Source organism: Dromiciops gliroides, chromosome 1 (assembly GCF_019393635.1).
Source record: "Dromiciops gliroides isolate mDroGli1 chromosome 1, mDroGli1.pri, whole genome shotgun sequence".
NCBI classification, from domain to species: domain Eukaryota; kingdom Metazoa; phylum Chordata; class Mammalia; order Microbiotheria; family Microbiotheriidae; genus Dromiciops; species Dromiciops gliroides.
In genome coordinates this window covers 380,796,405-380,868,493 of record NC_057861.1, presented here as the reverse complement: position 1 = coordinate 380,868,493, position 72,089 = coordinate 380,796,405, and the positions used below count along the sequence as shown (strand labels likewise).

General features: G+C 37.2%; 2 protein-coding genes across 2 annotated transcripts; both read right to left on the bottom strand.

The window, feature by feature from the left end:
* Positions 1-55,842: 55,842 nt before the first annotated feature.
* On the bottom strand, positions 55,843-56,193 carry LOC122749500 (myosin light polypeptide 6-like). Its single transcript, XM_043995906.1, has one exon. It carries the CDS (start codon positions 56,191-56,193, stop codon positions 55,843-55,845), a length of 351 nt encoding a protein of 116 aa, XP_043851841.1.
* Positions 56,194-57,495: 1,302 nt separating this feature from the next.
* Positions 57,496-57,987, bottom strand: LOC122736663 (ADP-ribosylation factor-like protein 3). The gene has a single exon (XM_043979034.1). The coding sequence runs from the start codon at positions 57,985-57,987 to the stop codon at positions 57,496-57,498; it is 492 nt and encodes a 163-aa protein (XP_043834969.1).
* Between the last annotated feature and the right edge of the window lie 14,102 nt (positions 57,988-72,089).

The window sequence follows — 72,089 nt, the reverse complement described above, 5'->3', positions numbered from 1 at the left end:
TTACATAGTACTTTAAAGAGAGATTTCCTTACAATAAACCCATGAGGGTGATTACTGCAACAACAGTAATAGATGTCTTTTATATAATGCCTTAAACTTGATGAATTTTCTTCACAATAGCCCAGCAAAGTAAGTACCATATGTTTTGCCATTGTCATCAATCAATGAATAATCAATCATCATAACTGTATCCCTCCATCCTTTTACCTCCCCATGATATTTGCTCTATATTCTATCTTCTTTTACCCTCTTCCTCCTCAAAAGTGTTTTGCTTCTAACTGACCCCTTCCCTGCTCTGCCCTCCCTTCTTTCACCCTTCCCTCCTTATCCCCTTCCTTTCCTACTTTTCTGCAGGGTTAGATATATTATTCCACCCAATTGGGTGGGTATGCTATATGTTCCTTGGGCCAACTCTGATGAGATTAAGGTCTCTGAGCTAATTCTGATGTGTTTAATGCTTCTTCACTTTCCTACTTCTCCCATATCTCTCTACACACTTTCCTGCTTCTTTCCTGTGAGACTTCTCCCCATTCTACCAATCCCCCATCCACTCCCACAGCGTAATCCTCTCCCCCACCCCCGAATTTTACCCCAAAGATGTCATCATGGGGCAGCTAGGTGACACAGTGGACAAAGCACCCACCCTGGACCCAGGAGGACCAAAGCCCACAAGGCACTCATCAACTGCCCCCCCCCATCTAAATTTATTCCTATCATCTGCCCTAATACTCAGAAACTCTTATGATTTAAACACATCATCTTCCCATGTAGGAAAGTAATAAGTTTAACCTTTTAACATCTCTCATGATTTATTTTTTCCTGTTTACCTTTTTATGCTTCTCTGGGGTCTTGTATCTGCAAGTAAAATTTTCTATTCAGTTTAGGTCTTTTTATCACAAATACATGAAAGTCCTCTTTTTCATTGAAGTCTCATTTTTTTCCCATGAAAAAGTATACACAGTTTTGTTGGGTAGTTAATTTTTGGTTGTAATTACAATTCCTATGCCTTCTGGAATATCATATCCCATGCCCTCTGGTCCTTTAATGCAGAAGCTGCTAGATCCTGTGCTATACTCATCATAGATCCACAGTATTTAAATTCCTTCTTTCTAGCTTCTTGCAATATTTTCTCCTTTACCTGGGAGATCTGGCATTTGGCTATAATATTCCTGGAAGTTTTCCTTTTGGGATTTCTTTAAGGAGGTGATTGGTGGATTCGTTCAATTTCTATTTTGCCTTCTGTTTCTAGAATATCAGGGCAATTTTCACTGACAATTTCTTGGAAGATTATGTCTAAGCTCTTATTTTGATCATGCTTTTCAGGTAGACTGATAATTTTCAAATTATTTCTCTTGCATCTATTTTCCAGGCCAACAGTTTTTCCAAGAAGATATTTTACATTGCCCTCTATTTTTTTTTATTCATTTGGATTTGCTTTACTATGCCTTGGTTTCTCATAAAGTCACTAGCTTCCACTTGTTCAATCCTAATTCTTAGGCAATTATTTTCATCATTAGAAAGCTTTTGTATCTCCTTTTCCATTTGGCTTTTCAAGCTGTTGAATTTTTTCTCATGACTTTCCTGCATCACCCTCATTTCTCTTTCCATTTTTTCCTCTACCTCTCTCATTTTATCTTTAAAGTCCTTTTTAATCACCTCTATGGCCTGATACCAATTCATATTTTTCTTGGAAGTTTTAGATGTTGGGGCTCTGATGTTCCTATCCTCTTCTGAGGGTGCACATTGTTCTTCCTTTTCACTAAAGAGCCTTTCTTTTGCTGCTCATCTTGCCCATCTTTTACTTTACTTTTAACTCCTTAGTGTTGAGTCCTGCTTCCAGGACCTATGGTCCCAAGATTCAGGGAGTCCCAGGTGTTATGTTTTAATGAGGTGCAGTTTCTTCACTGCCTTGGCCTTTTCTCTAGTTTGTATATAACCCCAGGCCAACTTGCTAATTAACCAGTCAGCAAGACTTTGTGTGCACTTAGTTGTTAGATCTGATGAGCCTTGCACCCTTCCCCCATCTGGATTGCCACCAATCAAGGTTTCTTCCTGATTCTCTTCTGGGATAGGACTTCCAAATCCCCCCTTAACTCCTTCATATTCCACCATAGACTCTCTCCCCATAGACTCTCCCCTGGCCAACCATTCAGTGCTCTAACCAGACTGTGAGCCTAATTCCTTAAGACACAGGCACTGCAGCATATTCAGAGGCTCAGTGGTAAATTTCTCCAGCACAGCCTACCTGGGGCTGGATCCCTGTTGAGGCAATCACAGGGCTGGACTCTACTTCCAGCCTAGCTCCCCCTCCTGCCAAGCTTCCAAACTGTCCTTGGTGGGAAAAACATCTCAGCTGTCTTTTCATGGGTTCTTCTGCTCCAGGAGTTGTTTTCTGGCTGTGTTTGGAGTATTTTTAGAGTACCTGTGTCAGGAAGTCTGAATGTTTACTGCCTTTCCTCCTCCATCTTTGCTCCACCCCTCAATTTTATCCTTTGAAAAACATTATTCTGAGATGGAGTCCGTAAAATTCATCAGACTACCAAAGGATTCCATTGGGCAAAAAGAGTTAAGAAGCCCCCTGACATAGAAGGAAAAAGGAGAAAATAAGAGGGACTTTTTCCCCCTCTGGAGCATACAAATTCATTCTGTGCCCCCCATTCCCTTCCTAATTTTAATGACACTACCTAAAGGCCTAATTTCTATAATTTATAGGGGACTAAATCAAATTTCTAAGAATGCAAGCCATTCTCCAACTGAGAAATGGTCAAAGGATATGAATTTGCAGATCAAGAAATCAAAGCTATTTGTTGTCATATGAAAAAATGCTCCAAATCACTATTAATTAGAGAAATACAAAATAAAACAACTTTGTGGCACCAGCTCATACCTATCACATTGGCTAATGTGACAAAAAAAGGAAAATAATAAATGTTGGCGAAGCTGTGGAAAAATTGGTACACTAATGCATTATTGCTGGAGCCGTGAACTGATCCAACCATTCTGGAGAACAATTTGGAACTATGCCCAAAGGCTATAAAACTGTCCATACCCTTGAGCCAGTAATAGCACTATTAGATCTTTATCCTAAAGAGATCACAGAAAAAGGAAAAGGACCAACATTTACAAAAATATTTATAGCAGCTCTATTTGTGTTGGCAAATAATTGGAAATTGAGGGAATGCCCATAAATTGGGGAATGGTTGAACAACTTGTGGTATATTAATGTAATGGAGTACTATTGAGCTGTAAGAAACAATGAGTAGGCAGACTTCAGAAAAATCTGGAAATATTTGAATTGAGACTGAGTGAAATGAGTAGAACCACGAGACCATTGTGCATTGTATCAACAACCTTGTGTGATGATCACCTGTGATATACTTAACTCTTCTCAGCAATATAATGATCTGAGATAATTCCAAAGGACTTATGATGGAAAATGCTCTTCACATCCAGAAAAAAAGAATTGTAGAATCTGGATGCAGATTGAACCATACTTTTTCTATTTTGTTTTTGTTTTTGTTTTTTTGAAGTTTGTCCCTTTTGTTCTGATTCTTCTTTCACAACATGATTAATTCAGAAACATGTTTAATGTTTTAAAGCCTAAAATTCTAGCTGTGGTGTTTAAAATCTAATGTGTGGTCACCTTAACTGACCCCAATGTGGGGGAGAAAGTAGCTAATGTTTACTTATCAATTCAGCAAGAGTTTAGGCTTTTAATTATTTATTAAAATGTATTAGAAGTTAGTGAAGAGGGGGCAGCTAGGTGGCACAGTGGATAGAGCACCAGCCCTGGAGTCAGGAGTACCTGAGTTCAAATCTGGCCTCAGACACTTAACACTTACTAGCTGTGTGACCCTGGGCAAGTCACTCAACCCCAACTGCCTCACTAAAAAAAAAAAAAAAAAAAAGAAGAAGAAGAAGAAGAAGTTCGTGAAGAGAGAGAGATTGAGAACAGATTTCTTATAGAATGGAAAACCCTAGCTTAGACCTATTTGGGATAGCCAGAGATAAAACCTTGCCTTTCCCTAACAGCCCATGTGAAGTTCTAGGTCCGCCACCAAACTGAAGTCCTGAATGAAAAGAAAGGCTGATCCTCAGCAGCTACTCCCATAAGTCCCCTGTGACACAGGAAGCAGGGCCATACACACACACACACACACACACACACACACACACACACACACACACAGCTCCAAGCTAATTGACTGGTTGCTTTGATTGTCGTGACTACAGGAGGTTCTATAGACATAACTTCCAGATGCCAAGTCACATGTGGATGCCAAGTGACATGCTTTCTTTTCAGGCATGATTCTCACAATGTCCCTCTCAGCAGGGGGTGTAATTCCCATTCTCAAAATGTGATTGTACATATATAAGCTATGTCATATTGCTTGCTGTCTTGGGGAGGTGAGAGGAAAGGGAAGAAGGGAGAAAAATTTGGAACTAGATATTTTATAAAAACAAGTATAGAGAACTATCTCCACATTTAACTAGAAAACAATAAAATACTTTTTTGATATAAGAACATGTTCTAAGTATGTAGAGAAAATTATTACAGATCTTTTTTGAGGTGTAAAAGCATGGGTTTTGAGGGGATGCACATAGATTAATGAATGGATGAAGAAATTATGATATATAAATGTGATGAAATATCACTGTGGTATAAGAATTGATGAAGAGATTGGTTTCAGAGAAACCTGAGAAGAATTCTATGAACTGATGAAGAATGGAGAACAGAAGCAGGGAAATAATTCATTCATCCACAATATGTTGAAAACAAATAACTTTGAAAGAATTAGAATCTTTTGGTGTAATGATTTGTTTAGATTACAGAGGACTAATGATGTAACATGCTACTTACCTCCTTATAGAACAGAGAAAGATGCAGAATAGGAATATATATTATATATTTTTGGATATTATTAATGAGGAAATTTATTTTATTTGAGTACACATATTAGTAATTAGAGTTTTGTTTTCCTTTCATTATCATTAGGAGTGTGAGGTGGTTGTGTGGGCTGAAAGAAAACAGATATTTTTGCAGGTCAAAATACCCCAACTCTAATTATAAATATATAAACAATATTATGAACAATATGTTTAAGAAGAATTTGTAAAAATTACTTTTTACCCACTTTATAAAGCTTCATATCCTCATGTCCATCTTCAGGACATTTCTTAAACTTTCTCAAAGATTATTAATTGCCTCCTAATCAGCAAACCCAATGGTTCTTGCTTTTCAGTCCTTACATTCTCTGACATATCTACAACATTTTGATACTGTTGTTCACTCTCCGTATTTGACTACTCTTCCCTTGGCTTCAGAGACACCACATTCTACCTTGGTCTCCATTTATCTCTCTTATCATAACTACTCTGTAACCTTTGGTATATTCTCACACATTTAAGATAAACATTCACTAAGATGCTGCCTTTATCTTTTTTATTTTTTATCTCTACATATTCACTCTTTCTTAACATTTAAAAAAATTCATGATTTCAGCCAATAGCCATGTGCAATATCTATACCCTGTACGATATGTATGTATGTCCATGTGGGTTTTCATAATTAAATAGGCATGCCTATAAATGACTTGAGATCTGGCCCACTTCTGAGAAGAGGATGAGAGCTCAACTAACAGCATAATACCTGGTAGGGGTACAGGTAGGGGTAGGAAGATAGGTGGGCAGCTAGGTAGTACAGTTGATAGAATGCTGGACCTGAAGTCAAGAAGAATCATCTGGCCTCAGACACTTAGTAGCTGTGTGATTCTGATCAAGTCACTTAAATTTGTTTGCATTAATTTCCTCATTTGTAAAATGAGGTGCATTAGGAAATGGCCAATCATTCCAATATTTTTGCAAAGAAACCCCAAGTGGGGTCATGAAGAGACAGGCACAACTGAACAGAAGGAAGGTAGGTGCTAGTATCATTGCAAGGCTAGTTGTTCTTCATTTTCTAAGAGTGCTACCATAGGGAAATTTTATCTACCTCTTCCTATTAAATGTCATTGGTCTAGGAGTATGACTTTAGAATTTGTAAACAAGGGTAATATCCTTGTTTCTCTTAAGAGGGAGAGAAATTCAAGGTTCCTGACTTACAGAGGTATTCCTTCCTACTAATTATTTTTTAAAAAGACTATTACAAATAGTGACTGCCTATTTATCCAAACAAAATAGCAAGAAGGAATTTGAATATTTAAGGATATACATGGGAAAATATAAGAATATACATAGCAATTAATGAGAACTTTCAATAAGAATTTCTCTTCAATCAAGAGAGAAGGCCCAATCTCACTCAAAGGAAAATTGTTTTTCTTATGTTTTTTTTTAAGAATACAAGATGGAAATCAATAACATATTGAAGATCCACCTACACCTACACCTACACCTGCTTCAAAAGTAGTTTACATGTATCTCATTTGAAGGATATCTTGCATGACACATGTGTTTACCAAGTTGTTCTGGTACAACAGCACTCCCTCATGCAGGTCAGTAGGGTTACTTTACCATCCTTTTCACTAATTAATTGTCAAGTTCCTTTCTGCATATAAAGCATTCTACATGAGGCTACTGCAACTTCCTCATAAAGATTGGATGAGAATCAGTTTACATCAAGAAAAAATATTCTTACAAATTCCAGTCTCTATCCCTGACTTCTCTCCTTAGTTTAAGATCTATAGCTTCTACTGTTCCTGAAGCCCTAAGTAGGGTAGGATGTTCAAGGCTTTTCCATATGATATCAAATTTAGAGGGCACTAAAAGAATCTGAAGTCCTTCAGTAGCTGGCAAAAACATGGAATAGCAGATGATTAGTAAGAAAAATTAGTCACAATTTTATAATAATGTACCATGGTGGTGAGTAGCTGTGTTCCTCAAAAATCTGAGGCATTGCAAGCATTTCATAGACTTGGGTATGATAGTGAGGGTCTCTACTTTGTCATCTCTTGGCATTGATTCATCTTGAACTCCATTCATTCCACACAGGGTGATTCTCCTGAGCCAGAGGAAGGGAATTGGTAAGAGTTAGGGAATAGAGAGGGTGGGGCTGTAGAATGCTCAAAGCTGATTAAAGGGGACAGAGTATCTGTGCACAAGAAGAACTGAAGATGTATCTTCATTAATTCCCTAAGTGAACAGAGGGGACAGCATTTTTTTCAGTCTTTAGGCCAGGTGTAGAGGCTCTAGGAGAATAGGTTAAAACCAATGTAGGGAAGGGACAGGTAGAAATCAGTGTCTTATCCTGGAATATGAGAATAAAGGGTGTCACTAAAGAATATTTAAATGGCAAGGTGGAGGAGAGAAATTTGTGTATGCCTGTAGGAAGATTAAAATGCACTATGATAAGTTTCATGTAAAGAAAATTGGCCTTTGAGGAGACTACCCTCTATTAGAAATTGTTGTAACTCTCATAACTGCGTTTGACACCAGGAGAGGGGGATATAAGAGTTCTCAAGGGAAATCATCACCAAGGGTTGTAGTAGGAACATAGAGCCTGAGATGGGAAAGAAATTATATTGAGGAGAGAATCCAGAAGTTCTAATCTCATGAGAGACATGTGGAAAACAGAGAAGGAATGAATATGGATATAGCCCATGGATTAGAAAGTAGAAATCTCAATAGACTAGAAAGAAAGAGAAATAATGAGTAAGATAGCCAAAGAAAACCTTTTTGGAAAAGGGTACCAAAAACTAAAATTATTTGAAGAAGTTTTTTTGGGGGTAGGGGTAGGTATTGAATGATAAACTTAGACGGATAGATAAATAGAAAAAAATCAAAAGAAGGGAACAGATTAATACAAAAGGAAAAAATAAAATAAAATAGTTGTCAGTGCCTAAACTTATCTTCCAGGTATTAAAACTTCTATTTCATTCCACTGTTTCCCTACCCTCAGACATGCACTGAAGGCATGCTTTGTGTCTCCTGCCCTGGGCACAGAAATGACTACTTGCAACTTCTGTCTCTGGATGTTTTAAATCACTTCAAATTCCACATCCTGCTTCTGATTTCATTATTTTTGTCAATGGCAACACCATTACCCAGGTTCCCAAATTGGAAAACTTGAGTTAACCTCCAGCTTTTCATTTCTTTTCTCTTTCCAATTAAACACCAATTTATATTAGCTCTGTCTCAACAATATTTTATTGTATTCATCCTTTCTATCACACCAGTCTATTTTTTTTTCTACATGGATCTACTTGTATAATGTTGCTCAAAACCCTTTAATAAAAAAGTCTTATTCTCTACTTAATAGGGTCAAAATTTCTTACAAACAAAAGCCCTGAAAAATCTGGCACTACCTTAACTTTAAGTTTTGTCTGCTACCATTCCTGTCTATTTTCTATTTTCTATCCAAAGTAACCTTTTAATCATTCTCTGTATATTCCATGTACTCTCCTGTCTCTTGCTTTTGCCTGAAGTATTTTTCTCCTGCATGTTCAATTCATGCCAATCTTTCATATGCGAAGTTCTCAAGGGCAAAGTGTGTGTGCTTGCATTAGGCTCTCTTCCTTTCTCATTTTCTCTGTATACATAATTCATGTATATGTACATATATGTGCATGTACATACATAAACAGATGTACGCATATGAATGAATGCGTGTACATATACAGAGAGAAAGAAAAAGTGCCTACTGCATGAGGCTTGATTTGATGATTCTTCCCCCTATAGACCTCATATATTAGATTATTTTCTTTGATATTTTTCATGAGTATATCCTATCTTACTGCTTGAAGTTAAGTTCATGAAGTCTGGAACTATTGTTTAAGAGACACTGTTATTGGCTCAGGCCTACCCTCAAGAATCTACAGCCAATAGGGGCTTAAAGAATTATTGATTTGAACTGAACCTGCTCTGTACCCTTTATCATTTCATCATGAGGTAAGAAAGAAGGGCTTATCTAAACATTAGCTTTCTTCTAGTGCTTAGGATATTGCTCTGCATCCTTAATAAATGTCTGTTAAAATGTATTTTTTAATTTCTCCAAACTATTTTTTCAGAACACTTTTTTTTTTTTGCAGGGCAATGAGGGTTAAGTGACTTGCCCAGGGTCACACAGCTAGTATGTGTCAAGTGTCTGATGCTGGATAGAACACATTTATATAAATTTATTGACTAACTGAAAACACTGAAGGAGAAAATTGGCCGTACCATTAATTCTTAGTATCTTCAAAGTTAATTTGGTATCTTCTGGTTTGGTATGTTTAGAATTGAGCTATCAAAGGGGCTATAGGCATGGAAAGCTTGCAGTCACATGAGAGTACAAAGTCTGTCATGATATGACAGTTCCTCCACCATTCTTATAGAGTAGGCTAATAAATATATTGATATCTAACATTTAAGTAGTGTTTTAAGATTTGCAAAGGACTTTATTTGTGTAAACTCATTCAATCCTTCCCACATCATGAGATAGGTTCTATTACTATTCCCATTTTTACAATGAGTTAACTGAGGCAAAGGGAAATCAAATACATTGCCCATGGTCACACAGGTAGCAAGTATCTTCAGTGGGATTCAAACTCAGGTCTTCCTGATTCCAAGTCTGGAAGTCTGCTAAAATCTAGCTGTCTTAAGTCCTGAGTATGACTTCTCCATGGAGGCTGAAGTATCATGCACCCATGATGCAGGAAAAAAAAATTGAAATCTACAGAAATATCCTGAAGGAAGTTATGCCTAAATAAATTGGGCTTTGGGGAACCTCCAATATAGACACTATAGGCTAAAGAAAGAAGTATTTCCAATTAAGAGAAATATTATAGGCTTATTTTATTGATTATATTCCCATGAGTTCTAAAATGATTTTAAATTAATCGGATCATATAGCTGAGACTGACTTTTTTTCTATTTGTTTTCAAGTATTAGATAAGTTTTTGGACACTTTAAATTACATGTAGAGTAAAACATTAATGCAGAAGCATAGGAAGGTTAAATCTCTGACCTGCCTTTGAAATGATTAGTCAGTAAACCTGGGGATAAATGATATAGCAAATTTTTGAATGATTTATAACCCATGGAAGCTGTTAATTCAGCAGGAATTGCTGGCATATTTTCTGATCAAAGCAATTTTTTAAATGTTTGATTAAATTTTGCAATGAATTAAAAAAACAGTTGTAACACCTAATTCCTCCCCTCTCAAAAGCCTCCAACTCACCCCACCCTGAGCTATAATATCATTCAATCTTTGATTGAGCATGATGACTTGATTTTTCTCAAATTTATATAGATCAACATACCCAAAATGAAGCACGGAGTTTAGGAATCTAGTTGAATATTTAGGACAGGAAACTTTTTTTTTTGCCTTAAGTGGCTTAGTTCTTTTAACAAAAGTGATTTCTAAGTTTTAAAAACTCCAATTTTCCTGGTTTGTTTTACTTTTGAACTATCTCTTGTATATGTAGGAACAATCCATACCTTTTCTCTGGTTTCCACAATATGTTGTTTTGTGTAATTATAATTTTTCTTCTAAGTTTATAAATCACTTCAAAACTATAAAATATCAAGCATTTGAGGAGTATAAATCTGGCTATTATACTATATTATGTAATATATGTTTCTCTGTGTTTCTGTCTTACCATGTGTAATTGTGTCTCCCTCAATCAAGGCTGGTTCTGTGTGCATCCATTTTATCACATGCTGCATTTGTGTGTTGTTCCCTTTCAAGTGAGTTCTTAAAAATTCCTGAACTACAGATATAGGTCAAACCTTTTGTGATTCCTAAATCCCCTATTATGGCATGCTATTCCCCAAAAAACATGTCCCCAAAGGGTAGCAGGCACTCCTGTCACTAAGAACAGGTGATGCTGTAGTCACCTCACAAACATGACATCCATATGAAGTTTAATCCTGTAAACTACCTATAACTTAGTATAAAATGGAGTAGACAGAAACCTAAAAAACAAACAAACAAAAAACAATTTATCACAAGGGCACAGCTGGTGCCTCCTTCTAAGTGGTTGTTTCCTAATCTGATACCCCCCCCCCACTCACAGCCCAGATACATTTTTGGAGCTATAAAATCAATAACAAATAGCTTGTATCTGCCTCGGAGGGATTAACCATATAGTCCCCTAAGTCCCCTAAGAAAGAGCAAATGAAGGTCAGGGGAGACCCGCTTTGCTGCTAGCTTCAGTTTGATTTTGAAAGTAAAATATGTGAAAGCAGGAGGATTCCTTTTTGATCTAATTTATCAAAATGGCAACATCACAGCAAGCTGAGGATTCTGCTCAAATCAGAAAAAAAGCCTTCTCAAAAAACAGTTGTGAGAAGGTTTGGTCCACAAGTATTGCTTAATTAAGATGCTCTTAGAAAGCACTTAGATGTATTTTCCTGATTTGTCAAATGGACTCTTCTATTGTGTGCATCTGAATAGTTCAAAATGAACCCTTTAGGACTTTAGATGGAAGCCTTGAACTCTGGGACCAAATGTACTGAATTCTTCATTTGAAATAAAGCCTGCTATTATCCCAAGTACCCTCAATACTGGTAAAGTGTTTCTGGCATCAACTTCCACCATTCCTGCTGCTTGTTTTTTACCTGGGCCAATTGTTTTGGATTTTTTGTTTGTTTGTTTGTTTGTTTTGAAAGGCTCCCTTTCCTCCCACTTAAGGAAGGGTCTGAGTTGTAAAATGATAGACATTTACCCATTCTTTATCCTGATATCTATGGTAGGTTTTTTTTTGGTTTGCTTTCATTAAAGTTAATCAATCATTCACTCAGAAAAATATGTACTGTGCAGCCACTTTTTATTAGGTATGGTGTTAAGTAGGGATATAGAGAAGCAATAAAGACAGAGTCTCTACTCCCACAGAGTTTACATTTGAGTAGAGGGAGAGATTAAGATGTACAAAATTAGGTAAATGAAATTAGGTAACAATAGGTGAAACGGTGGAGAGAGGACAGACCTGGGGTCATTAAGGACCTTAGTTCAAATTTGACCTCTGACACTTACTAGCTGTGTGACCCTGGGAAAGTCACTTACCCTCTGCTTTCCTCAGTTTCCTCATTTATAAAATAAGAATAATAATATCACCTAGCTATCATGGTTATTGTGAGGATCGAATGAGATAATAATTATAAGTCACTTAGCACACTGTCTAGTACATTGTACATACTGTATAAATGATAGCTACTTTCACTACTATTATAGGAAGAATTTGAGTTCAAATCCAACCTAAGATATTTACTTGCTATGTGACCCTGAGCAAATCACTTGGCCTCTGCCTCAGATTCTTTATCTTTGTCTTATTCCAAGGGTTGTTTTAAAGATAAAATGAGATAATACTTGTAAAGCACTGTACGAAGTAAAAAGCCTTATAACAATATTCTTCTTATTATAGTTCACTACAGTCCCATTAGATATCAAAAGAAATCTCATAGATTGTTACCATGTGACTTGTAAGAAGATGTGTGGCAGGGACTCCCTTTGGCCTGGAATAGTTTGAGAAATTAGATAAATTTCATCTTCATGAATGCTGGGATGTGGATAGGCAGAAAGAACTGTTAAAGGAAGGACAGAAGGTGAAGAGGGTATCTCAGGACTGGGGATCAAAATTATGCAGGTCAAAATATACAAGGCATGTTTAGAAGATAAGTCAATCTATTTGACTGGTGCACAATTTTTTGACTAGTTTACAAATGCAGGTAAGAGAATTATAATGGTAGAATCATAAGTTTTAGAACTGGGAGAGACCTTAGAGAGCATCTAGGTAGATAGAGACAATATTGCTAATGTTTTTGAATGATAATATCAATAACACGCATTTGTATAGTTTCTAAAGTTTTGCTAAGTGCTTTATACATCTTTTCTCCTTTGATCTTCATGACAATTCTGTGAGGTAGGTACTATTATTATCCTCATTTTACAGATGAGGAAACTAAATGATTTGTCTAGAGTCACAATGCAAGTAAGTGTTTGGGGAATTATTGGAACTCAAATCTCCCTGAATTCAATTCCAGCTTTCTACCCACTGCTCCACATAACTGGGGTAGTTTTGCTATCAGTCAGGGCTTGGAGTTTTAAAGTTGTAGGCAGTCCTCACCTTTAGAATGTGGACATTTCTCTTCTTAACAAAACTATTTCGTTTACCTTTCAAAAGAAATTCCCTAATCCTTACTTTTGTTTCACTGAGAATGCTTGAAGAGAAAATAACAAGGAAGACAGCCAAGCTCACCTGAACCTTTTCCTTCTTTCAGAACAGCATTACTTCCCACCTAGGGGAAAGTGAAACAGGATTTCTTTATGGTTGTGATCTCCTTGCCATCAGAAAGCTTATGAGTTAATAATATTAAACCCATGAACTTCTCTCTTGGTTTTAGCCTAGGTGTCCTCCATTTGTGGGGTAAGAGGAAAATTCATTCCTCAGAATAAGGTTCTATACTTTTATCTCAAAATAAACACAAACCATTGGTTCCTTCTTTTGTTACCTCCTATGCAGCTGCTGCTACTACTATTACTATTACTGCTGCTGTTGTTGCTGCTGCTGCTGCTGCTGCTACTACTACAACTACCACCACCACCACCACCACCACCTAGCTAGCTTTTAGGTATCTTTTTTCAAAAACTAAAAATGTACAAAATTAATGAAGCAACTATGACTGGTCATACTTTTTACTGAATAAGATCATTTTCAAGATCCTCTGAAAATGAGGAATTATGAAAATATTTGGTTTTTATTAATTTTATTTTTTCTTTTATTTTCCTCTTTTTTCTTTTGTAGGGCAATGAGAGTTAAGTGACTTGCTCAGGGTCACACAGCTAGTAAGTGTCAAGTGTCTGAGACTGGATTTGAACTTAGGTCCTCTTGAATCCAGGGCCAGTGCTTTATACACTGTGCCACCTAGCTGCCCCCTAAACAAATTAAAGAATTGAGAAATCTTAAATTCATTGCACATATGTATGTATATATATACATATATATGTATACATACATACATATACATATATGTATATATATATATACATATGTGTGTATGTGTGTATATATATAAAGAGAGGGATGAAAGAGAGTTTCTAGTCTTAGTCTCCTTTCAAAACACCAGCTGGAGCATATAGCTCTCTCCTACTTTCCCTTTCCCTCCCCTATCCCCACCCCCAACTCCATTTTTCCTCTTTTCTCTCTCTTAAGTCACTTAACCTTTGTTTCTTCAACCGTAAAATGGGAGAATAATAGCACTTACCTCAAAGGGTTGTTGTGATGATCAAATGAGATAGTATTTGTAAATTGCTTAGCATAATGCCTGGAACATAAAAGACATTTCATAAATGCTCATTTTCTTCTGTTTTTTTTTTCCATCTTTTGCCCCTTCTCTGCAACTTCCCCTATGACTATGTCTGGAAGCACCTATATGTTCATAATGGGCTTGCACCCCAAAATGCATGCATGGGAATGAACCTATTGAGATAACCTTATTAAGTGGACAGTGAATTATCTCAGCCATATTTGGAGAAATGTGCTCATCTCTGAAAGACTCATTGCTTTAACATGACAGACAAAATGTCCCTTGGTTCTCTGCCTTGTGAAGGCTGAATAGGGGGCGGGGGGAATCTATCAGAGCTGTGCCAGATAAAATTGTTCAGTAATCTAGGAGAAGTGTTCCACTCAGTGTGGACCTTTAAAGAGAAATTATTTCTCTATCTCTCTTTCTCTCTATCTGTTTGTCAGTCTCCCATTCCATGTACATGAGTCTAGACCTGAAAGTATTCCTTCAAAGGAAATGAAAAGGTAAAATATCCAGCACACCTAGAACCAGAAGTTCTTATTATTAAACTTGGAATATCACAGTCAAGAAACATCCCATTCCCAAGAAGATTGTTATCTCTCAAAGTAAGGGGCAGAGAATCCATCTGAGAAGACCTTTTCCCCTTTCTAGAAAACATCTGAGCATTTATTTTTCTGAAATTAACCATCACACCTGAGTTGGGCCAGAAATTGTCCTTACCCCTAGTCTTTCCTGAGCAGACCCTAAAGCACAAATACATTGCTGCCCCTGCCTCTCACTTCCTTGCATGTCTCACTTAAGGAAGAAGTTCTTCCCTTTGGTGTAATCCTTTAAATTCAGAAGATAAACTGGTCTATTACCTTTAGCATTGCAGAACTTCTATCCCTTGTTTTCCTGGAAAACTTCCCTTTAAGTCCCAGAAACATGCTGTGAAAATAAGTTTTATTATCCCCATTTTACTGGTGAGGAAATATTAGGTTTAATGAGGTTAAGTAATTGAGTACACTAAACACAGTGAAATGGAAGGGCCTTGACTTGAACCCACATCTTCTGACTTGAAGTCCAATGTATTTCAAACTGTACCTTCATTGTTTTATCTCAATGATTTTGTTGTTGGCATTGATTACCACACAATAATATGATGCATAAACATATTCTGATGATTCTGATACATATAGAATCTAATTATATGTATATTCTTTTTGTGTGTAAGAATACTACTTCTATAGCCAGCCAATGCTTCATAAGAGCATTTGCTGACATGAGAGAAATAAATTATGTTCACTGAAAATAATTACAAAATGATTGTTTGTACAAATCCTTGTTTAGAGCAGAGGCAGAGATCAAGCATAAAGGCAGCAGGCTTCAACTTGGCTAAGAGAAGGGCCATGTCATCATTAGGAATTGGAGTGAAGGATGAGAGAAGTGGAAGAAAAATATCAGAATAATGTTGGATGATGGAAAAAAGAATGAAAAAAAACATGTATGTATAGGTGACTGGACTTTTTTTTTTTTTGAGAAGTATAAAGTGAGGTCCTCACCAGAGGTGGTGTGAGGAGCAGTATAAGGGGTCAAGGAATGGAGAAATATTTTGTAACAGTTTATGTAGTGAGTGGTATAGGGAATCAATTAGGGAGGGATTGTAAAATTAATTTGTCATGGGGCAGCTAGGTGGCGCAGTGGATAAAGCACTGGCCCTGGATTCAGGAGTACCTGAGTTCAAATCCGGCCTCAGACACTTGACACTTACTAGCTGTGTGACTCTGGGCAAGTCACTTAACCCCCATTGCTCCCAAAAATAATTTGTTACAAAGGGAAGCCAGTTTAGATTAGCTATTACAAAATTGTGCTTATAGCAGCAGTTGAAAAGTAGGGGTGGATATGAGAGAGATTGATACATGATAAATGATAAGGTTATCATGCCACAAGATAAATTTTACACAGCTTATGTTTCACTTAAATGCAGTTATGGCAGATAGGCATAGGAGTACTTATTCTTTCATTAAAAGATAGAGATAAATCCTCCTTATGCAGTTATACCCTTCTTCCCAGTTTGTTCTTGTTTACCAATAAAGCAATATTGCAACCAGTTAACATTCTCTCTCTCTCTCTCTCTCTCTCTCTCTCTCTCTCTCTCTCTCTCTCTCTCTCTCTCTCTCTCTCTCTCTCTCTCTCATACACATACACTCACACCTTTGTCTATGTTTTTGTAAAATAAATCTAAATACTGTGGTAATATATTTTTATTTTCATGAAGTATGACTACACGAAAATATTTTAGTGAACTTTAATCTATCTTGTAAAATTTTCATTAAACTGAAACTTGCTTTAACTCTAATATTTAGAGATTTGGGCATGTGTTAGATTGATCTTAGACTCCTTTCAAAGGGAATTAGTTTTTGAAACTTCAATAACCTATCATATATTATACCATTGTGCCATAAACCCTAAAGACTGTGTTACATTAGGTTCCAGCAGAGTAAGTATGTTTGTTTCAGTCCATTCAGCAATTATCCACATAATCACAGGCTCTTATCTTTTCCCACAATATGTGAAATTATGAAGAGCTCTGTTAGGTTCAGCCTTGAACTTGGAGCATTCACAGAAAAAATACTCCATTCATACTCTAGAATGAAAGACTATTAGAGAAATCAATAGATCTATAACAGTAAAATTGGGTCCTGAGAGTTGTCTTTTTTTTTTCAATGTAAGCAATGGGTTTTAAGTTAAACATTCTTTTGCTTATTTTCACTGTTGCAAATAAATATTTAAAAAGAAAAAGAGAGCTTCTGAAAGATTTGGTGGAAAGATTCACAAGGAAGCAACTTGAGTACACATGTAACAAGGACAGTCCTTTTAATGTCACATGCTATTTCCAAAATACATCAGCAACATAGAACTTCCTTTTCAGTAGGCTTTACAGACCCTTTCAAATCAAATTTAGTGCTGGTACATTGGACTTTAAAAACATCAAATAATGTTAAGAACATCATAACCTAGTAACATAGCATGGATTTACAGATATAAGGGAGCCACGATATCATAGAGTTCAAATGCCCCTCCCCCATTCAGAATTAGGAGCAGAACTAGGATTCAAATTCATTTCCTGTCTACAAATCCAATCTTTTCATTAAGTCTGTTATGAATGGGGAAGTTTATAAAAGTAATTGAATATATCCTCAGATGATCTGGGTCCAAAGCCTGCTCTGATAATACTGATGTGACCTCAGGAAAGTCATTCAATCTCCTTTGGTCAGTTTTCTCATTAGTAATATGATTGGGTTTGGATAGATGGCCTCTAATGTCTTTTATAGCCCTAGGTCTATGATTCCATGATATGAAAGTCTCCCTACACCCTTAAAACATCATGAAAAGAGAAGGAATTTTTTACTTCTTTTTTTAAATATTTTCTTTTATTCTTTTCTAGTTACATGTAGAGATAGTTTTCAACATTTGTTTATATAAGATTTCTAGTTTCAAATGTTTCTCCCTCCCTCTCTTCTCTCCCCCTTCCTAAGACAGAAAGCAATCTGATATGGGTTATATATGTACAATTACATTAAGCATATTTCTACATTAGTAATGCTGTGAAAGAAGAATCAGAGCAAAAGGAAAAAACCTCATAAAAGGAAAAAAATAAAAATGTAGAAATAGTATGGTGCAATCTGCATCTGGATTCCACAGTTGTTGTTTTTTCTGGATCTGGAGAGCATTTTCCCTCATGAGTCCTTTGAAACTATCTTGGACCATTTTTTGTTGTTGTTCTTGTTATTTTTTTATTATTATTTATTTATTTAAGTTTTCAACATTTGTTTAGATAGGATTTCCAATTTCAAATTTTTCTCCCTCCCTCCCCTCCCTCCCCCCTCTCCCACACAGCAGGTAATCTGATATAGGTTTTATATATATATATATATATATATGTGTGTGTGTGTGTGTGTGTATATATATATATATATATATATATATATATATATATATATATATATAACATTTAACATTTTTCTGCATTAACCATGTTATATGAGAAGAATCAGGGCAAAAAGGAAAAACCTCCAAAAAGAAAAACAACAGTACCAAAAACAAAAGAAATAGTATGGTCCAATCAGCATCCATATTCCACAGTTCCTTTTTTTTCTGGATTTGGAGAGTCTTTTCCATCATGAGTCCTCTGGAACTTTCTTGTACCATTGGATTGTTGAGAAGAATCTAGTCTATCACGTTTATCAACACATAATGTTGATGATACTGTGTACGGTGTTCTCCTGGTTTTGCTTATCTCACTCATCATCAGTTCATGCAAGTCCTTCCAGGTTTCTCTGAACTACTCCTGCTCATCATTTCTTACAGCACAATAGTATTCCATTACATTCATATACCACAACTTGTTCAGCCATCAATTTCCGATTCCTTGTCACCACAAAAAGAGCAGCTATAAATATTTTTTATATGTATGTCCTTTTCCCTTTTCCATGATCTCTTTGGGAAAAAAGACCCAAAAGTGGTATTGCTGGGTCAAAGAGTATGCACAGCTTTATCGCCCTTTGGGCATAATTCCAAATTGCTCTCCAAAATGGTTGGATCAGTTCACAGTCCCACCAACAATGCATTAGTGTTCCAATTTTTTCCACAGCTTCTCCAACATTTATTATTTTACTTTTTTGTCATATTAGCCAATCTAATAGGTGTCAGGTAGTACCTCAGAGTTGTTTAAATTTGGATCTCTCTAATCAATAGTGATTTAGAGCATTTTTTAATATGGAATAGATAGCTTTGATTTCTTCATCAGAAAACTGCCTGTTCATATCCTTTGACCATTTCTCAATTTGGGAATGACTTGGATTCTTATAAATTTGATTTAGTTCCCTATATATTTTAGAAATGAGGCTTTTATCAGAAGTACTGGCCATGAAAATTGTTTCCCAGCTTTTTGCCTCCCTTCTAATTTTGGATGCATTGCTTCTGTTTGTACAAAGACTTTTTAATTTAATGTAAGCAAAATCATCCATTTTGCATTTCATATATTCTCTATCTCTTGTTTGGTCATAAACTATTCTCCTTTCCAAAGATCTGAAAGGTAGACTATTCCTTAGGTGGCACAGTGGATAAAGCACAGGCCCTGGATTCAGGAGGACCTGATTTCAAATCCAGCCTCAGACACTTGACACTTACTAGCTGTGTGACCCTGGGCAAGTCACTGAACCCACATTGCCCATCAAAAAAAAAAAAAGAAAAAGAAAAGAAAATGAAGGGATATTTGAGAGCTATCTTGGACTGTTGTATTGCTGAGAAGAGTCAAATCGATCACATATGATCAACACATAATGTTGTTGATACTGTGTACAATATTCTCCTTGTTTGGCTCATCTCACACATCATTAATTTATTTAAGTCCTTCCAGGGTTCTCTGAAATCCACCTTCTCATCCTTTCTTCACATTGATTTTTATAAAAAACTTTGCATTCTAAATTGTCTTCCTCCCTCTTTCCTCAACCCTCCCTATGGAATCAAGCAATTCAATGTAAGTCATACATATGCAATTATGCCAAACATCTTCACATTACTCATGTTGTGAAAGAAAATAAACAGAATAACTTTTGCAAGAGGAACTAACAAATAAAATTATACTTCATTCTGTATTCAAATACTATCAGTTCTTACTCTGTTGATGGTTTCTATTTTTCATACACACTTCTGATAGCATCCTGCTCATCATTTCTTTCACAATTACTATTGCTAACTGTATTACTCTCTATCCTATTCCCTCCCCTTGATATTTACTCTATATTTTTACCTTCTTTTACACTATCCCTCCTCAAAAGTGTTTTGTTTTTTACTGCCCCCTCCTGCAATTGGCCCTTCCCTCTTTCAACTGTCCCCCCTTTTCCCCCTTTCCCTCAGGGAAAAATATATTACTATACCCACTTGAGTGTTTATGTTATTTCCTGTTTTATCCAATTCTGATGAAAGTAAGGCTCACTCACTCACTACCCCACTCCTTCCCCATTTTCATCTCCACTCCATAAGCTTTTTTGGGTTTCTTTTATTTGAGTTACTTTTCACCCTTCCACCTTTCCCTTTCCCTTTCTTCCAGTGCATTCCTCTTAACCCTTAACTGTATTTTGAAGATGTCATCATGGTCAAGCTACGTGACACAGTGAACAAAGCACCAGACCTGGACTCAGGAGGCCCCAAGACCAATTCTAGCCCCAGACATAAGCCACCAGCCTGCCCTACAAAAAAAAAAAAAAGATACATGCTTTACACATATCATTCCTCATATTCAATTCACACCAGTGCACTCTAAGTATATTCTTTTCATCTGCCCTAATACTGAAAAAGATCTTAAGAGTTGGAAGTATTATCTTCTCATGTAAGAATGTAAACAGTTTACCATTCTAATGTCCCTCATGATTTCTTTTTCACTTTTACCTTTTTATGATTCTCTAGGGTCTTATATTTGAAAGTCAAATTCTCTTTAATTTCTAGTCTTTTCATCACAAATGCCTGAAAGATGGAGTAGCATAGAGCACTGGCCCTGGAGTCAGGAGTACCTGAGTTCAAATCTGGCCTCATACTTGACACTTATTAGCTGTGTGACCCTGGGCAAGTCACTTAACCCCAATTGCCTCACCCAAAAAACAAAAAGAAAAAAATATCCTGAACGTCCTCTTTTTCATTTAAATCCCATTTTCCCCCTGAAAGATTATACACAGTTTTGCTGGGTGATTTTAGGTTTGAGTCCTAGTTCCTTTGTCCTCCAGAATATCATATTCCATGCCTTCCAACCTTTTAATGTAGAAGCTGCTAGATCTTGTGTTATCCTGACTGTGGCTCCACAGTATTTGAAATCCTTCTTTCCAGCTTCTTGCAATATATTTTTCTTGATCTGGGATCTCTGGAATTTGGCTATAATATTCCTGGAAGTTTTCCTTTTGGGATCTCTTTCTGGAGGTGATCAGTGGATTCTTTCAATTTATATTTGACCTCATGCTTCTATAATATCAGGGCAATTTTTCCCTAACAATCTCTTGGAAAATTGTGTCTAAGCTCTTATTTTGGTCATGGTTTTCAGGTAGTCCAACAATTTTCAAATTATCTCTCCTGGATCTATTTCCCAGGTCAGCTGTTTTTCAAAGGAGATATTTTATATTGCCCTCTATTTTTTATTCATTTGGATTTCCTTTACTGTGTCTTGGTTTCTCATAAATTCACTACCTTTCATTTGTTCAATCCTAATTCTTAGACAATTATTTTCTTCAGAGAGCTTTTTAATCTCCTTTTCCATTTGCCTTTTCAAACTATTGAATTTTTTCTCATGACATTCCTATCACTCTCATTTCTCTTTCCATTCTTTACTCCACCTCTCTAAATCTTCCTTCTATATCTCCTACTTTCTCTCCAAAGTCCCTTTTGAGCACTGCCAAGGCCTGAGAACAATTCATATTACTTTTTGGAAGCTTTGGATGCAGAAGCTTTAACTTTATTATTATCTTCTTCTGATGTTGTATTCTGGTCTAGCTTGCCCCCAAAGCAGCTTTTGATGGTCTCCTGTCTTTTTTTGCTTGTTTGTTTGTTTGTTTTGTTTTTTTGCTTACTCATTTTGATGCCCTATTTCTTGTCTTTTAACTCCTTCTTCAAGTGTAGCATTGCTTCCAGGACACACTGTTCTGAGCTACAGCTTGGCCCAAGGGGTGACTGGGCTTTTTCTCAGCCTGCCTGGCCTGTAAGTAACCACACCCTGCTTTCTCTTTGACCAGGAAACAGAATTCTGATTGAAATCTGATTCTCTATGGTCCGAATCTTGGCGTGCTTATGCCCCTCCCCCAATGGGTGGCTGTCTTCAACTTTGCTTGCTGGTTCAGAATGTGGGCTCCCTGCTCCAGTTCCAGGAGAGACCACAGGTATTTACCACAACCACTGGACCCCCTCACCAGTCCGTGAACAGAGCTTCAGAAAAAGAAGGTAAAGTTTCTGAGGCTTTGGTTGGGGGTGCTGCCTGCTCTGTCTTTGGCTGGGAAAGAGTATCACTCTGTTCTTATGTGGCTTATGCTGTTTTCCAAGAGTGTCATATCACATTATTTTTGGAAGTATATGGATAGGTTTTCAGGAGCTGGGAAAGTGACAGCCTTTCTTCTGCTATCTTGGCTCCACCCCCAAGAGAAAGAATTTGTGAGTCTGAGAGCATAGGTTCAAATCCTGTTTCATCTGCTTAATATGTAAGTGACCTTTTGCAAATCATTTCAACCTCTCAAGACCTCAGTTTACACATCAGCAAAATAAAAGGGTTCAATTAGATGGTCTTTGTGATTCCTGCCAGACTTAAAGTTATGGTCCTATGAACTCTCCTGAATCAAACCTGTCAGTAAAGCCTAAGCCTTTATTCATCAAACACTATCTGAAATGTGGAATTCATGAATTTTATCTGAAGGCCCTGGCTCAAGGAGACTTAGCTGATTTCTGAAAGGCTTTTCTGTCTTCAATTTGATAATTTTTAGAAACAAATGTTTAATGCATGTGAAGGACAGCATTTTGAATAGGCAAGGTAAGCGTCTAAAGATAGAGTAAAATTTGGAGGATGTGAGAAAGGTCATATTACTTAGAATGCATCTCCCATACCTGAAGGAGATTTCAGCATTTACCCCTACCTTTGGACACCAAAGGCTTTATTTGTGTTCAACAGTGATGTATCAAATGCAAATATCCCTGCACAGTATACTTTTTTTAAAATTAATAAAGTATTTTATTTTTTTTCCATTACATTTAAAGATAGTTCTCAATCTCTGTTTATACAAGCTTTACAATTTCAGATTTTTCTCCCTCCCATCCCTCCCTCCCCCCTCCCCTAGACAGCAGGTAATCTGATATAGGTTTTATAAATATACATATATATATATACACACACACACACACACACACACACACACACACACACAGACAAACACAAATAATAACATAAGTCCTATTTCTGCATTAGTCATGTTATAAGAGAAAAAAAAATCAGAGCAATGAAGGAAAACCTCAAAATAGAAAAAAAAAACAACAGCATAAAAAACAAAAGAAATAGTATGGTTCTTTTAGCATCTATACTCCGCAGTTCTTTTTTTTTTTCCCCTGGATTTGGAGATCCTCTTCTGTCACGAGTTCCCTGGAACTCTTCTGTGCCATTGCATTGGTGAGAAGAATATAGTCCATCACAGTAGATCAACACTCATTGTTGATGTTACTGTGTACAATGTTCTTCTAGTTCTGCTCATCTCACTCATCATCAGCCCACGCAAGACCCTCCAGGTTTCTCTGAACTCCTCCTGCTCATCGTTTCTTATAGCACAATAGTATTCCATTGTATTCATATACCACAACTTGTCCAGCCATTCCCCAATTGATGGGCACCCCCTCAACTTCCAATTCCTTGCTACCACGCAAAGAGCAGCTATAAATATTTTTTTACATATGGGTCCCTTTCCCTCTTCCATGATCTCTTTGGGAAAAAGACCTAAAAGTGGTATTGCTGGGTCAAAGGGTATGCACAGCTTTATTGCCCTTTGGGCATAATTCCAAATTGCTCTCCAGAATGGTTGGATCAGTTCACAGGTCCACCAACAATGCATTAGTGTTCCAATTTTCCCACAGCTTCTCCAACATTTATTATTTTACTTTTTTGTAATTTTAGCCAATCTGATAGGTGTCAGGTGATACCTCAGAGTTGTTTTAATTTGCATCTCTCTAATCATTAGAGATTTAGAGCTTTTTTTCATATGGGAAAACTGGCTGTTCATATCCTTTGACCATTTCTCAATTGGGGAATGACTTCGGTTCTTATAAATTTGATTTAATTCCCTATAAATTTTAGAGATGAGGCCTTTATCAGAAGTACTGGCCTCAAAAATTGCTTCCCAGCTTTCTGCCTCCCTTCTAATTTTGGATGCATTGCTTCTGTTTGTACAAAAATTTTTTAATTTAATGTAATCAAAATCATCCACTTTGCATTTTATAATATACTCTATCTCATGTTTGGTCAAAAACTGTTTTCCTTTCCAAAAATCTGATAGGTAGACTATTCCTTTCTCTCCTAATTTACCTATGGTATCAACTCTTATGACTAAATCGTGTATCCATTTTGACCTTATTTTAGTATAAGGTATAAGATGTTGGTCTATGCCTAATTTCTGCCATACTATCTTCTAGTTTTCCCAGAAGTTTTTGTCAAATACTAAGTTCCTATCCCAGAAGCTGGAGTCTTTGGGTTTATCAAACACTACATTACTAGTGTCATTTACTACTGCATTTCCTGAGCCTAGCCTATTCCATTAATCTACCACTCTATTTTTTAGCCAGTACCAGATAGTTTTGATGACTGCCGCTTTATAGTAGAGCTCCATGTTTGGTACTGCTAACTCACAGTCCTGTGCATTTTTTTCATTATATCCCTGGATATTCTTGATTTTTTTTTTCCAGATGAATTTTGTTATTATTTTTTCTAGCTCTATAAAATAATTTTAGGTAGTCTGATTGGTATGGCATTGAATAAGTAAATTAATTTAGGCAGTATTGTCATTTTTTACTATATTAGCTCTGCCTATCCATGAGCAATTGATATCTTTCCAATTATGTAGATCTGATTTGATTTGTGTGAAGAGTGTTTGGTAGTTGTGTTCATAGAGTTTCTGGGTTTGTCTTAGCAAGTAGACTCCCAAGTATTTTATATTATCTACTGTTACTTTAAATGGAATTTCTCTTTCTATCTCTTGCTGCTGGACTTTGTTGGTCATGTATAGAAATGCTGATGATTTATGTGGATTTTATATCCTGCTACTTTGCTAAAGTTGTTAATTGTTTCAAGTAATTTTTGACTTGATTCTCGAGGATTCCTTAAGTATACCATCATATCATCTGCAAAGAGTGATAGTTTTGTTTCCTCCTTGCCTATTCTAATTCCTTTAATTCCTTTCTCTTCTCTGATTGCTAAAGCTAACATTTCTAGGACAATATTAAAAAATAGGGGTGATAATGGACATCCCTGTTTCACCCCTGATCTTACTGGGAAGGCCTCTAATTTATCTCCATTGCCTATAATACTTGCTGATGGCTTTAGGTAGATACTGTTTATTATTTTAAGGAAAGCTCCCCCTATTCCTAAACTCTCTAGTGTTTTTTATTAGGAATGGGTGCTGTATTTTGTCAAAAGCTTTCTCTTCATCTATTGAGATAATCATATGGTATTGGTCAGTTTTCTCATTGATGTGGTTGATTATGTTAATAGTTTTCCTAATGTTGGACCAGCCCTGCATTCCCGGTATAAATCCCACCTGGTCATAGTGTATTATCCTGGTGATCACTTGCTGTGATCTCCTTGCTAATATCTTATTTAAGATTTTAGCATCAATATTCATTAGGGAAATTGGTCTATAATTTTCTTTCTCTGTTTTTGCTTTGCCTGGTTTTGGTATCACCACCATATTTGTGTCATAAAATGAATTTGGTAGAACTCCTTCTTCACCTATTTTTCCACATAATTTGTATAATATTGGAATTAATTGTTCTTTAAATGTTTGGTAAAATTCACCCATAAACCCATCTGGCCCTGGGGATTTTTTCTTAGGGAGTTCATTAATGGCTTGTTCAATTTCTTTTTCTAATATGGGTTTATTTAAGGATTTTATTTCTTCTTCAGTTAACCTGGGCAGTTTGTATTTTTGTAAATATTCATCCATTTCATTTAGATTGTCAAATTTATTGGCATACAGTTGGGCAAAATAATTCCTAATTATTGATTTAATTTCCACTTCATTGGTGGTAACATCCCCTTTTTCGTTTTTGATACTGGTAATTTGGTTTTCTTCTTTCTTTCTTTTAATCAAATTAACCAATATTTTATCTATTTTATTGGTTTTTTCATAAAACCAGCTCTTAGTTTTATTGATTAATTCTATAGTTTTTTTGCTTTCAATCTTATTAATTTCTCCTTTGATTTTCAGGATCTCTAATTTAGTATCTAATTGGAGATTTCTAATTTGTTCTTTTTCTAGCCTTTTAAGTTGCATGCCCAATTAATCTCCTCTTTCTCTTTTTTATTCATGTAAGCATTTAGAGCTATAAATTTTCCCCTAAGCACTGCTTTGGCTGCATCCCATAGATTTTGGTATGTTGTCTCATTATTGTCATTTTCTTGGATATAGTTATTGATTGTTTCTATGATTTGTTGTTTCACCCATTCATTCTTTAGAATGAAATTATTTAGTTTAGTTTCCAATTGGTTTTCATTCTACTTTTCCCCTGTAATTTTTATTGCATCATGATCTGAAAAGGATGCATTTACTATTTCTGCCTTTCTACATTTGACTATGATGTTTTTGTGCCCTAATACATGGTCAATTTTTGAAAATGTGCCATGTACTAGGGGCAGCTAGATGGCACAGTGGATAGAGCACTAGACCTGGAGTCAGTAGTACCTGAGTTCAAATCCGGCCTCAGACACTTAACACTTACTAGCTGTGTGACCCTGGGCAAGTCACTTAACCCCAATTGCCTCACTAAAAAAAAAAAAAAAAAGAAAAGAAAATGTGCCATGTACTGCTGAGAAAAAGGTATATTCCTTTATATCCCCACTCGATTTTCTTTAGACATCTATCATGTCTAAGTTTTCTAGTAATCTCTTCACCTCTTATACTTCTTTCTTATTTATTTTGTGGCTAGATTTATCTAATTCTGAGAGGGGGAGATTCAGATCCCCCACTAGTATAGTATTACTGTCTAATTCCTCTTGTAACTCATTTAACTTCTTCTTTAAGAACTTGGATGCTATACCACTTGGCGCATACATATTCAATATTGATATTACTTCATTATCTATAGTACCTTTAAGCAAGATATAATTTCCTTCCTGATCTCTTTTAATGAGATCTATTTTTGACTGTGCTTTGTCTGAGATAAGGATTGCTACCCCTGCTTTTTTTACTTTAGCTGAAGCATAATATATTCTACTCCAGCCTTGGACCTTCACTCTGTGTGTATCTCTCTGCTTCAAATGTGTTTCTTATAAACAGCATATTGTAGGATTCTGGTTTTGAATCCACTCTGCAATTCACTTCCATTTTACAGCAGGGTTCATACCATTTCCATTCACAGTTATTATTACTGTCTATTCCCCTCCATTCTATTTACCCCCTTTGTACTTTTCCCCCCTTCTTTCACCCTATTCCTCCTCACCGACGTTTTACTTCTTACCCCTGCCTCCCCCAATCTGCCCTCCCTTTTTTATCACCCCCCTCTCTTTTCTTTACCCTTTTCTCCCTTGCTTTTGTCCTCCCTTCTATCAGTGCCCCCCTTTCCCTTCCCCTTTTGATTCCTTAAAGAATGAGTTAAGTTTCTTTATCCCAATGGACGTATATGTTATTCCCTCTTTGAATCAAATCTAATGAGAATATGTTTGAAACAATGTTACCCCCTCCTTTCTTTCCCTCTATTGTAATAGGGTTTTTTTCTACCTCTTCATATGATATAATTCATCCCCTTCCACCTCCCCTTTCCTCTCCTCCCCATAGACTCCGTTTTTAACACCTTAAAAATTTTTTTTGTATCATCACATCAAAGATAATTTATATTTATACCCTCTGTGTAAAGTCCTTCTCTCTGCCCAAATACATTTACAGTTCTTAAGAGTTATGAGTATAATCTTCCCATGTAGGAATATAAACAGTTTAACCTAATAGGGTAACCTTTTTTTTTTTCTCCCCCTCTGTTTACCTTTTTAAACTTCTCTTGAGTCTTGTATGTTGAGATCAAATTTTCTATTCAGTTCTGGTCTTTTTAACAGGAAAGATTGAAAGTCCCCAATGTCATTGAATGTCCATCTTTTCCCCTGAAAGAAAATGCGCATTTTTGCTGGGTAATAGATTCTTGGCTGCAATCCAAGCTCCTTTGCCTTCCGGAATATCATATTCCAAGCCTTGCGGTCCTTTAATGTTGAAGCTGCCAGGTCCTGAGCAATCCTGACTGTGGCTCCATGATATTTAAATTGCTTCTTTCTGGCTGCTTGGAGTATTTTCTCCTTCACCTGATAATTCTGGAATTTGGCTACAATATTCCTTGGAGTTTTCCTTTTGGGGTCTCTTTCAGGAGGTGATCGGTGGATTCTTTCAATGATGATTTTATCCTCTGATTCTATGATATCAGGGCAGTTCTCCTTAATAATTTCCTGGAATATGGTGTCTAGATTCTTTTTCTGGTCATGGCTTTCAGGCAGACCAATGATTCTCAAATTGTCTCTCCTTGATCTGTTTTCCAGATCAGTTGTCTTTCCAATGAGGTATTTCACATTTTCTTCTATTTTTTCATTCTTTTGATTTTGCTGGACTGATTCCTGGTGTCTCATGGATTCCTTATTTTCCAACTGTCCAACTTTAATTTTTAAAGCATTGTTTTCTTCAGTAACATTATGCACCTTTTTTCCATTTGGCCAAGTTTATTTTTTAAGGCACTATTTTCTTCAATGAGATTATGCACCTTTTTTCCATTTGGCCAACTGAATTTTTTAAGGCATTGTTTTCTTCAGTGAAATTATGCACTTTTTTTCCCCATTTGGCCAGTCAATCTTTGTGCTTCCTTTTCCAAGCTGCTGATTCTTTTTTATAGTTTTCTTCTTTTGCTTTCATTTCTCTCCCCATTTTTTCTTCTACCTCTCTCAATTGATTTTTAAAATCCTTTTTGATCTCCTCCAGGAAGGCTTTTTGTTCCTGAGCCCAATTCACCTTCCCTCTTGAGGCTTCACATGTAGGCAATTTGAGGGTATTGTCCTCATCTGAGTTTGCATTATCTTCTTCCCTATTGATACAGAAGCTCTCAATGGAGAGGGCTCTTTTTTGGTTCTTACTCATTCTTGCAGCTTATTTATTAATTTTTTAAGTTGAGGTCTGCTCTCGGGGCACCAGAGTCCCTGTTTTGGGCTTCTTGTGCAGGGGTATAGGTGCTGTGTGACCGGCTTTTTACTCTGAGGACTTTAAGGTGTGTGGAGATCCCCCACCCTGCACTTCCTGTCTGGGTGTGCTCGGCCAGTCAGGTGCCCGCTCCTGGCATCTGTTCCCGCCTGACCCATTCGGTGCAGGTAGGTTTTTCCACTGTCCTTCTTGGCCACCAGATTTTTGAACCAGTTTCCAGGGGCCTCAGTTGTTCGGCTGTGGCCCACAGCTCCTGCTGACTTGCCCTGACACCCTCGGAGCTGGGTTGCTGCCCTGCGCTGGGCCTCCGTTTTGCCTGAATCAGACTGACCTTTTCCTGAAGTCTTCTAAATTATCTCTGGTTGGAGGACTGTGTCTCTCTGTCCCTTTGCAGGTTCTGTAGTTTCAGAATCCGTCCAGAGGCTTGATTTAATGTTCTTTTTGAGGGAACAGAAGGAGAGCTCAAGCAGTTTGCTGCTTCCCCTCAGCCATCTTGGGTCCGCCCCCACAGTATACTTTTAAAAAGTTAATTAGGTCGTATATGGTTCCACAGCAAGAAAGGGTCAGAAGCAGTGTTTGCATTCAAGTTTCTACTGATTCTTTTTTTTTTTTATTAAGTAAGGCAATTGGGGTTAAGTGACTTGCCCAGGGTCACACAGCTAGTAAGTGTTAAGTGTCTGAGGCCAGATTTGAACTCAGGTTCTCCTGAATCCAGGGCTGGTGCTCTATCCGCTGTGCCACCCAGCTGCCCTTTTCTACTGATTCTTAAGTCCAGCACTTTTTTTATATAGGCCCAACTATCCAAGCTGATTGATTCTTATAATTTCAGGAATCAGAGGTTAGCAGGAAGTTAGTCCATAATAGGGATATTCTACAAGAGATGGGGAGGATTTTAAAAATAACCTTCTGTTTTCAAAAGTTTGCTGTGATCTAACTCTGTGGCCCATTAATGGTAAGAGGGGCTTAGGGCCCATAGAAGTCTTAGGCAGTCTGCAGGGTAAATTGCCTAACTGGCTAATTCAGACAAGCTCAGTTGAGCTAAATGTGACTACAGACAAGGCTGAGTAAAAGTTCAAAACAAAGCACAAACACCTTCTATTTCACTGAAGATATTCAGAAAGAAATGGGCTGGAATCCCAATACCTTGGATTATACGGAGCAACATGTGCACAGCTGGACAGGTTTAGAAATGCAGTTTAGCAAGTTCTATTTCACTTGAAAGGACTTTGAAAACAATTCAAAGGTGTTAAATCTTTTGAAACTATTTCTAGTGGTCCCATCTCCACTATAGTTTCTCTTTGTGACAGGAGATATTTGAGGCACTGCTTCCCAGGTCTTCTGTTTTTCCTCCCCATGTTTCATTGTTTTATGCTAAAGTCGGTATCAAATTAAAGAAATGCAAGATTGTGCTCTGAAAATGGGCTGCAGCTGCTTTCAAAACAAATTACTTGGCTGCTGTCTGCACATGGCACTTTGAATGGGGAAAATTATCAAAGCCCAAATTGCATGCTGTTAATCCTTTCAAATAAAGGAATCAAAATTGATCAAAAATAATTAATTAAGCACCTACTATGTGCCAGACACCATGCTAGGTAATGGGGATACAAAGATAAAGATGAAACAATTCCTGCCCTCCAAGAGTTTTTATTCAATACAGGTGATATATGAGCATTTGTACAAAATAATAACAAATTAATATTTTTGGGGTAGGTATATGTAGTTTTATAATGGGTGGTTTAATTCAGTAGAGTATGCTGTTACTTCATGTTTCATGTTGGAACAAAGTGAAGCATTCATAGTTCATTCAACAGTCTAAAAAACCCAAGTTTACTTAGTAATAGCACAGATAGTATATTCAGAAAGCATTCTCAAAGCATCTAGATTGGGTACATATGGCCAACTTTTTCTCCTAATGGAAATGCATCTGTTCAGAAAGCCAGAGTATGGCAAATCCTATAGTCTTAAGAAATCGACCAAGTCTAAACTGCAGAACTCTATGTGGTGAGCCTTGTTATGCCTATGAGTGACCAAGAAGTGATTTGAATACTGTCAGAGGTTACCAGGAACGTGCATCAAGGGAGACCCATTTTGAACTATAGGATCTGGGAGCAGTCAAGTTTTGAGGCTAGCTTTGTGACTGTTCAGTGAAAAATTCACTTAACTTGTGAATTTCAGCATATAATCTTTGCTGATTTGCTTTTATTAAACAGCTTAAGTGAAGAAATATAAGACCATAAAACAATGCAATGAGAGTGAATGATGGACAGCTGCCCTGATTGATACTCAGGCAATGTAAAAATTAATGAAAAATGAAAAACCCAAGAAGATTTTTAACATGTTTTATAGGTCCCTTTTGGGAAGGATATGTAGAACAACAGCAACATAACCAACCAAGAATCCTACAGGAATGGGAAGAAATGAACAGTTTGCAATCTACAGTGATGGAGGGAATGCCAATATCCTTGACATTGCACATTCATTGACTTTTGTTAGTTTTCTACATACATATTAAGAAAATATCACACACTGATACAATATAATCATTGGCTGAGGGACAATGTATCTTCCAAAGGTTAATCCAAAATTAACCTTATGGATCATTTTCAAAGGCTGCTGACTTTCCCATAATTTCTCTCATAGATGTCACTCATGTTCTAATTCTATTGTTCCTTTCCTGGTTTAGGTCTTTGTTCTCACTTATCTGGTTTACTGTAACATCTCATTACCTCTAGTCTTTTCTACTTCAAACCATCTTCCATGAACTTACCAAAATTCTTAATGTGTATCCCTGCTTTTATAACTCTACTGATCAAAAATTCTTGGAAGCTTTGGATGTTGGAGCTTTGACCCTATTATTATCTTCTTCTTCTGAGGATGTATTGTGGTCTGTTTTTCCCCCAATTCGATGGTCTTCTGCTTTCTCTGCCTACTCATCCTGGCTTACTGTTTCTTGGCTTTTTACTCCTTAAAGTGTAGCGCTGCTTCCAGGACACACTGTTCGTGCTACAGCGTGGCCCAGGGACTGATTGGGCTACTTCTCAGCCTGCTTGACTTGTGAGTAATCACAGCCGCTTTTTCTTTGACCTGGAAACAGAAGTCTGATTGAACTCTGATTCTCTATGGTCTGAAGCTTGGCGTGCTTTTACCCTTCCCCACTGGGCCACCACCACTTGATTCAGCCCACTGGTTCAGACCCAGGGAGCTTTGCTCCAACTCCAGTAGATACTGCCTCCACTTTACCCCGGCCTACCGCCGAACCCCCTCCCCAGTCCATGATCAGAGCCTCAGAAGCTGCTTGTGCTGAAGACTGATATGCGCTGGAAGCAGTGTCCCTGGCTGGGTCCAGACCGCAGGCTGAACTGTTCAGCCTGATCAGTAGGTGATCAGAATTGCCCTCTTTTGCGGAGAAACAGTCTCACTCTGTTCTTACGTGCATTAGGCTGTTCTGGGTTTTGATTTTTACCGCATTATTTGGGAGTGAATGGACGGGTTTATCTGGAGCTTGTGGGAGTCACAGCCTCTCCTCCACCATCTTGGCTCCACCCCTGATCAAAAATTCTTTAACAGCTTCCCTTTCCCAACATACTAGACTTCAAACCCTTTATTCTGTGTTTCACATCACTTCCCAATGTAATCCCCACTTATCTGGCTAATCTTATGTAATGACATTTTCTCAGTACTGATCATTTTTGACCTCTCTGCTGCTTTTCACAATGTTGAACACCTTCTTCTTCCGAATACTCTATATTAATTAGGTTGTTATGACATGGTTCTCTCCTGGCTCTATTTTTTTTTCTTGCTCCTTCTTCTAAGTATTCTTAGCTGATAGTGTTATTCCTATCATATCAACTAACTCTGAGTGTTGTCTAGTAGTGTTCCACTCCCTCTTTGTTCCTTCTTTACATCTTATTTGGTGACCTCATTTCCATAGGTTTCAATTATCATATCTATGCACATGATTCCCAGATATGCATATTGGGTTTTAATATCTTTCTGGAGCTACAGTCATACACCCTTCAATGATTCTTTGGACATCTGAAATTGGATATCACATTGGTAGCTCAAACTCAGCATACCTAAACAGAATTCATTACATTTCTCTCTTAAATTCTCTCCTCTTTCCAACTAAGCAATTACTATTAAAAGTGTGGTCAGTCTCCTACTTACCAAGACTGCAACATTAGTGTCATCCTTTACTTCTCACTTTTACTCACCCCCATTTTAATAAAATATTTTATTTATTTATGTTTTCCTGTTACATGTAAAGATAGTGCTAAACTTTTGTTTATATAAGCTTTCCAATTTCAGATTTTTCACCCTCCCTCCCCTCCCTCTCCCCTCCCCTAGAAGCAGGTAATCTGATATAGGATATATATATATATATATATATATATATATATATATATATATATATATATATATATATATATAAAACATTAAACATATTTCTGCATTAGTCATGTTATGAGAGAAAAATCAGAGCAATGAGGAAAAACCTCAAAATAGAAATACAAAAATACAACATCACCAAAAACAAAAGAAATAGTATGGTTCATTCAGCATCTATACTCCACAGCTCTTTTTTTTCCCCCTGGATTTGGAGATCCTCCTCCATCATGAGTTCCCTGGAACTGTTCTGTACCATTGCATTGGTGAGAAGAATATAGTCCATCATAGTAGGTCAACACACAATGTTGATGATACTGTGTACAATGTTCTTCTGGTTCTGCTCATCTCACTCATCATCAGTCCACACAAGACCCTCCAGGTTTCTCTGAACTCCTCCTGTTCATTGTTTCTTACATCACAATAGTATTCCATTACATTCATATGCCACAACTTGTCCAGCCATTTCCCAATTGATGGGCATACCCTCCACTTCCAATTCCTTGCCATCACATAAAGAGCAGCTATAAATATTTTTGTACATGTGGGTCCCTTTCCCTTTTTTATGATCTCTTTGGGGGAAAAGACCTAAAAGTGGTATTGCTGGGTCAAAGGGTATGCACAGCTTTATCACCCTTTGGGCATAATTCCAAATTGCTCTCCAGAATGGTTGGATCAGTTCACAGCTCCACCAACAATGCATTAGTGTTCCAATTTTCCCACAGCTTCTCCAACATTTATTATTTTCCTTTTTTGTCATTTTAGCCAATCTGATAGGTGTCAGGTGGTACCTCAGAGATGTTTTTATTTGCATCTCTCTAATCATTAGTGATTTAGAGCATTTTTTCATATGGGAATAGATAGCTTTGATTTCTTCATCAGAAACCTGCCTGTTCATATCCTTTGACCATTTCTGAATTGGGGAATGACTTGGATTCTTATAAATTTGATTTAGTTCTGTGGTAAAAAATGAAAGCTTTTAACTAACATTTAAGAGTTGGCTAAACAATAACTGAAGGATGCCAGTTTTTGAAGGACTGCCCTTTCGGGAAGGAGACTGTGATGAACAGCTGTGCGCCTGCTGATACTCGGGAGAGTGACTGAGCACTCCACTTCTGGGGTGCGAGCTTAAAAGCAAGGAGAGAACAGAAGTGCTCTCTCTCTCTCTCTCTCTCTTGCTCTGCACACACGCATGTTGACTCAGGTTTGATGGCGTGCTCTGGTGATCAGCTCTGGTCCTTAGTAACAGCACGTGCTTGATGCAGTTCTCAGCCTCAGAGGTGGCCTTGGGATTTGGTGAGTTCTATAAGAAATATAGACTAAGCTTAGATCTAAGACTATTTATTTGTATTTCTACTTTCCTATTTCACTAATCAGCATCACCTTGCTTGTTGGCTAATTAATTCCCAAACAATAAAAGCTAAGTAATTCATCTCTAACTAAAACCCAGAGGCTTCTTTCTCTTACTGGTCTGGGAGATATATAAGGGAAAGGTTAAAGGGGAGTTTATTGCTCTTATATCCAATTTTAAATCTCACAGTTTGGCAACCGCGAAAGGGACATTAAGGACCCTTCCACCCTCCCTAGTTTGGCCTCAAGCCAGCTAATTTGGTTGATTTTCCAAATACCTCCCCCCCCCAGACTTTCCCTTTGCCTAATCCCCCTTAAAGCCTTTAAGCCTCTAAAAGCCTTGTTTTAAAGGGGAAAAGCCAGTCCAGTTTAAAGGGCAAAAATGTTTGAATATCTTGCTTTCCCTTTGAGTTTTTTGATTTTTCTCATTGGAATATGTTGGGGTAGCATACTGTTCCAACTTAAACATCTAACTTACTCAATATTCCTTCATTGTGTTATCGGTTTCCTCCTCATTCACATAGCAAAAACTTTTTGGTATAATGGTATGGGTGTGACTGTCTCCACTGAGAATGTGTTTAATATTAGTAGAAATTTTATGCCTGCAGTTGAAATAAATTCTAATACCATACTCACGATAGTTCACATAACTATAACTCTCATTATTGTTACTATCATTGTTGTAATGTGGAAATAGATTAAAGGTATACCATGTGGCAAGAGAGACACTAAGATAGCTCCCTCTACTGGAGAGGACCCAGCTTCAGAAACAGATATTGACCAGTCTTTAGAATCAGATCAGCAGAAACTGCTCCCCCTGCAGGAAGCTATAGAACATAGTAAAAAAGGAGTGCCAATTCGGGTTAGAAAATATAACCCCTTTAAACCAGGTGACTTGAGCGCATGGAAATCAATCGTCCCTAGTTTTGAGAAACATCCAAACATTGTAATTTCACAGTTAAGGACTATATTTAATACATATCAACCCACTTGGGCTGATGTTACTTGCCTTATGGAAACTTTACTGTCCCCAACTGAGATTATAGATATTATCTCAGCAGGAAATGCCCTTGTTGCAAAGGGTCAGGCCATTATGGCGTGGCCTCTAAGGGATCCGGAGTGGAGTTATAATAATGACAGGGAATTCCAAGAATTAAAAGACGCTAGAGAAACACTTCTGAAGGGAATAGAATTATGCCCTAGAAAACCCGAAAACTGGACAAAATTTGTAAACACATTTCAGGAGGCTAACAAAAGACCAAGGCAATATACCAGATTGGATCCAATTGATTTAAGAGATTCTTATATTGTCCTCAACATTTCTATTTGTAATTCACTGCCAGAAATAAGCAAATATTTTCTGACACAATGTCCAGATTGGAGGACCTTCACAGCTGACAGAATTAAGGACCTTGTGAATTATGTCTTTGACTCACATGAGGAAAGCCCTGATGGCCCTAAACAGAGCATTCTGGTGCCGGCAATTCCTAGTCAGCCATCTGAACACCAGAACAAGGGCAGTAAGGTGTGTTATTACTGTGAAAAGGAGGGGCATACATTGAGGGAATGTAGGACTTTGAGAAGAAAATTTAATTACAAGTAAAATCAAAATAGAAATAGATCTTTTTGAAGGAATACAGAGGGAGAGTATCAGAATAACTATAGACCCTATCAGAGGAATACAAAAAGGCAGTACCAGAATAATGGTAACCATGGTCTCCCTCAGAGGACGGCACAGGAATGACGGTGCCATGGGGAGGAATGGAACATAGATAATGAAAGCCATATATTCCCAGATCCAGATTTTTTGAATGCCCTTGTACCAGTTCATTCACCTCCCCAGAGTAAAGAACCACATGTCACCCTAAAAGTGGGGGAGACTTATTACAATTTTCTGCTAGACACAGGGGCTTCTAAATCAGTATTAGTAAGCAAACCAGACACTGGGTGTAGACCTGTAGGATTTTTTAATGTAGTAGGAGTCTCAGGAAAAGCCCAGAGAGTGGCAAAATTGAACCCTTGCATGGTATCTATGGGGCACTTAACAGCCTGATGCCCCTGTAAATTTATTAGGTCGTGATCTCCTTTGCAAGCTTAGAGCAACCATATTTTGTTCTCCAGATGGGGCTGTCTCCCTACAATTGCCAGAGGATACTGTTCATTTATTACCAATTTTACTTACAGAAGCTCAAGGAACAGTAGGGAAGGTATCCAAAATTCCCTAGGACATTCCTGAGTCTTTATGGGCCTCATCCCCTACTGAGGTGGGGCTCCTTAAGTCTGCCATGCCTGTTACTTTTAACGTTATGGGGGGACCACCCCCCTCCATTCCACAGTATCCATTGTCTAGGGAAGCAATAGAAGGGATCACCCCTATAATTGAGGCTTTGAAAAGCCAGGGTATTATTATTCCATGTCATCACTCTCCATGCAATAGTCCCATTTTGCCAGTTAAAAAACCCAAGCCTGGGCCAGATGGTAAACCTGTTTATCATTTTGTGCAAGATCTTAGAGCGATTAATGATTATGTTATCCCTAGATATGCTATACTGGCTTCCCCTTCTATGATAGTGTTTTCCATTCTATGGGAGGCTACATGCTTCACAGTGGTATACCTCTGCTCTGCATTTTTCTCCATACCAGTACATGAGGACTTTCAATATTTATTTGCTTTCACCTGGAAAAGTACACAGTGGACCTGGACTAGACTCCCACAGGGATTTGTAGACAGTCCCACATTATTTTCCCAAATTTTATAGCAGGATCTGGCCTCCATTACCTTTAAAGGCTCCACACTAGTACAATATGTTGATGACTTACTTTTGGCCTCCCCTAATGCTGAAATTTGTCAGGAAGATAGCCGTCACTTACTGTTAGAGCTGCACAAGAGAGGATACGAGGTATCCCAGTCAAAAGTACAATGGTGTTTGCCCCAGGTAGAATACTTAGGATTTATTCTGGCTGCTGGAACTCACTCTGTCTCTTCTAAGCGAGTCCAGGCAATTCAACAACTCTCTGTCCCCACTACTAAGAGGCAGTTGAGAGCCATTCTGGGAGCAGGTGGGTTTCTAATATGGGTTTATTTAAGGATTTTATTTCCTCTTCAGTTAACCTGGGCAGTTTGTATTTTTGTAAATATTCATCCATTTCATTTAGATTGTCAAATTTATTGGCATACAGTTGGGCAAAATAATTCCTAATTATTGATTTAATTTACACTTCATTGGTGGTAACATCACCCTTTTCATTTTTGATACTCGTAATTTGGTTTTCTTCTTTCTTTTATTAATCAAATTAACCAATATTTTATCTATTTTTGTTTTTTCACAAAACCAGCTCTTAGTTTTATTGATTAATTCAATAGTTTTCTTGCTTTCAATCTTATTAATTTCTCCTTTAATTTTCAGGCTCTCTAGTTTAGTATCTAATTGGGGATTTCTAATTTGTTCTTTTTCTAGCTTTTTAAGTTGAATGCCCAATTCATTGATCTCCTCTTTCTCTTTTTTATTCATGTAAGCATTTAGAGCTATAAATTTTCCCCTAAGCACTGCTTTGGCTGCATCCCATATGTTGTATCATTATTGTCATTGTCTTGGATATAGTTATTGTTTCTATGATTTGTTGTTTCACCCATTCATTCTTTAGAATGAAATTATTTGGTTTCCAATGGATTTTCAGTCTACCTTACCATGGTTCTTTATTACATGTAATTTTTATTGCATCATGATCTTAGAAGGATGCATTTACTATTTCTGCCTTTCTACATTTGATTGTAGTGTTTTGTGCCCTTATACATGGTTAGTTTTTGAAAATGTGCCATGTACTGCTGAGAAAAAGGTTTATTCCTTTCTATTCCCATTCAATTTTTTCCAGACATCTATCATGTCTAACTTTTCTAGTAATCTATTCACCTCTTTCACTTGTTTCTTATTTATTTTTTGGCTAGATTTACCTAATTCTGAGAGGAGGCGATTCAGATCCCCCACTGGTATAGTATTACTGTCTAATTCCTCTTGTAACTCATTTAACTTCTCCTCTAAGAATCTTGATGCTATACCACTTGGTGCATACATGTTTAATATTGATATTACTTCATTATCTATAGTACCTTTTAGCAAGATATAGTTTCCTTCCTTATCTCTTTTAATGAGATCTATTTTTGCCTGCGTTTTGTCTGAGATAAGGATTGCTACCCCTGCTTTTTTTTTTACTTTAGTTGAAGCATAATATATTCTGCTTCACCCTTTTACATTTACTCAGTGTGTATCTCTCTGATTCAAATGTGTTTCTTGTAAACAGCATATTGTAGGATTCTAGTTTTTAATCCACTGTGCAATTCGCTTCCATTTTATAGCAGAGTTCATACCATTCACATTCACAGTTATTATTACTAACTGTCTATTCCCCTCCATTCTATTTATCTCCCTTTGTACATTTTCCCCCTTCTTTCCCCCTATTCCTCCTCACCAACGTTTTACTTCTTACCCCTGCCTCCCCCAATCTGCCCTCCCTTTTTATCACCCCCCTCCCTTTTCTTTCTTTTCTTTTCTATTTTTTTTTTGCAGGGCATTGAGGGTCAAGTGACTTGCCTAGGGTCACACAGCTAGTGTCAAGTGTCTGAGGCTGGATTTGAACTCAGGACCTTCTGAATCCAGGGCCCATACTTTATATACTGCGCCACCTTGCTGCCCTCCCCTTCCTTTTTCTTTACCCTTTTCTCTCTTGATTTTGTCCTCCCTTCTATCAGTCTCCACCTTTCCCTTCCCCTTTAACTTCCCTAAAGAATGAGGTAAGTTTCTTTATCCCAATGAACGTATATGTTATTCCCTCTTTGAATCAAATCTAATGAGAGTAGGGTTGAAACAATGGTCACCCCTCCTTTCTTTCCCTCCATTGTAATAGTTTTTTTTTTCACCTCTTCATATGATGTAATTCACCCCATTCCAACTCTCCTTTCCTCTCCTCCCCATAGAATCGCTTTTTAACCCCTTAATTTTCTTTGTATCATAACATCAAAGACAATTTATATTTATACTCTCTTTGTAAAGTACTTCTTTCTGCCCAAATACATTTACAATTCTTAAGAGTTATGAGTATTATCGTCCTGTGTAGCGATGTAAACAGTTTAACGTAATTGAGTAACTTTTTTTTCCCTCTGTTTACCTTTTTAAACTTCTCTTGAGTCTTGTATGTTAAGATTGAATTTTCTATTCATTTCTGGACTTTTCATCAGGAAACATTGAAAGTCCCCAATGTTATTGAATGTCCATCTTTTGCCCTGAAAGAGAATGAACATTTTTGCTGGGTAACAGATTCTTGAGATTTTTGAGCTCTTCCAGAAAGGCTTTTTGTTCTTGAATCCAATTTACCTTCCCTCTTGAGGTTTCACATGTAGGCAATTTGAGGGTTTTGTCCTCATCTGAGTTTGTGTTTGCTTCTTCCCTATTGATATAGAAGCTCTCAATGGAGAGGGCTCTTTTTTGCTTCTTGCTCATTATTGCAGCTTATTTATTTATTTATTTGTTTATTATTTATTTGTTTATTTATTTATTTTTTTTAGTAAGGCAATTGGGGTTAAGTGACTTGCCCAGGGTCACACAGCTAGTAAGTGTTAAGTGTCTGAGGCCGGATTTGAACTCAGGTCCTCCTGAATCCAGGGCCGGTGCTCCATCCACTGCGCCATCTAGCTGCCCCTATTTATTTATTTTTTAAGTTGAGGTCGGCTCTGGGGGCACCAGGGTCCCTGTTCTGGGCTACTTGTGAAGGGGTATAAGTGCTGTGTGACTGTTTTTTTACACTGAGGCCTTTATAGTGTGTGCAGTTCTCCCCCCTGCACTTCCTCTCTGAGCATGCTAGATCAACTGATAGGCCTTGTCGCTCCTATACTGTTCATGTACCTCTAGCTGGCAACTTGCCCTCTCAATTGGTACAGTTAGGTTTTTCCACTGTCCTACTGGGACACCAGATTTTTGAGCCAGGATCCAGGGGCCTCAGTTATTCGGCTATGGCCTGCAGCTTCCTGCTGACTTGCCCGACCCCGTCAGCACTGGGTTGCTGCCCTGCACTGTGACTCCCTTTTGCCTGAGTCAGACTGACCTTTCCTGAAGTCTTCTAAATTATCTCTGGTTGGAAGACTGTGTCTCTCTGTCTCTTTGCAGGTTCTGTGGTTTCAGAATCCATCCAGAGGCTTGATTTAATGTTCTTTTTGAGGGAACTGAAGAAGAGCTCAGGCAGTTTGCTGATTCCTCTCCACCATCTTGGCTCCACCCTGATCCAAAACATTGTTAACTCGTACCATTTCTACCTCTATGACATCTATTCTATGTATCTAGTTTTATCTATTCACACAAGCACAATCCTAATTCAGGCCCTCATCATGTCTCATTTGGACTATTTCAGCAGGTTTTTACTTGGATTCTCTGTCTCCGGTCTCTTCCTATTATAATCTGTTCTACACTTAGATACCATGGTGGGTTTTTTTGTACTTTTTATTTCAGGTCAATGAGGGTTAAGTGACAAGCCCAGGGTCACACAGCTAGTAAGTGTCAAGTGTCTGAGGGTGGATTTGAACTCATGTCCTTCTGAATCCAGGGCCAGCACTTTATCTACTGTGCCACCTGGCTGCCACCCAGGTGATTTTTTTTTTTTTTAGTGAGGCAATTGGGGTTAAGTGACTTGCCCAGGGTCACACAGCTAGTAAGTGTCAAGTGTCTGAGGGTGGATTTGAACTCATGTCCTTCTGAATCCAGGGCCAGCACTTTATCTACTGTGCCACCTGGCTGCCACCCAGGTGATTTTTTTTTTTTAGTGAGGCAATTGGGGTTAAGTGACTTGCCCAGGGTCACACAGCTAGTAAGTGTTAAGTGTCTGAGGCCGGATTTGAACTCAGGTACTCCTGATTCCAGGGCCCGTGCTCTATCCACTGCGCCACCTAGCTGCCCCCAAGGTGATTTTTCTAAAGCATATTTCTGACTATGTCAACTCCTTGTTCTATATTTCCTTATAGGATAAAATATAAGATCCTTCTTTGGCATTTAAATTTCTTCATAACCTTGCCTCTTCTTATCATTTCAATTTCCTTACAATTTGTTCTCAGTGCTCTCCAAATTTCTGCAATACTAGCCCTAGCCTAGTTCCAACAAGATAACCTAGACATTTTTACTAGCTGTTCTCCATGATTAGAATATTCTATGCTTCCTCCCCCATTATTTTTTTTATTTTCTTCCATACATGCCTCTAATCATAATGATAGAAATAAATTAGAATAGATTCATTTCAGCATATATAGTATAATCATTCCCAGTTATATATAAACCCCTCCTCTCATCCTTACCCCACTGGTGGTTTTTAGAAATATACATTCTTGGAAGCAAATTGTCTAAATCCATTTTTTTCACTTACAAACTGGGTCCTAGCTGGTTCTGAGGTAATGCATGTCAAAACCACAGGGTGCCTCATAACTCTCTTGAACACCACATATTCTGAGAGCAGCTTCCTAGAAAAAAAAAAAAAAGGATAGTTGAATAAAAACCTAAGAGACTTAAGCTTTTTTAGGTCCTATGGTTTAAGACCCTATGGTTTTGTCTATTCATGAAACTTCCTAGTACCAAAAAGGAGTACATGTAAAATACTCCAGAGGCTATGCCCAGTTGACACAACATAACAGAAATAAAACACATTCTCTCCCCCATTATAATGTAAGCTCCTTAAAGACACAGACAGAGCTGTTGCCTTTCTTTGTATCCCTAGCACTTATCATGGAGCCATAGATATAGTAAATGAATACTTACTTCACCCAATAATTCTGGAATTTGACTACAATATTCCTTGGAGTTTCCTTTTTTGGAGTCTCTGTCAGGAGGTGCTTGGTGGATTCTTTCAATGATTATTTTATCCTCTGATCCTATAATATAAGCACATCTCTCCTTGATAATTTCCTGGAATATGTTGTCTAGACATTTTTTTTATTATGGCTTTCAGTTAGTCCAATAATTCTTAAATTCTCTCCTAGATTTATTTTCCAGGTCAGTTTTGTTTCCAATGAGGTATTTCACATTTTCTTCTATTTTTTCATTCTTTTTATAATTTAATTGATTCCTGTTGTCTCAGAGAGTCATAAGCTTCCATCTGCCCAATTCTAATTTTTAAGGCACTATTTTCTTCAGTAAACTTTTGCACCTCTTGTTCCATTTGGCCAATTTTTTCCCCATTTGGCCAATTGTATTTTTTTAAATGTAAAACCACATTAAACATATTTCTGCATTAATCAGATTGTAAAACAAGAATCAGAAGAAAATAAAAAAAGAAAAAAAGTAGAAACAGTATGGTTCAATCTGCATTCAGAATCCACAGTTCTTTTTTTCTGGATATGGAAAACATTTTCCATCATGAGTTCTTTAGAATTGTCTTGAATCATTGTATTGCTGAGGAGAGCAAAGTCCATCAGAGTTGATCATCACACAATGTTGTTATTACTGTGTACAACGTTCTCCTGGTCCTGCTTACTTCACTCTGCATCAGTCCACTTAAGTCTTTCCAGGGTTTGCCAAAATCTTCCTGCTCATCATTTCTTACAGCACAATAGTATTCAATTACATTCATATACCACAACTTGTTCAACCATTCCCCAACTTATGGGCATTCCCTCAATTTCAATTCTTTGCTAACACAAAGAGAGCAACTGTAAATATTTTTGTACATGTGGGCCATTTTCCATTTTCTCTGATCTCTTTGGGATAAAGAATTAATAGTGCTATTACTGGGTCAAGGGTATGCACAGTTCATAGCCCTTCAGGCATAGTTCCAAATTGCTGTCCAGAATGGTTGGATCAGTTCACAGCTCCAGCAACAGTGTATTTCCAATTTTTCCACAGCTTATCCAACATTTATTATTTTCCTTATTTGTCACATTAACCAAACTGATAGGTGCCAGCTGGTACCTCAGAGTTGTTTTATTTTGCATTTCTCTAATCAGTAGTGATTTGGAGCATTCTTTTGCTGATATGGCAATAGATAGCTTTGATTTCTTTATTTAAAAACTGCCTGTTCATAACCTTTGGCCAATTCTTGATTGGGGAATAACTTACATTCTTATAAATTTGATTTAGTTCCCTATATATTTTAGAAATGAGGCCTTTATCAGAAACACTGTCTGTAAAATTTTTTCACCAGTTTTATGCTTCCCTTCTAATTTTCGCTGTAATGCTTCTGTTTGTACAAAACCTTTTTAATGTAATCAACATAATTCATTTTGAATTTCATAATATTTTCTATCTCTTGTTTGGTCATAAATTCTTCTCCTTTCCATAGATGTGAGAGGCAAACTATTCCTTCCTTTCCTAATTTATCTATGGTATCACCCTTTATGTCTAAATCATGTACACATTTTGACCTTATTTTAGTATACAGTGTAAGATGTTTTTCTATGACTAGTTTCTGCCATACTATCTTCCAATTTTCCCAACAGTTTTTGTCAAATAGTGAGTTCTTATCCCAGAAGGTGGAGCGTTTGGGTTTATCAAACAGTACATTACTGTAGTCATCTACTACTGTGTCTCCTATGCCTAACTTATTCCATTGATCCACCACTCTATTTCTTAGCCAGTACCAAATAGTTTTGATGACTGCCACTTTATAATAAAGTTTCAGATTTGGTACAGCTAGCCAACCTTTATGTGCATTTTTTTTCATTTTTTCCCTTGATATTCCTGACCTTTTCTGTTCTTCCAGGTGAACTTTGTTATTATTTTTTTCTAGTTCTATAAAAGAATTTTGAGGTATTGTGATAGATATGGCACTGAATAAATAAATAAAATTAGCTAGAATTATCATTTTCATTATATTAGCTTGGCCTATTCATGAGCAACTGGTAATTTTCAAATTATTTACATCTGATTTTATTTGTGTGAAAAGTGTTTTGTAATTGTGTTCATAGGGTTCTCAGGTTTGTCTTGGCAGGTAAATTCCCAAATATTTTATTTTGTCTACAGTTACTTTAAATGGAATTTCTCTTTCTATCCCTTGTGGCTGAACTTTGTTTATAATGTATAGAAATGCTGATAATTTATGTGGATTTATTTTATAATACACAACTTTGCTAAAGTTGTTAATTATTTCAAGTAGTTTTTTTAGTTGATTCCCTAGCATTCTTGAAGTATACCATCATATCTTCTGCAAAGAGTCATAGTTTTGTTTCCTTCTTGCCTATCCTAATTCCTTTAATTTATTTTTCTTCTCTTATTGCTAAAGCTAACATTTCTAATATAATATTAAATAATAGAGGTGACAATGGGCATCCCTGATTTACCCCTGATCTTATTGGGAATGTCTCTAATTTATGCCCATTACATAAAATGCTTGTTGATGGTTTTAAGTAGATACTGGCTATTATTTTATTTTGTTTTATTTGTTTTATTTATCTATTTATTGTTTATTTATTTACTTATTTGTTTGTTTGTTTGTTTAAAATTTCGAGTTCCAAATTCTATCCCTCTCTCATTCCTTCCCTCCTCTACTCACACCCTTCCCTGAGGTGGTAAGCAATACGATATAGGTTATATATGTTCAATTATGTAAAACATTGATATATTATTCATTTTATATAAAAAGACTCAAGTTAAAAAAAAGAAAATGAAAACTAGCATTCTTCAGTTTGTATTCAATCAATATCAATTCTTTCTCTGGAGGTAGATAGTATGCTTTATCAGTAGTCCTTTGGGATTGTCTTAGATCATTGTATTGGTGAGAATGGTTAGGTCATTCACAATTGCTCATATATCAATCATGCTGTCACTGTAGACAATGTTCTGGTTCTGCTCACTTCACTATACATCAGTTCATATAAGTCTTTCCAGGTTTTTTTCAGAAATCATCCAGCTTGTCATTTCTTATAGCACAACAATATTCCATTACAATCATATACCACAGGTTGTTTAGTCATTAGCCATTTGATAAGCATTACTTTGATTTCCAATTCTTACCCACCACAAAGATTTGCTATAACTATTTTTTGTGTAATTTTTTCATTTTCTCTTTTTCACAATTACGATTGTTAACTGTTTCACTCCATTCTATCCCCTTCCCCATGATATTTAATCTATTCTCTAACTTCTTTCATCTCTCCTCAAAGAGGATTTGCTTCTGACTCTGCCCTACCCCAATCTGCCCTTGCTTCTTTCACCAATCCCTGCTTATCCCCTTCCCCTCCTACTTTCCTGCAGGGTTAGAAAGATTACTCCACCCAATTGAGTGTGTATGTTATTACCTCCTTGAGCCAACTCTGATGAGATTAAGGTACTTGAGCCAATTCTGATGAATGTAAGGTTCATTAATTGCCCCACTCATCCCTCATCTTTCCCCCCACTCTGTAAACCCTTTCCTGTTTCTTTCATGTGGGATTTCAATCCATTCTACCTCTCCTTTTCCCCTCCTCAGAGAAATCCTCTCACCCCTCAATTTTACCCTAAAAATGTCATCATAGGGCAATTAGGTGACACAGTGGACAAAACACCCACCCTGGGTCCAGGGGATCTGAGCCCAAATCCAACCTTAGAAGAAAATCACCCACTGTGTGACACCAGGCATGTCACCGATCTCTAACCACCCCACAAAAAAAATGTGTTACAGATATCATCCCTTCATAATCAATTCCTACCTGTGCCCTCTGTCTAACTTTATTTCTGTCATCTGCCTTAATACTGAGAAATTTCTTATGAGCTAGATGTGTCATCTTCTCATGTAGGAATGTAAGCAGTTTAACATTTAACATCCATCTTCATTTCTTTTTCCTGTTTACTTTTTTATACTTCTCTAGGGTCTTGCATTTGAAAGTTAAATTTTCCATACAGTTCAGATCTTTTCATCACAAATATCTGAAAGTCCTCTTTTCCATTAAAGTCCCATTTTTTCCCCTGAACAATTATACTAAGTTTTGCTGAATAGGTGATTTTTTGTTGTAATCCCACTTCCTTTGCCCCCTGGAATATCATATTCCATGCCATCTGATCCTTTAATGTAGAGGCTGCTAGACCTTCTGTTATTGTGACTGTGGCTCCACAATACTTGAATAATTTCTTTCTGGCTGCTTGCAATATTTTCTCCTTGGCCTGGGATCTCTGGAATTTGGCTATAATATTCCTGGAAGTTTTCCTTTTGGGACCTCTTTCAGGAGGTGATCAGTGAATTCTTTCAATTTCTATATTACCTTCTGTTTCTAGAATATCAGGACAATTTTCCCTGATAATTTCCTGGAAGATGATGTCCAAGCTCTTTCCTTGATCTTGGTTTTCAGGTAGTTCAATAATTTTCAAATTATCTCTCCTGGATCTGTTTTCCAGGTCAGCTGTTTTTCTAAGGAGATATTTCACATTGCCCTCTATTTTTTTGGGGTTTTTTTTGTTTTTGTTCATTGGGATTTACTTGATTGGGTCTTGATTTCTCATAAAGTCATTTCCTTCTATTTGCTCAATCCTAATTTTTAAACAATGATTTTCTTCAGAGAGCTTTTGAACCTCATTTTCCATTTGGCCAATTTGAGTTGTCAAGCTGTTTACTTATTTTTCATGACTTTCCTTCATCACTTTCATTTCTCTTTCCAGTTTTCCTCTATCTCTGTTACCTTTCCTTCTACTTCCCTTACTTTATCTTCAAAGTCCTTTTTGAGTGCTTTTATAGCCTGAGACCAATTCATATTTTTCTTGAAAGCTTTGGATGTAGGAGCCCTGACATTGCTATCATCTAGTTAGGGTGTATCTTGGTCTTCCTTTTCACTAAAGAAACTTTCTATGGTCCCCACCTTTCTCTGTCTGCTGATCTTGCTCCTCTTTTACTTGACTTTTAAATCCTTCTTAAAATGGGGGACTACTCCCAGGATGTACAAGGTTCAGGGAGTCTAAGGTTTTATGACTTAAGGAGGGGCAGGTCCTTCATTTGCCTGGCCTGTTCTCTGGTACATAGACAACCCCAGGCCAAGTTGCTAATTAACCAGGCAGCATAACTTTGTGTTCTGTAGTTGTTAGCTCTAATGAGCCTGCTTTCCTGCCCCACCTGGATCACTGCCACTTAAGCCTACTTCTTGGTTCCCAGCAGGGGTGAAACACCCAAGTTCCACCTCAGTGCCAGAAGAGACCCCTGTATTGTTTCCCTGGCCAACAACTTGGCCCTCTCACCAGACCATGACCTTAGTTCCAGATGACACTGGTGCTGCAGCTGATACAGAGGCTCTGTGTCTGGCTTGGCCTTCCTGGGACTGGATCTTTGTCAGTGTGATCTTGGGGTTGGGCTTCACTCCCACCGTGGCACAGCAGTCCCCTCCTCCTGACCTTCTATGCCATTTTTGGCTGGAAAATAATCTCAGCCCATTCTTTTGTGGGTTCTGCTGTTCCAGGAATTGTACTATGGCATTATTTGTAGGTTTTTTGGAGCAATTGTGTAGTGAGTGCCAAGAGCTTATTGCTGTTCCACCACAATCTTGGCTCCACCCCAAAAATCTCAATATTGCTTATTTTAAGAAACGCTCAACTTATTCCTGTGCTCTCTATTGTTTTTTTGTTTTGTTTTGTTTTGTTTTTTAAGTGAGGCAATTGGGGTTAAGTGACTTGCCCAGGGTCACACAGCTAGTAAGTGTTATGTGTCTGAGGCTGGATTTGAACTCAGGTACTCCTGACTCCAGGGCCGGTGCTCTATCCACTGTGCCACCTAGCCGCCCCTCTATTGTTTTTTAATAGCAATGAATGCTATATTTTGTCAAATGCTTTCTCTTCATCTTTTGAGATAATCATATGATTTTGGTTAGTTTTGTTATTGATGTGGTTGAATACATGGATAGTTTTCCTAATGGTGAACCAGCCTTACATTCCAGGTATAAATCCCAACCAGTCTTAAAGAATTATCCTAGTGATAAATTACTATAATCTTCTTGCTGATATTTTATTTAATATTTTGCATCAAAATTCATTAGGGAAATTTGCCTATAATTTTATTTCTCTGTTTTGGTTCTGTCTGGTGTAGATATTAACACCATATTTGTGTCATAAAAGGAATTTGGTAGAATTCCTTCTTCACTTCACTTTTCTCTTATCACTGCCCCTGATTGTTCTTTCCTTTTTCTGAATAACTATTGGATTTGTATAACTAAATTTCACTACATAGCTTGATACTTAACTTTGCTCTAATTGTTTCATATGCATTAGTATTATTTCCCCAAATAGATATAAAAGGTTCTAGAAGGCAAATAATCTGTCATATAACTTTTTTTCTCTCCAAAATATGTTACTCCACTGCTGGAAAATCAACAATAGCAATAATAATAATGAGACTTTACAGGTTACATTATATATATAATACATAACTTATTTATTATTTATTTTGTGGTTATATTTTTCTAGTTCTGGGAGGGAAATGTTAAGATCTTCCACTACTATAGTTTTGCTATCTCTTTACCAACTCTTGCAATTTATTTAACTACTCCTGTAAAAATATGGATGCTATAACACTTGGTGCATATATGTTTAGTATTGATAATACTTCATTATATATGGTACCTTGCTTTTATCTTTTAATTATATCTTTTTGCTATGTCTGAGATAAGGATTGCTACCCTTGCTTTTTTCACTTCAGCTGAAGCATAATATATTCTTCGCCAACCTTTTACCTTTACTAGGTGTGTATCTCTCTGCTGCAAATGTGTTTCTTGTAAAGAACATATTGTAGGATTCTGTTCATTAATACACTCTGTTATTTGCTTCTCTTTTATGGGAGAGTTCAACCCATTCACATTCACAGTTATGATTACTAAATGTATTTCCTTCTCTCCTCTTTTCCCCTTTGTTTGTACTTTTTTTTTCTCTTTCACCCTATTCCTCCTCACCAGTGTTTTGCTTCTAACCACTTCCTCCTTCAGTCTTCGTTTCCATTTATCAGCAGCCCTTCCTTTTCTTTCCCCTTTCCTCCCCTGCTTCTGCCCTCCCTTCTGTCAATACTATGCTTTTCCCCTTACCCTTTTACTTCTAAATGTATAAGCTAGGTTTTGTTATCCAAATGGGTATATTTGTTAATTTCCTCTTTAAAATAAATCTGATGAGAGTAAGGTTGAAACAATGTTCACCCCCCCCTTCTTTTCATCTATAGTAATAGGTTTTTTGTGTCTCTGCATATGATGTAATTAACCCCATTCCACCTCCTGTTCCTTCTCCTACCCCAATCTACTTTTATTCTGCCCCTTAAGTTTCTTTATATTATCACATTAAAGTCTATTTAGTAACTATACCCAAATATAAATACAGATATCAAGAGTTAAAAGGACAAAAAGGGGAAAAGGTATTAAAATGTATTATCTTCCCTCATAGGTATGTAAACAGTTTAACCTAATTGAATCACATTTTTACGTTTACTTGTTTATACTTCTTTTAAGTCTTGCATTTGAAGATCAAATTTTATGTTCAGTTCTGGTCTTTTTTTAGGCAACCTTGGAAGTCCCCTATTTCATTGAATGCCCATCTTTTCCCCTGAAATATAATGATGAATTTTTCAGGGTAGTTGATTCTTGGTTGTAATCCCAGCTTTTTTGACTTTCTGAATATCATATTCCAAGCCTTCTGATACCTTAATGTTGAAGCTACCAGGTCCTGTGTAATCCTAATTGTGGCTCCATGATATTTAAATTGTTTCTTTCTAACTGTTTATAGTATTTTCTCCTTCACCTGATAATTCTGAAATTTGACTGCAATATCCCTTGATGTTTTATTTTTGGGGACACTTTCAGTAGGTGATCAGTTGATTCTTTCAATGATGATTTTATCCTCTGATTCCATAATATCAGGCCAGTTCTCCTTGATAATTTCCTGGGATATGGTGTCTATACTCTTTGTTGATCTTGGTTTTCAGGTAGTCCAATAATTCGTAGATTATCTCTCCTGGATCTATTTTCCAGGTCAGTTGTTTTTCCAATGAAGTATTTCATATGTTCTTCTATTTTTTCAATCTTTTGATTCTTTTTGACAAATTCTTGGTGTCTCATGGAGTCATTAGCTTCCATTTGCCCAATTCTAATTTTTGAGGCATTATTTTAGTCAGTAAGCTTTTGCAACTCCTTTTCCATTTGGATAATTCCCCATCTCCACCCCCAATTTGGTCAATTGTATTTTTTTTTTTTTGGTGGGGCAATGAGAGTTAAGTGACTTGCCCGGGGTCACACAGCTAGTAAGTGTCAAGTGTCTGAGGGTGGATTTGAACTCATGTCCTCCTTAATCCAGGGCCAGCTATCCATTGTGCCACCTAGCTGCCCCCCCTCCCATTGTGTTTTTTAAGGAATTGTTTTCTTCAGTCATTTTTTGTGCTCCTTTTTCCAAGCTGTTGACTCTTTTTTCATAATTTTTTTTTGTGTAACTCTCATTTCTCTCATTTCTTTTCCCTTTTTTCTCATGCCTTTCTTATTTGATTTTTAAAATTCTTTTTGAGCTTTTCTAAGAAGGCTTTTTAGTCTTGAGACTAATTCATCTTTCCCCTTGAGGCTTCTCATGTAGGAATTTGCCAGTATTGTCCTCATCTGAGTTTGTGTTTTGGTCTTTCCTGCTTCCATAGAAGCTCTCAATGGTAAGGGCCCTTTTCTGTTTCTTACTCATATTGTAGATTATTTTTTGACTTTTAATGTTGAGGTCTGCTCCTGGGGAACAGGAGCCACTTTTACAAGGTTCTTGTGCTGGGGGATAGGGGCCTGCTCACTGACATTCTGCTTTGAAGCCTCTGTGGCTTGTGGATTACTCACCATCGTAGGCTTGTTCCCAGTGCTGGGATGGCTTGGCCTAGTTGTGGCTGTCTTGTACCTACTTCTCTAGTTGGCTATTTGCCCTCTCAGTTGGGCTATTGGGTCTCATAACTGGCCTGCTACGCCAACAGCCTGCTGAGCCAAAACAAGGGACCTCAGCTGTTGATCTGTGCTGTGGTCAAGAGCCTCATGCTGGGGGCAGCTAGGTGGTACAGTGGATAAAGCACCAACCCTGGATTCAGGAGGACCTGAGTTCAAATTTGGCCTCAGACACTGGACACATACTAGCTTTGTGGCCCTGGCCCTTAACCCTTAACCATCATTGCCCTGAAAAAAAGAGCCTACTGCTGACTTGCCCAGACCCTGTCTGCACTGTGCTGAATTTCATTGCACTTCCCTTTTGCTCAAGAGAGACAGACCTTTCCTAAAGTCTTCTAAATTATCACAAATTGGAAGATTGTGACTATCTGTATTTTTGTAGGTTCTGTATTTCCAGAATCTGTTTAGGGACTTTATTTTATGTTATTTTTGAGCAAAACTCAGGAGAGTTCAGGCAACTTCCTGGCTTCTCTCTATAATCTGTAAATGAATACTTCCTGAGCAGGTAGCTAGGTGTCACAGTAGATAGAACACCAGCCCTGGAGTCAGGAGGAACTGAGTTCAAATCTCACCTCGGAAACTTACTAAGTGACTCTTGGAAAGTCACTTAACCTCAATTGTCTCCCCTCTTCATCCCCCAGCAAAAGTAAATAAATATTTGCTGACTTGACTTGTTGACTCATAATACTCTCCTAAAGGTAACCAATACTCCAGTTAAATTGGCAGAAACCACGTGCCACTCAGCATCTGTATTAGTTATCTCCTTTCTCTTTGTCCCTAATTATTTTGTTCCATCCAGAATGTCCTCTCCTTCCCTTCCTCCAACACTTAACCCACTCACTATTTCTTTCATGAAGCTTTCCTTGCTCCCTTCACTCATGGTTTACCTTAACCATCTCTAATTCCCGTAGGATTGCATAACAGCTTTGCCAACACATTGATACTTTAGTATAGCCTTGTCTCCCCAACTTCTCTCCTGAGATTCAAAGCTCTTGGAGGGAATAGAAAAATATACTAGTGGAGGAAGCTAGGTGGCACAGTGGATAAAGCACTGGCCCTGGATTCAGGAGGACCTGAGTTCAAATCTGGCCTCAGACACTTGACACTAGCTGTGTGACCCTGGGCAAGTCACTTAACCTTCATTGCCCCCCTACCCTGGAAAAAAAAAGAAAAAAAAAAGGATGCTAATGAGATTGACTGAAGGAGGAGATATAATTGAGGTTTGGACAGTGAACATTGGTGATAGAGAAGTCTTAATGATTCCTGAGACAATGGTACCCTTTCCCTGTCATGTTGTGTCACAGGGACATGGCATCTAAAACATTTTGCCTGCACTCCTTTTTAATTCTAGGAAGTTTCATGAATGGATAATGAGCTGTTGGATCAGAGGACATAACAGGGTCTGAGCCCCTAGCTGTAATTCAGCTGCATGGTTTCCCTAGGAAACCGCTACCATAATCTGTGGGCTTTAAGGGAGACATGAGGTCCCTTGTGATTTTGGCATTCATTAGCAAAACACCAGCTAGCACTCATTTTGTGAATAAAAAAGCTCTTTTACTCAGCTCCCTGACAAGAATTCTAAACTTCTGAACTATTGCTTTGTCTGCAACTTGGGAGGATCTTGTAGAACTGGGAATGATTACATCTGGGTGACTTGAATTTAAGCTGTCATAATATATTTTTGATGGAGATAGATAACTCAGTAGATAGAGTGCTGGGCCTTGAGTTAGGAAGACCTAAGTTCAAAACTGACCTCAGACACTTACTAGCTGTGTGACTCTTGGTAGGTCGGTTAACCTGTTTGCCTTAATCCACTGAAGGATGAAATATCAAAGCACACTAGCATCTTTGCCAATGGGAATCATGGTCTATGGTGTCACAAAGAGTCAGAAACAAATGAACAACAACAACAACTCTATTTTTGCCATTCCCATTAAAAGCTTAAAAAATAGGTTCTTCCTTATAAGTAACCTTAAATAAAACACTACAGGTAAGGGAAGAATGGGAATCTTATCAATGAATGAGACAAACATACTAAGATATTTGACTGAAGAATACCAGCCTCCTGAGGTTGAGAAAAAGAACTCCAAAACCTAATGAAAGGTTACAGCCTGGCATGAATTAAGTCAGGGGATCTGAGAATTTGTCATTCATAGTGAATTTGATGGCTTCCTTCCTCAACGAGCATACTTTGCTACCAGGTGGTGTGAATCATTTGGCTTTCATTTTTACTCATCGTACATTTTATTCCATAGGTCTCAAAATATTTTGCTCAAGACATATTATTCTTAACTAAAAGAAATCTTGTCACGCTGAGCACACACTGTCTTCTTGATAGAGAGAACAATGCCTTATTCATCTTTTAATCTACTTGTACTAGCAAGCATATTGCTTTTTATGGAGTAATAGCTCAATAAATTCCAATGAATTTGAATTCAAAATCACCTTAACCTTAATCTCCCATCTTGCACAAGGAGGTGAAATGCACAAACAAAAGATGGATTAGATAGGAAAGAAGAAAAGACTGGATTTTTACCCAGACAGACCTACTGATCTCAGAATGATTTTGCTTCTAAATAAAACATAATCTATCAGAGATCTTAAGCAGACACTACTTCTGACTATTGCATAGGCTTTATGGACATGTATATCTTTTTATGCTTGTATAGACATTTACACATAAGAATTTATATTATTGTATATATGTAAGTATGTATCTGAGCAGCTACATGGCTCGGTGGATAGACCATTGTGCTTAAATTTGGGAAGACTCATCCTCTTGAGTTAAAATCTGGCCTCAGATACTTACTAGCTGTGTGACCCTGAGAAAGTCACTTAACCTTGTTTGCCTCAGTTCCTTATCTATAAAATGAGCTGGAAAATGAAATGTCAAGTGACTACAATATATTTACTAAGAAAACTCCAAATTTGGTCACAAGAAGTTGGACATGACTACAAAAGAACAACATGTATGTATATATGTATGCATGAATGTTTATATGTATGTTGGTATGTATTCATATGGGAACAGCAGAGAGAACTAATATTTAGCTGAATCCAAACATTTAAATACCTTAAATAATGTACTTACAAAGATTATTTCATAATCTGTAATTGGATTATTTACAATTCTACTATAGCTCTAATATTGTGAGAAAATAATGGGGTTTTGGGACTCCCCAGAGGTCAATGAGAGAGCTGGGCCTGACCCTTCTTAAGGTCAGCCCAGAGTCAGGAAGTTACCTCATTCAAAACCACACCCACCTGAAAGCCTTGGTTCCCCCAGAGGATCTGTTCTCTTACCTCAGCACAACTGTGCATCAAGTGACCCAATAGATTTGATTGATGCTAGCCAATTGGCTTTGAACAATGTTTATGGGCAGGCTCTGCTCCTGCCCTCAGCAAGCTTGCAGAGACACTGGTTCCCTTTTGGCATGAGAACTGGATGAGTGTAGAACCTTCTAGGGTTCCCCATTTTCTCTCTTCTCTAGGCTTTCCTATCTTTCAGAGCCATGTATGCTCTCTTTACTAATATTTAATATACTTTAATAAATGCTTAATGCCCCCAAACCAGTGTAGTAGCTTCTAATTTCTAAGTTACAAATGTATGATAAACCCAGGTAAAATTCTCTACACTTGGGACAGAAATAGGGCGACCACATATAGTTTTATTCATCACAGTATGGATATGTAGTATTATGCCATCTTTCCAGATGTGTATGCTGAAGTATTTATATTTTAAGTGACTGTTCTGGGTTACATCAAAAGAATAGCTGAGCTAGATAAAAGACTGAGAAATGTAGACTTATAATAAATCCCTGGGCCTTACAGAGGAAAGCCACAGACATAGCAAATTATATTATTTCTACCACTATAAAATTTTATTTTATTTCATTTTTTGGGTTAGGAGGAGTTAGCAAGTTTATGTGGTGAAAGCAGAGAGCACATAGGCCAAAGAGGACATGTGGTGGGGACTGGAAGGAAAGGGGTTGGTAACCTTGACAATGTAGTTAGTTGCTTCAGGGGCAAGAGGATCATTGTCACACTAAGAAAGTTAGGGGATTCTCTGTGGAAATGGGCCTTTTCTTTTCAGCCATTCAGCACTGTCAAGACTAGCTCTTCATAACTGATAGAACCATTGTTGTCCTCATGTCCTGCCAGCAACACTTCTACCTCTTCCTCTGTCATCTTCTCACCCAAAGTGATGAGGACATAGCATATTTCAGCCCCCAGGATTGTGCCATTCCCTTCCTTATCAAATACCCGAAGCCCCTCTATGTAGTCCTCATATGTGCCCTGGTCCTTATTCTTTGCTACAGTCTGTAGCATCGGCAGAAAGTGTTCAAAGTCCAGCATCCTCATATTAATCTCATTACTCTTGGAATTCCCTAAGATCTCAAGTACCTCAGCATTGGTGGGGTTCTGGCTCAGGGCCCTCATCACATCGCCACACTGATTGTATAAGAACTTTCTATGCCCTGTTCGGTCAAATAGCTAGAAGGCCTTCTCAGCGGTCTGATCCTCCATGATGTCACACATCTTGGCCGTGTAGCTCGGTCATAGTGCCACTGCAGCTTCTGCTGCTGTTTCTACTGCTGTATATAGTGGCTCCTGGCAATATTAATTTTATATAAAACTTCCTTTTGTGTTTTCAAAGGAGCTTTTTTATATGAGGGAAAAATATTGCAAATGAAGAAATAACCAAATCAAATTAAAACTAAACATCACAAGTATCTAAATGAACTTTAAAAGGAACTTTAAAAATAGAGTGTTTCAAAAATCAAAGGAAATACTCCATAGTGCTTAAAAGAATTGGGTAGAGATTATGGGGATAGTGATGTCTGGAGAGATTTAGCTCATAAATAAAACTTTCATTTCAGCATTTTAAAGACTATTATCAGTATCATCTGTTGCTAGAAACAAATATCCTCCTTTAAAACAACAAATAGTGAAATTAATGTACAAATAGATCGATACTTACCTAAACATCATATGATTAAAAGATGTCAAATATTAATTAGAAATTTGCCTATTCATTGATTGCTTATTTTTATTTTTTAAAGTTGCATTTATACTTTTTTAAAATATGGAAGCCATTTCCTGAACCACCTCTCCCATTAAACTATCTTTAGTAACGTGGAATAGGTTTAAGACAATGAAAAAATGACTTGACTCTGAATGAAACATTCCATACCTGTGGACCCCCATCTAGCTTCTGAAAAAAGATCCATGACTTCAGTCAAAAAGCTATTACTAGTTATAACTTTTCTAATTTTAATTGTTGTGATGCTTATATTCAAGAGATACATAAATTAAATACTATAAAAGTGTATACTACAGATTTTATAAAAATCATGAAACTAAATTCTCAAGAATACCCAAGTGAAATTTCTGTCAATGGTAGCTGAATAATGCTTTAGGAAGAGTATTTTTTTTAATTTTGCCTTGCCCCAATTACATGTAAAAGCACTTTTTTTTTATGCAGAGGAAATAATGTAATTCCTTTATTTGAAAAATGATACTGAACCTCGGAGATCAGTTAAACCTACTGATGGAATGGGGATTCTTTTTTAAACTGTGCTGTTCCTTCTCTTTAAACAGCTGGAGCTGTACACAGATGGTCAGAAAGCAGCAAATGAGCGTTTTCAGGACAGAACTCAGCTCCCTCGGCTCCTGTGTTTCCATTCATCTAGATTTCATTTCTTCTTAGCATTGACGTTTTTGCAGACCCGGTTCATGCTGTCATGTACTCCTTCTGCTGTTAGGGTTGAGCAAGACTGGATCTGCCCTGTTTCGGATCGTGTTCAGTCCTTCTGCAATCTCTGAGGCAGGGGCTGCAATGAGCAAATACTGCTTGTTAGCAAAGATGAGCACGGGGACACCACTTAGCTTTTCTTCATCCAGTAATTCAGCTAGTTCCTGACCCATTTGTTCAAATTGTTTTCTGTCTGCACTGTCAATAACATATATAAGTACATCAGTATTTTCAAAATAATTCCTCCAGTATGGCCTGATTTTCCTCTGTCCACCAATGTCCCATACATTCAGTTTAACACCTTGTGACTGTACACTTTTGATGTTAAAGTCCTGTGTTGGTGTAATATGACTGATGTCTTCAGATACAAGCTGCTTCAGGAATGTAGTTTTGCCAGCATTATCCAAGCCCAGGAGAAGAATTCTCACCTCCTGGTCTGGTGCACTCTTCAATTTGCACAGGATTGAGAGTAAACCCATCCTCCCTCTGACACCCTCGTCCTCCCCCTCCTCCTCCTGCCTCCCCTGTTACCAGGGGCCATAAAAACACTTTTTAACACCCATTTTAAAAACTTTATGTTAGGAATACTTCTTGATTCAGACTTTAAAAAACAAAAACAACTCCATGGCAAGAAGGTCTTGTTTCACATGATTGTGAACTCATTGAAAAAGTCGCCTTTCTCCTTGGACAGTGGCATTGTGCCCAACACTTTTTTCCTGATTTTGTGTTTTGTGCTTTATGTCATTTTAATTATTATTGTCTATGGTGATGATGTTTTAATTGTTGATATAGCACCCTGAGCATTTTGGTGGTGGGTTCATAATAATTAAAAAATATTATTATAATAGCAACTAGAAAACTAAGAGATAGCCTGTGGCTCATTAGAGCAGAGTTCTTATGGGAACTAATTGCACATGAATCAACAAATTTCCTCTGGGGCAGTAGGAGGTAAGATTAAAAAGAATATCTTTTTATTTTTTTTAATTTTTGCTCTCCCTCTACAGCCTTGCTGCTCCTGATACCTCTGTGACTAACAGTGTTTATTATCTTTTTCTTCTATCACTCACAAAGTCAGCACACTTCTTCCCAAAAGCTCTGTAACATTATTTTATCTTGTTGAACACCCAGAAAACTAATAAACATTTCATAGTCTTTATATTTCTAAAGAATGTGTGAAATGAAGGACCTGTCTTATTTCTGATGAACATTTTAACTTGATTTAATATTTGCTTTTTGTTGTTATTTCTGGATTGTTTTTTTGCTTGGTTTTGATGGGATGAATATTTTTCATTTCCACTTACAAGTATTTGAAGAAAATACATTCAACCTCTTTTCAGTTTAGCTTCTATATTTGTGGACTACTTTCTATTATTGTTATGCTATCACAATAACCACCACCAGTTTAAAAATTACTGATTTTTATAAAGCAACTCAAATTTTGAGAAGCACTTTACATAGATTGTCTTATTTGAGCCTCACGATTAGTTTGTGAGTCAAAAAACTATGGACATCATCGTTGTCGTCATCGTCATATCATTCATTAAAATTTCCAGATTAAGAAAGTGAAACTTAGAGAGGTTAAGTACTATACCAATAATAATAATATAGACTAGTGTCTACGACATGATTTAAAGTCAGGTATTCCTCATTCCAAACTCAGCATATTGCCACACACCCTCAATTTAGCTGAGATGTCTTTCTTTGCATTATGAAACTCATTGCACTGACAAAAATAACTATTCTTTTGAATTTGAAGTCAGGATTTGAACTCAGGTCCTCCTGAATCCAGGGCCATTGTTTTATCCACTGTGCCACCTAGCTGCCCCCCCTTAGAAAACATAACTAGAAATTGCTCTAACAAAATCTTAACTTACCCGAAGTATATTAATGGACTTTACTATTAATGGAAGCTAGAGATCTAGTTATGTCTATGATGCTATAAAGGAAAATACACAGAGTTCAGCTTTATCTCTTTTTTTTTCTTCTGTGAGGCAATGAGGATTAAATGACTTGCTCAAGGTCACACAGCCAGTAAGTGTTAAGTATCTGAGGCTGGATTTGAACTCAGGTCCTCCTGAATCCATGGCCAGTGCTTTATCCACTATACCACCTAGCTGCTCTCAGCTTTATCTCTTAAAATCATTAAAACCCACTGTTATCAAGCAGATAAGAAAATTAAATACAATCACCCATGCTTCCAAAGCCTTTATCATTGAGACGGCCATGTCAACTTCAGAATCTTAAGAACACATCCATGAAAATTACTGTTTTATTTGTAGCACATCTGCCAAACTGAGAATGAGTCATTTCTTCAATACAGTGATGTTGGAATTATAAAAGTACTATAGAAATTGAAATCTGCTGATCTGAGTATGTTCAATGTATCCTGTAATGACTTTCCCTTAACACCATTGACCATTAATGCTAATTTTGCATGTCTGGGATCAAGGGCATATTCATAAGGGACAGCTTATCTAGTTTGTTTTTGTTCTGAGAAATAATACATAAGGCTGGTTTAGATGGGATAATGTGATTTTCACTGGTATTACATTTTGAGAGAATGATTTCAAATGAGAACAGAATACACTAGAATTATCTTCCTTGCTAGCCAAGAAGGTTTAAGACATCAACAGAAAAGTACACATAAATTATGTCCTTCTGAAATAGAAAAACCTCTCTATTACTGTCTGGAAAGAACAATGAAATACTGATTTATCAGTTTTCCTTTCCTTAGTAACAGGGCAGAACATAAGACTATTATGTCATAAAATGGAGTGACTGCAAACTTATGCTGAACCTAATTGTTGGGTTTTTTTTTTTCAGTTAAAAATTCTTATATTGTGTCTTTACCGTAGGTATCAGTATGTGAGCTGAGGAGCTATTGAGAGGACTTATACTTTCCTTTTTATAAATTCTCCTTCAGCCCCAGAAAAATAGTTAAGTAATCAATGATGACAGTCTCAAGGGTGAGACAAGTAGGCTTGAATTATATATACATACACACGTACCTGACTTCAAATCTGGCATCAGACACTTGACATTTACTAGCTGTGTGACCCTGGGCAAGTCACTTAACCCTCAATGCCCCACAAAAACAAACAACCAAGCAAACAAAACACAGGTTTAGTCCAAAATTACTCACACCCAATTTTAAATTGTATTAATTTTTTTTTCTCTCTATGCTTTATTCCTCAACAGGATCCTAATGTACTCTTAGGTATGCAGAAAAAGATGATAGTTGAATTTGATCTTATTTGCTTAGTCTGTCTTCTTCATCTCTTTACTTTTCCCTCTTAGTTCCTTTCCTCCCCTTCCCCTTTCCCTCTTCCTTCTATTTGTCTTTTCTTTCCCCATATTCTTCTCTCTTCTTTTCCTGATTTCTTTGTCCTCTCCTTTTTCTTCCTTTCCTCCTTTCATTCATCCTTCTCCCCTTCCTCCCTTCCCCTACTTCTCCCTCTTGTTTTTTTCTTTCTCTCTTATATTTTTATCATGTTTTCTGCATAACCAAAACTGCTTGTTTTGTCGTAGGGCCTTGCAGCAAGGTCTTGTAAATTTTTCATATTGAAGATAGATTTTAGTCATTTTTGTTCCCTTGCTTAGGAAAGTATTACTTTAAAAAAAAACTCAGACAATGCCAGGATAAGTCAAAGTGGAAGTACTCATCACTGTAGTGTCTGATAAGGGAAAAAAGGAGAGTCAGAAATAATAATTGCACTCTGGTAACTGAATTTGGAAAGTATTCCAAAAGGCCCAGAGCCAGGTCTGCTATGCACTAGCCCTTAATGGATGTTTTGAGTACATAGTAGGAGGATTGAGGCTGGATATTGATGCCATTTGGACATCTGCCTCTGCCTTACAGTACTGTTCTTTTGGCAATAACTGCCAGAACTGCCAACCACATTCCTTTCTCTGCATCTGGTCACGGTGCAGGCCTGAGCTTCTTGCTTTTTTGTAATGTGTCTTTCCACAACACCCCCATGTTATTATTTTGCCTTTGATGCTTGTCTTTAGTTGCCTGAAAACTTAATCCTCCTGCTTATCAATATGACAACTACATTACTGCATAGAACTTAGTGCCCACCTCACACTACTCAAGCAGCCCCTTCCAAATTCTATGAAACCAATCTTGAAAAGTTTTGATGGGGGGGGGGCAGAGCCAAGATGGTGGAGGAAAGACATTAAACTCACAGGGCTCCTGATACAATAACCCCCAAAATAGCAATAAAAGAACCCTTGGGGCAGAAAAATACACAAAAATACGGGCTGAGTTTTCTCCAGCTATAGATAGATTTCAGGGGGCTGTTCTGGGCCACAAATAAAGGCTAACCCCACAATTGGCCAACATACCAGATACCCACCAGAGGAATTTGCCCCAGTGCCTCTGAATTGGATGCAGCACAGGTATCTTCTGGAAGCGAGCGTGGTCAGACTGAACGGCTGGCCCAGCAGGGTAAGTGCAGGGGTACCAGTGGACTTGGGGGAAGGATTCGACTGTCCCACTCCAGTGGGCAACCAGGAAGAAATCCTGAGTGGCAGGAGACCCAGGTGGGGGAGGGGAGCAGGGGAGCAGTCTCATTGGAAGCTGAGAACCACACCACAGAAAGCTTTGCTGGTTGGTTGCTTAGTAAAGTATGCCTGAGGTTATCTCCGAACCTGATAACAGGACAGGTGAGATTAAAGCCTGCCCCCCCCCAACCCAAAACACCTGGGACCCTCTGAAGCTGAGAACAGGAGTGGCACCGAGAAGCAGCCCCACCCCACCACTCCCAGTGGGGAGTTCAAAATAAAATGAAAGCGAGGCCAGGCAGGCTGAGAAGAAGCCCAACTATCCCCCAGGCCATTCTGTAGCTTGAACAGTATGTCCTGGAATCAGTGCCACACTTAAAGAAGGAATTAAAAGCCAAGAAATAGTAAGCCAAGATGAGTAGGCAGAGAAAGCAAAAGACCATCAAAAACTTCTTTGGGGGTAAGGTAGACCACAATACAACCTCAGAAGAAGAAGATAATAACAGGGTCAATGCTCCAACATCCAAAGCTTCCAAGAAAAATATGAACTGGTCTCAGGCCATGGAAGCTCTCAAAAGGGACTTTGAAGAGAAAGTAGGAGAAATAGAAAGAAGATGTAGAGAAAAGGAGGAAAGAATGGAAAGGGAAATGAGAGTGATGCAGGAGAGTCATAAGAAAAAAGTCACCAGTTTGGAAAGCCAAATGGAAAAGGAGATTAAAAACTGTCTGATGAAAATAACTGCCTAAGAATTAGGATTGAACAAATGGAAGCTAGTGACCTTATGAGGAACCAAGACACAGTAAAGCAAATCCAATTTAATGAAAAAATAGAGGGCAGTGTGAAATATCTCCTTGGAAAAACAGCTGACCTAGAAAATAAATCTAGGAGATATCATTTGAAAATCATTGGACTACCTGAAAACCATGACCAAAACAAAAGTTTAGACACCATCCTCCAAGAGACTGTGAAGGAAAATTGCCCTGATATTCTAGAAGCAGAAGCTAAAATAGAAATTGAAAGAATCCACCAATCACCTACTGAAAGAGATCCCAAAAGGAAAACTTCTAGGAATATTATAGCCAAATTCCAGAATTCCCATGTGAAGGAGACAATACTGCAAGCAGCTAGAAAAAAGGATTTCAAATACTGTGGTGCTCTAATAAGGATAAAGCAAGATCTAGCAGCTTCTACATTAAAGGACCGGAGAGCATGGAATATGATATTCCGGAGGGCAAAGGAACTGGAGCTTCAGCCAAAAATCATGTACCCAGCAAAACTGAGTATAATTTTTCATTGGCAAAAATGGTATTTCAATGAGAAAGAGGTCTTTCAAGCATTTGTGATGAAAAGACCTGAACTAAATAGAAAATTTGACTTTCAAACACAAGAACCTAGAGAAGCATAAAAAGGTAAACAGGAAAAAGACTTCATGAGGGATATTAAAAGATCAAACTGCTTACATTCCTACATGGGAAGATAACACTTTGAAATCATAAGAACTATCTCAGTAAGAAATTAAGGGCAGCTGGGTAGGACAGTGGATAGAACGCTGGCCCTGGACTCAGGAGAACCTGAGTTCAAATGTGACCTCAGACACTTGACAATTACTAGCTGTGTGACCCTAGGCAAGTCACTTATCCCCAATTGCCTCACCAAAAACCAGAACAAAACAAGAAGTCTTCAAAAGAAATTCACAGAAGACAGGGCTGAACTGAATATGAAGGGATGATATCTGTAAAGCATTTATGTTTTGTCCTTTGTAGGGTAGACAGGGTGGGGTGTCTTATGTCTGGGGCTAGATTTGGGCTTGGGGCCTCCTGGGTCCAGGGCTGGTGCTTTGTCCAATGTGCCACCTAGCTAATCCATGATGACATCATTAAAATAGTGTTGAGGTGTAGGAGGAATAAACTAGGGGAGAGAGAAGGGGAGAGATGGTCTGGGGAGAGGTATTTCACATGAAGGAAACACGAAGAAAGCTTATGGAGGAGAGTAGAAGAGGGGGAAGGAGTTGGGGAGTGAGTAAACCTTAAAATCATCAGAATTAGCTCAAAGAAGGACTAACATACATACTCAAGTTGGTATAGTAATATACTTTTGCCCTGGGTGGGGGTAGAAGGGAAGGAGGAAAGGGCAGATTGGGGGAGAGAGAAGTGAAAAGCAAAACACTTTCAAGGAAGATGAAGATGTTCTGCATCACTGCACAAGTATGACATATTGAATTGCTTGATCTCATAGGGAGGGTTGAAGAGGGAGGGAGGAAGAAAAATTTAGAACATAGAATTAACTCAGGGACCCTGATCTCATAGGATGGCGCTCATGGAGGAAATAGCTTTCATACCCAATTGGGAAGAGCAATCTATTTAACCCTGCAGGAAAATAGGAGGGGAAGAGGACAAGGAAGCAAGGGTGAAAAAAGGGAGTGCAGAGCAAGGGAGAAGATAGAAGTAAAACACTTCTGAGGAGGTAAAAAGAAGAGAGAGTAAATGTCATGGGAAGGGAGTGGAATGGAGGGAAATAGTTATGGTGATTGATTATAATGGCAAAATGTATGGTACCTACTTTGCTGGGATTTTATGAAGAAAATTCTCTGTCAATCTTAAGGTACTATATAAAGGTTATGATCAACAGGATACTATCAGGAAAACCTGGAAAGACCTACATGAACTGAAGCAGAGTGAAATGTACTGTATACAAAATAACAGCAATAGTGGGGGATGATCTGCTGGGAAGCATGTGGTTATTTTCAGCAAGGCAAAGATCCAATGTAACCCTGAAAGACTTATGAAGATTGCAGCCCATCTGCAGAGAAAGAACTGATAGTATCTGAAAACAGATGGAAACACATTTAAAAAATTTTTTCATTTCCTCTTTGACAATTCCTTAATCTGATGTTTTGGTCTTTTTGACTGTTTTCTCTCACAACTGGCTAATATGGAAATTTTTCCATAAAAAAAAGGTTTGATGGAAAATTATTCAACTTATATATTCCAAAGGCATAACACTGAAGGGGAGGCAAGCCACACAGTCAAAATCGATGAGAAAAAGATATCTTCAAATGCCTCATATTGTTTCTCACTTTTCCTTTTCATTTTGGCTAAGTTCCCTGTATTACATTTCCTAATTGTACTTTGGCAAGCTGATAGATAGAGCTTCAGATATTTCCCCCTTTGACCTTAATGAGAATTCATTGCTGAATCCCTATGAAAATAAGAGAAAAAGAGAAATTACATGGCTTTGTGAAACTAATGGGCATGTGGATTCATAAAATCCTACACTCAGAAGAGACCTTTAATGTCAACTAGTTCAAGGAGTCATTTTATAAGGAAACTAATGCACAAAGAAGCTAAAGACCTAGGTATAATGGAATATGGGGTGGAAAAGTGGTGAAAAAAGACAGAAAAGAATGAAAAAAGAACCAAAGAAAATATGGGGAAAGTAAAGGTAAATAAGTGACCTACAATGAATCATGTACCTGAAATATTTTATTTCCAAGTATAAGGAAGGAGCATTTCTTCTTCTTCCCTGAGACTCTTGAAGACTAGGATATCATCCCAGTCTCCCTCTTTTATCTATCTGTATATATTATTGCCATCAGAGGCAGGTAGAAATATAAGTGATTGATTTAATGCTCCAAATGTCTCTTCTCCACTCCAAAATAGCTTGTTCAAGCTGTTTAAACCCATAACACCAAGTATAGTGGAAATTTCTCATTCTCGATTTCAGTTCATCAACATGGGAAACAAAATATGAAAATTGGAGCCAAAATATACTTCATGACTTGGATAAACTTTTCTGAATGACTATATAGATACATATTGGGAATTTTGTAATGCCTCTCACTATTTACAAGTTCTTCTAGGGATGGAGCTGAAATCTACTTCCCTGGAACTCCTCCCACTTGGTTCTTATTCTTTTTGTGTTGATATAGAATAAACCTCTCCTTTCTCAATAATCTTTCAAATGTTTGAAGAAAGGTATATCCCCAGCAGCACTTCATGGGTCTCAAATTGTTATGAAACATAAGTTTACTTATGTTGAGCATGAGAGTAATATCTCATAGTGTTTAGCTTTATTTCCACTGAAACAAATATGAAAGTATAATATAAATACACATAGGAATATACACGTGCATTTCTGAAGCTGGGGAGAGGCCAAATACTGTTGTTTTATTGAGAACAAAAATAAATTATGGAATGATTTCAAAGAAACCACTGCCAAATATGGCTTACATCATACTTTAAAATAAATATTGATGTCTTTTGCTAACAGGATTTAAAAAGGAATAATGGATAATGGAAAATAAATATTTTGCTATCACTGAAATGATATTTTGTTTTGTTTCTATTTGAGTAAATGAGAAATGTTGGCTTGTCTTCTTGATTTCATTATGGTGTCTTAGCTAGCATTCATAGATGTAATGGGCATTTTTGTGCTTTTGGGGCTTTCTCTTTAACTTCAGTCTTCTATGAGTATATCATTGCTGTTGGTCATTTGCTTCATCCCCAAGGGAACACATTCTATTATCCTTCTGACGCATGAGAGCACAGCCAGAATACAGATTGCTCCTTCAGGAGGGCCTGACTTTCCTTTCCAATATGATCTGTATATTCTGTCATAGCAATATTTCTGCTCTCAGTGCTAGACAAGCCTGAGAAAGGTTTGTGAAAAATATCAAGTTTTGAAAGTGTGGGAAATAACAAAGTGCTTGGGATGTCATGAGAAAGATTTCTGGACCAAAAGGGCTCTGGTATCATCAAATTTTATAGAGACTCAATCAAATGAATCATCAACTATTTCTTCAGTAAAGGGGATAGATGCCATCCCATTTTTAGCTTATCATACACTTCAAATGATTTTTCAAAAATTTTTCATTTGGCAGAACTCACATGCTTTTTGGCCAAGTATGTGTTAACCTTAATTTAAAAAATTATGTTTAATTTAACCAAAGGTAACAGTTTTAAGACATTCTCCTAGATAGACACTGCTTTCATCTGTGATTTGAGAACCTGCATTACAACTTTCTGAGGACCATAGTCCTAAGTAGTAAAATGAAGTGATAAAAGAATACTGAATGAAAATCTTGGCAGATGCATTTTGAAAAAAATTAAAAGTTCATGCATTGGGTATAGAATAGGACTAGATCATTTTGGAGGATCTTTCCTACTCAGAAATGGCATAAGTATGAATGTGGTGCTAACTCTAATAAACTCAGACTCAGAAAAATTTATTAAATTTCCTGAAAGTAGGTGGCATTGCTTTTCTTTTTCAAAGAAAATATCCGCATATATAATTTGAAAGAGAAAAGGAAATGATAGTGACTTTGCAATTTTAGGCTTTAAAATGTGCATTAACTCAATGCTCATCAAATAGGGCAACAAAATGGCACAGTGGCAAGGCCTGAAGACAGGAAGATCTGAATTCAAATTCAGATTCAAATGACTTTGGGCAAGTCATTTCACCTTGTTTGCCTCAGTTTTCCTCATTTGTAAAATGAGCTGCATGGGAAATGGCAAACTACTCCTTTATTACTGCCAAGAAAACCCCAAAAGGGGTAATGAAGAATTGGACATGACTGAAAAAACAACTAACCATCAATAACAACAACAACAAAAATTATGAGGTCACTAGGTAGCCCAGTGCATAGATTGGCAGTCTTCAAGTCAGGAACCTGGTTTCATCTTCCTGAGTTTGAATTTGGCCTCAGATACTTACGAGCTTTGTGACGTTGGGCAAGTTATTTAACCCTACTTGTCTCAGTTTCCACATCAGTAAAATGAGCTGGGCAATGAAATGGCAAACCACTCCAATATCTTTGCCATGAAAACCCCAAATGGAATCACAAAGAGTTGGATATAACTGAAAAATGAGTGAACAAATAACATTAATCAAAACTTTATGATATTATGCAAAGAATTGAAAAATAGACAATAAAGATAAATTGAGAGGTTGGAAAGAGAACTGAATGGTATTTGCATGTTTACTTAAATATACACATATGTGAACATTATATAGTATTTATTTATGGTAAAGACATATATGTGTGTGTGCTTATGTAACACATCTTGATATATTTCCTTTATAATTTTAATATAAAGATGTATCACCAAACCGAGATTAGACAAATACAAGTATTTTATTATTAAATTATCTTGACCCAAACACTACAGAAAAGGTATACTTTTAATAAAGACTATTGTGAAAGGTAGCCAGAAATATTAAATATCTATACATACTGTGCAATTCTTGTCACTTTCTTCCTACCAGTCTTTTATGGAGGATACATGCCAATGATACAGTTATATCATATTCATTTAATAATCACAATGTTACCAATGTAGCATTCAGGCTGGGCTGACCACACCTTTTTTCTATTTTTTTCCTTTTCCACTCAATCACTAAATGCCTATAAAGTAGTGCCAACACCAGCATGGATTTTCTCTCTTTGTGTTTACTCAAGACAAGCTATTTTGGGTGACTTTATCTTTTTCACTGAATACTGAGGTAAATAGATTCAACACACAGAATCATTGTTGAGAAAACATAATGGAAATTCCAGTAAATCTATTCTATTTAACATGCATTCGTTATACAGGATCATGCATATATATTCTTGGGACAAAATGATCTTAATCTCATTAAAAGCATTTTTCATGCATTTCTTTCTTTTCTTTCTTTCTTTTCTTTTTTTTTTTTTTGGTGAGGCAATTGGAGTTAAGTGACTTGCCCAGGGTTACACAGCCAGTATGTGTCAAATGACTGAGGCTGGATTTCAGGAGGAACTCAGGTCCTCCTGAATCCAGGGGCGGTGCTCTATTCATTGCACCACCTAACTGCCCCCTATGCATTTCTTAAGTAGACCTATGTCCTACCCAATGTGCTGGGCACTTGAGATAACAAGACAAAAGCTAAAGTAGTTTTCCTCAAGCTTCTTATATTCTATCAGAAGAAATGTATTAACAAATTAGATATACAAAAAAAAATAAAATGTCAAACCTCATTGTATATAAAATAAATGTAAGTAATTTTGAGGAGGTAGAGGATGTACTCCAAGATCCAGGGATTAGGAAGAACTTTTTTATAGCTCAAGTATATTAGAGCTCAACGATGCTATTTTCTTGAATCTTTACATGCTGTCATCCTCCTAAATCATCTTGTGCAAATGAGCTTTAACTCTAAATTGATGTTGCACTGGGCTGCTGTGTTTCTCTTTCTGGCAAGGGAAGTGAGAGTTTGCTGGCTGAGAAAGTTTCTGGGCTCTTTTGTCCTCTACATTCTGGCTACTCTTTTGCATTTATTCCAAGAAGTGTTTAGCAAAGAATTTAGAATAAATTTAGGTTTTAATCTCACAACTTATTCATAATTCCAGCTGGATCAAAGAACTAAATATAAGAAGGTTAATGTTGGAATCATTATAAGAAGAAAAAGTCTCAGTTTTGGAGAGCAGATAATTTTATTCTATTAAATGAATCAGAAATAGGAAAAGAACAAAGGAGATAATCCTGATTTAAAATTATGCACAATAAGAATATTAAAAATATGACTAATACTTTATGATATAATATATAGGACAGAATTACAGCATCAAAATTTAAAAGAAATTGATACAAATATTTAAGGCAACATGTATTGCTCATGATATATGTCATCAAAACATGTGAATGGAAACTTTATAAATATATTCACATACTGAAAATGATAAATTAAAAATAATGTTCAATGCACAAATAATCAAAGGAATTCAAATTAAAAAAAATTTCTGTTCCCATATCACACTTAATAATTTTGCAAAAATATCTACAAGTGACAAAACTTGGTTTAATGCTATTATAAAAAAGATACATTTTTAAATGATGGATGAAAACAATAATTAATGGACCTTTTTGGGAAGGCAATATGAAGTATTACAGTAAAATTCACAGAAATTATATAAGACTTATTTCTATAATCTCAGGTGATACATCCTTATATTAATATTATAAAGGAAATATGTCAAGATGTGTTACATAAGCACATTTTATTCATTGGTTCATAATATGTAGATATGTAAGTATAATTCAGGGTAGAGTTTATGGGACCCAAAGAATTTGGCAGAGAGTTTCAGTGAAATGAAAAGGGAGGGAAAATTTTAACTGGAAGAACCTGAAAAGGCTCATTGGAATTAGTAGCACTTCAGATGCACTTTGAAGGAGAGCTAAGCATTTTAAAAAAGATGAAAATAACATTGTCGAGACCATAAATGCTTAGCCAAGGGGTTTGATTTTTCTTATAAAAGCAAGAGGAAGATTGAGCATTTTTGAGAAAAGTAATAATATAGTACTGTTGTTATCTATCCTTCATTCTTCTTTTCCCCCCATGGGACAATGAGGGTTAAGTGACTTGCCCAAGGTCACACAGCTATTAAGTGTCAAGTGTCTGAGGCTTGAACTCAGGTCCTCCTGAATCCAGGGCCAGTGCTTTATCCGCTGCACCACCTAGCTGCCCCATTTGTCCTTTATTCTTTTTTTTTTTTTTCCGGGCAATGGGGATTAAGTGACTTGCCTAGGGTCACACAGCTAGTAAGTGTCAAGTGTCCGAGGCAGGATTTGAACTCAGGTACTCCTGAATCCAGGGCCGGCGCTTTATCCACTGTGCCACCTAGCCGCCCCATGTCCTTTATTCTTGAAGAGGACCATAACTTTGGGAGATGATGTCATGACTTTCTGTGAATTGGATTTAAGTGAAGGAGGATTGTGCAAGTTCACCAGCCTCACTCTCTCCTCCAGAACATTCTGAGTCCAGTGGCAAGGTATCATCAGGATAACTGAAGATGGCCCCAGACATTTTGAGGCAATCAGAGTTAAGTGACTTGTCCAGGGTCATGCAGCTAGTCAGTTTCAAGTGTCTGAGGTTGAATTTGAAGTAAAATCTTCCTTATTCCAGGGCCAGTGATTTATCTACTGTGACACCTAGCTGTCCCTAGTATAGTATTATAGAATCATAGACTCGATAAAGGAAATGATATCAGAATTCATCTAGTTTAACTTCATTATTTTTCTTATAAGAAAACAGGGCTCTAATTATAAAAGTAGAATTTTAAGCATTATTTTTATTTAATTGGGCAACTGAATCAATAGACTGAAGAGCAGAGACATTAAAAATAGAAATAAGGTATGATGAAAGTATAAACTAAGGGAGGCGTATTGTGGGATTTAGTACATGTGGAAGAAAGAAAATAGAGTGAAAAGATATTTTTGGTGTTGGAATTCTCAGGGTTTTCTATATGTAATTGAGGAGCTATATAGGTTAAATATAGTGGAATGAAATGTTGAGGGAGTGAATAAACCATGAAGAGAAAATGGCCCAACATACATCACTGGAGAATACCAAGATTAAGAAGTCTAAATAATAACTGGTTTCTCCAAAGTTATTAACAGTGCCAATTGTCAAATCCAATGGCCCTTTTGTAATCCTTATTTTCCTCAACCTCTTTCAATCATTGACGCTGCTGATCACTCCTTAATCCTTTCTTCTTTCTAGGTTTTCAGGCATATACCAGCCTCTTTTGCTTCTCGTCCTACCTATCTGACCTCTCCTTCTCTGTCTCCTTTTCTGAATCATCTTCTAGACCTCACCCTCTAACCCAAGATATTTTTCAGGCTTTTGTCTTTGGGCCCTCTTCTATTCTACATCTAAACTATTTCATTTGGTGATCTCATCAGCTTTCATGGATTTAATTGATATCTCTATACTGTTGATGCTTATATCTAGCTATCCTGCCCCAATCTCTCTGATGAGCCTCAATCTCACATCTCTAACTGCTTTGCAGACATCCCAAAATGCATATTGAATAGTTATCTTAAATTCAGTATGTCCAAAAATGGAATTCATTATAATTTTTCCTCAACTCCCCCTACACACTCCCTTTTTACTGTAGAAGGCAACACCATCTTGCCAGTATCTCAGAATTAAAACCAAGATGTTATCCTGGAGTCCTCATTCTCTGTCAACTCCCCCACCCCCATCCAATTGGTTGCTAAGGCCTGTTGATTTCACCTTTGCTACATCTTACCAACATGTCCCTTTCTCTTCTTAGAT

Bases quoted from the DNA above. Each gene is read 5' to 3' on its own strand.
- LOC122749500 (XM_043995906.1), bottom strand. From the start codon at position 56,193: ATGAGGGCCCTGAGCCAGAACCCCACCAATGCTGAGGTACTTGAGATC.
- LOC122736663 (XM_043979034.1), bottom strand. From the start codon at position 57,987: ATGGGTTTACTCTCAATCCTGTGCAAATTGAAGAGTGCACCAGACCAG.